We start from the raw sequence: 54,025 nt of genomic DNA on the forward strand, positions 1-54,025 counted from the left end.
CTCTCTGATAAACCAACAGATGTGTTGGTTTAAGAGGAGGAAGGTTCTGTATTGGATGAATCCCACTCGGACCCACCAGCTGACCCGGTTTACTCTGTTATTCTGCAGATAGTTCAGCTCTTCTCTGGTCTCCAGGTTCACCTGCACCCTCACTCCAACACATGTTTCTGATCTGCAGCAGTCACGTGTGTCACGTCTCTGTTTCTTTAATTCGACCACATGAATCCGGTCTGCAGTTTTTACAGAGCAGCCTCAGGACTGTTGGGGTTGAATTCAAACTCTTCTCACTGCAACGTCATTTTCCTGTCCTGCATCGTTTCCACAGCTTCCACACGGTTGATCTGCTTGTTATCCTGTAAAGTGTTTTATCTCTCTCTGCCGGATCGTCCTTTACAAACCCAGACCGACTCAATCTGGTCCTGCTGAGCCGCTGTAGGTGGAGTGTTGGTAATGTTTGGGGTTTCCATGGCTCTTTATGTGTCCTGTGTGCAGGAGGCCCTGCAGGTGGCCTGCTCTCATTATGAAGCTGTGTAAACCGCTCAGATCGGGCCGACACCTGCTGCTCATTGGGCCCAGAGCTGCGGCTGCTGCTTGTATACCTGAAAGCACAGAGCGCTGCCGTACCTTTGATCTTTACACAAATGCAGTAAAAATGCAGCTCCTGTGCAGAAGGTCGTGTTTTCCTTTAGCTCTGAGGAATTTGGGGGAAACTTTGCCCACGTGCTGCTCCAGGCTGCTGCGTGGCTACCTGGAGATACTCACTGAAAAAACCAAACGCCAGCATTTCCTTCACTGAAACCCCAGATGTACATCAACCTCCACTGTCTGCAGCTCCACACTTCAAGCTAACCTCTGATTAACCATGTTGGAGGTTAAACTCTGGTACCTCAGTGGGCAGTTTGGCAGTAAAGTTCTTCTGTCCAGAACTAATCCTGTTTGGACTGATTTATTCCACCTCACAGAGATGAAAATAATCCTTCATTCCTGTTGAAAAGAAGCCAGAAGTCGAGGAATGCCCTGCTGCTGTTGACGTAAATCAGCTCATCAGCTTGTTTTAAAGGTTTTCCAGGATCAGCAGCTGATCGTTTGCAGATCCTCCTGCTGCTACAGGAGGGATGAAGGAACTGGGTCATTAGAGGATGAAGAAAACTCCTCATCCCTGCCTGAGTCAAATGACAGCTGGGAGGATCCGGATGCTTCACAATCCAACAACATGAACTGACTGTCGTCAACACATTCCAGCGTTTGTCTGGTTATACTTTGATACATTTCTGGTATTTAAGTTCACAAACATTTAGTTTTGAGTGTCTGCTGGACTCTTGACTGACTGGTGGAAACTAAACTTTAGTGAATGATGGGACTAACAGCTCTTTGACTGGAGCCCAATCCTCAGGATTCATTCACTTCAAAGAGCCGTTCAAATGATCAAGAATTTATCATGAATTCAGTTTTTATTCATTTAGAGAAACCTGGCATGTGTGGGTGAAGTTTACAGTAAAAACTTTAATGATCTGAATGAAAGCTGATCTGTTATTCTTCCTGGAACAGGTTAGAATAAATCGATGGTTATGAATCATGTTCATTACATTTTAGGCACAAAATCATTCTAGATGATTTCAGTCTGGTCACTTCTGTCTCTGATGATCTGTTTTCACAATGAGATGTTTAATAACGAGCTTTGATGTTAAATGTTTAATATCAAAGTATAAATATCAAATCCCCATCCAGTTGTTTCCTATAAACATGCATTAATAATATTTTAGTGATATTTGTACAATAAAAACAAAATAAAAGGAAAAAGAAACATGAACTTTAGTTGCTTTTGCAGAAGCAAATATCTTCTTATGAACAATTAACTATAATTAAGGTAAAGCAGTGATGGTAACAAGAAGCAGTAGAAGAAGAATCGGACCTGTTGCGCCCTCTGCCCTCTAGGGGTCGCCATAGAAACCAATCTTTGCTCTTCTGTTTGTTTGCTGTCACACCTGGAACCACTTCCTCCTCATCAGTGGATTGGATAAAAGGTTTACTTCAGTTTATTGTTTTGGCCTCAGAAAGCCTGAAGTTTGTGTTTGTAAGTCCTGAGCCAGTGGAAAATAAATAACTGAGATATCAAGTTTAACTTCTTTTAGTTATCGGCTTTACATTTCATATACAGTTTGTGTTACACCATGTGTCTTTAACCTCGGCCTAAACCCGACTATAACTGAGACACAACTCCTCTCTCTCTAAGTATGTTGACCTTTGACCCGGCTGTTTGCATGTGGAGGTTTGGTGTTTCCATGAATATTTTATTCAACATAAATAGCCTGGAATTATAATTTCAGCTCATTTCAGCAGATTTTTAGTTCTTGGTTTGAGGTTTTTCTCTCACCTGAATCCATCCTCATCAAACTCTCTGGGTTTCCTACAACCCGGCTGTACTCACCTGTCCATCACCAAACCAGCACCTGGTTCAGCCTGGACTGATTCAGTATGGATTATTTATTAAGCATCTGCACGGAGGTTTCTAAACCAAAGTTTTAGATTTTTGACTTCTGTAATAACTGCAAAGTTCAATGTGGCAGAAAATGCTGGATTTAAATTCAGCATGTGTTGCTGAATGTGAGAAAAGCAACTTTTGTTCCCAGATGCATCATGGGAACCTCATGAATCCAGTATCAGGTTGTAGAAATCCACATTTCTGACTGACCTCACACAGATCACAGAACATAACCTGAACGTGGTTGAGAAGGAAAGTGCTGCGTCTCTGTGGGTGGCAGATTGTGTGTTTTACAGCGCTCTCTGCAGAGGAAACGGCTCAGCTGGTAAAGCCTCATTTTCAGCTGTTTTAAAGCATCCTGAGCTCCCAGCAGGAGGCGAGAGGTCCGTTTCCCCAGTAAAACCAAACAAAAGCATTTTGTTTGAAGAGATCAGCTGTAGAACAAAGACGGAGCAAGTTTAGTTTCAAACGCTGCAGAAACACAAAATGTTAGTTTAGACGAGTTTCTAGGTAAATATCTTAGTACAGATGAAATAAAACTACAAGAAAGGAACTTTTCAGTGAGATATGGAAGTTTTTTTAAAATAAATAAATCCATCAGATTGATTAGAAAGTTGGCAGGCAGATCATGACGAGACATTTTTCATGTTTTAAGTTAATCTGTCAGATTATTGACCTACAAGAAGCTCCTGTAACTTGTTGTTTTTGTTTTATTCAGGTATTCAAACATATTTGCACTAAAAACTAGACAAAAATATTTGGTGAGATTTTGTGTTTTTGTAGTAAAGACAGTAAAGATTCATAACCTTTGACCTCCTTCCATTTTATCACAGTATGCTGTAGTTTTTAGTGTGACAGATCAGCTCACAGTAAACCACGGCTGTGAAGTGGAAGAAAAAATCTTCATGTTTTTCGGTTTTCTTCAAATCTGAAAAGTGTGGCATGCCTTTGCCTTCAGCTTTCTTTATACTAATGTCTTTAAAATCTTTCAGCTCTAAATGTGCAAAGCTCTTTTGCACGCCTGGCGCTGTCCTTTGCGCATGTTTGCTTCCTCTGCTGCTTTCTGGAGGCAGTTTGCGCTCAGGAAGCTGCGGAGTCTGATGCGCTCCGGAGGGGGTTGACATGGCAACACAACGGGCAGGTCTTCAGCATCCTGAGCCGCGGGGCCCAGTACAGACCCACCGGGAGGCGGCAGAGCGGCTCCCCGCGCCGCAGCGACCCGGTCCTGGTCCTCAGCAGCGCCAACGACACGGCGGCGGGCGCTGCGTCCCGGGGGGCGCCGCGGGTTCCCGCCGCCAGCAGCTCCGCGCAGCTCCGCGCCATGGCGCGCCGGCAGCCTCAGGCCGCGGGGGAAGGTGGCTCTGCCCCGGCCAACAGGGAGGACGTGATGGTCGGAGATGACCCCTACAACCCCTACAAGCACCACGGCTACGACCCCTACTACAACTACTTTGACACGTACCGCAGGCCCAGACCGGAGGCCCAGCCCCGGCCCGGATACGGAACCCGGTACCACCAGAACGGTCAGAGCAACGCCGAGCTTTTCTGTCTGAATGTTTGATTTTGTTTAATTAATGAAAAAGTTGAGTCCTACTGATTTCTGTTAAATAATAAGTTAAGTTTCTGTCTTTTTCTCGTGAAATTCCTGCTGATGAAAGTTTCAATTCCTGCTTTTATTGACTCGTTACTGCAGCTCAGACCCCAATCAGCTCCCAGCTAAAGAAAGACAGATGTTGGACTTCATACTGTAAACCTCCTGATCTCTGCAGGAAAACATTTATTTATCCTCATCACAGCATCTTTTACTGAACCTCAACTGGACCAAACAGAACCGTTACAACAGCATCAGTTCCAAACAGAAAACAGTTTAAAAATGAACAAATATTAGGAATGTGAGGTGTGGCTCATTTTGCAAAAAATAAGTTTCTGAGCTGGAATCAAAGCAGCAGATCTGATGGTGAGAGAAAATCCATCCCGAGGTTCACTTTCTACTGTCCAAACAACAAATCTAATTATTCTGACAATAATCTGAATAAACATGAAGAGACCCAAAAATTAGTTCAGGTTCTGTTGGAGTCTGGGAGAAAAACCATGAAGGCTGTAGAAAATAAACACACACACACACACACACACACACACACACACACACACACACACACACACACCCACACACACTCCAGATCGTCTCGTTTCAGTTTATGTGATCACGTTCAGCTAAATTACTTCTGTTGATAATTCTGCATTTGATGTAAACAAAGATTTAACTTTTTGTTTTAACAAAAACAAACTTTAAATGAAAATTATGAAACAGGTTTAGTTCATTTTACATGTCTGATGGATTTCAGCTCCACTGAGGTTCTGGTTCCTCTCAGGAGAGATTCTGGTTCTGATTCTTTGGTTCTGGTCTTTTTGCCTCTCAGGTTTAATCAGAATCAGGTGGAAAGAGAATAAAAAGTTTTAATCTCTGAAGTGAAAAGGTTCGTACTTCCTGATTTCTCTCAAAATGTTCAGTTTTTATTCCAGATCTCAACCAGCAGCTTAAACTTCTGACTTTTTACAGTTTCCTTCTGATTTTGGTTGATAAATCTCAGAAAGAATAAAAAATTGTATTAATATCCAATCAAACTCTTTAAACATTAAATGTTCCCGCTGTTCCTCTGGTTCCTCTGAACTGCAGAAGAAGAGATGCCATTTCCTAAATGACACATTTTAACCTTTAACTTGTATAAATCACAATGAAATATTGAGCTTTTCTTTGTTTTCATAGCCAACAGCGCCCCCTGTTGGTTATAGAGCTGTTATTGCAATCTTTCCAACCCAACCTCTAGACCGAACTGAGAGGCTGCAGCTTCTTCTAAACCAATTCTGATGTCATTTAAAGCAGAGATCAGTTAATGTGATGATGTCATTAATATAAACATGTTTCCTGTCATCAGAAGAGGTTTTATAGTTAACAGAAGAATTAACTTTCCTTCTCTTTCTGACTGAAACCGTTTAGGAGCTTCTGTCCATCCATGTTTGTTGTCCTGATATTTTAAAATGATCTTAAAGAAAGTTTTTTCTCTCCTGAACTGCTTCCTCCTGGCTGCAGGTCTCCCGGATCTGGTTCCGGATCCGTATTACATCCAGATCGCCTCGTACGTCCAGAGGTCGCCCATGTACAACCTGCGCTGCGCTGCTGAGGAGAACTGCCTCGCCTCGTAAGGCTCCTCTTCCTCTCCTCTTCCTCTCCTCTTTCTCTCCTCTTCCTCTTCCTCTTCCTCTTTCTCTCCTCTTCCTCTCCTCTTCCTCTCCTCTTCCTCTTCCTCTTCCTCTCTTCTTCCTCTTTCTCTCCTCTTCCTCTTCTTCTTCCTCTCCTCTTCTTCTTCCTCTCCTCTTCCTCTCCTCTTCCTCTTCCTCTCCCTCTTCCTCTTCCTCTTTCTCTCCTCTTCCTCTCCTCTTCCTCTTCCTCTCCCTCTTCCTCTTCCTCTCCTCTTCCTCTTCCTCTTCCTCTCCTCTTCCTCTCCTCTTCCTCAGGTTTATTAGTGAAGATATGAAAGAAATGTTTGAATTTCCCAACCTGCTTTTTAAATTGGGTTCTTTTTGTTTCCTGAACCAAGTCCAGAACCTGATGAAGCACTTTGGTGTGGAAACAAAGGAGATTGATGACGATGATGGCGGGGCTTTTTCTATCACTTCTTATGTGAATAAACTTATTTAGGTTTGATTTTAATTGTGTTTCTTAATGGAAACACAGCCATTCAATTTTTTGCTGTTTTTTTATTTTTTATTTTAGCAGAATATTGACAAAGTTTTGCTCTCATCTGTAATGAAAACGCAGCTAATAGAGCAGCTAGCCTAGCAGGAAGCCCAGAGCAGACAGTTCAACTTCAGGAAGCTCAGATCCTTCAAATCTTCAGATCTGTTCAGTATCAGCAGGTTCATTAATCAGGAACCATTTCCTTAGTTTAGAGATCAGCTGATATCCTGCAAAAGCCTGAAATTCAGTTTCTTTGGTTTTGTTTTTGCTCTGCTGTGACAGAGGGACGACTGACAGCTGCACCGTCAACAATGTTCACCCCAATGTCAACAACTCTGAGACAAAAACAGAACCAAACAAACCCAGAATCAGCAGATCAGACTTTTAAAAATCAGCCAGAAAACTACAATCAGCCTGTTGAGAGAGTTTCTCTTCTGCCATCATTTATTAAGAATTACAGCAGTTTTTATTTTGATCTGCGATCAATAAAATATTCTGTTTCTGATCCATCTGAGTCTAATTTATGTTTCCACCAAAGAAAAATGAAGACCTGACATGTACATTAAAATAAAACTTTTTTTTTTTATCCTTTATGTTTTTGTTCTTTTTTACATGGATAATCTCTGTTTTCCAGCTCGGCTCGCTACGCTGCGGATTATGACACCAGAGTTCTGCTGAGGTTCACTCAGCGGGTGAAGAACCAGGGAACGGCCGACTTCCTGCCCAGCAGGCCGCGATACGCCTGGGAGTGGCACAGCTGTCACAAGTACGCAGATCATTACACATTTACACTTTACATCTGATTTTATGGAGGATGGAGGTGAAAACAAACTAAAACTGAATTATTGTTCTGAAGTTCTTCCATTAATGTGAACATATTGTTATATTCCATCATTTAACTGAGGAAAATCTGAGTACATTAATGCAAAAACATATAAAGAATGATGTTTAGCCTCACTGCTAACATCACCGTCCTTTAAAACTCACCAGGTAGTAAAATAAATATTCTGAAATGACTGAAATTTAATCACATTTAGAGCACAACTAAAACCAGGAGTTGAACATATTCCTAAATATTTAAATAAAACATCAAGGGACAGAAAACAATCTAATTTGATTAAATTAATGTATTAATCTTAAAGCTAGAATCATTTTATCATTGTAGATGAATTAGATTATGTCTAACATTGAATTAGAAAGGTTTAGTAAAATGTTCCTGGAATATTGTAGAGATGTTTTGTTCCCTGTGGTTTTTGTTCAGTCACTTTCACAGCATGGATGAGTTCAGCCTGTACGAGCTGCTGGACGCCCGGAGCCACAGCCACGTCGCCGAGGGCCACAAGGCCAGCTTCTGCTTGGAGGACACGTCCTGCGACCCGGGATACTACCGCCGCTACGCCTGCACCTCACACACCCAGGTACACACACCTGATTAACACGTTTGGTTCTTCACAGTTTGTTATTTATTTCCAGTAACATTATTTCAAACAAGAAAATAAAACAGACAGTAGAGAAGAAGGTACAGACTTAAATACAATGACAATTACTGAACCAGTAGATTATAAATTTATTATAAAATCAAGCTGGTGTCTTTGAATTGAAGTTAGCGCTGTAGCATTAGCTTCCACTAAACGCTGCGTTGTGCAGCTAGCTGTTTAGTTAGCAGTACCCAACAGTCTGTAGAGGTGGAGCAATGAAGCATAGTTAAAGCAAGACAGTATCGTCACCAGACAGGTCAAAGGTCATGGATGTGATGGATGGTGGGACACTGTGGCGCCCTCTAGAGGCAGCAAGATGGAAGTAGACGATTCAGTTTCCCAAATAAGATCCTTTATTTGCTCCAACTGTAAATAAAGACACAATGTAAAAATAGATTAAAGTATAAAAATGTAAAGACGTTGTTTTTGCTGCTGTTGGTGTTCAGGGTTTGAGTCCCGGATGTTACGATACCTACAGCGCCGACATCGACTGCCAGTGGATCGACATCACCGACGTCTCGCCTGGAAAGTACATCCTGAAGGTCCGGATGAAAATCCCTGCTCTCTTATCTCTGTTCAGATGTTACAGCAGAGATTAAAGTCCAGCCTGTTAAATCTCTCATGTCCAGAAGACAAACCTGTTGCTGTTTCCTGTCCTCCTGCAGGTGACGGTGAATCCCAGGCAGCAGGTTCCAGAGTCCAACTTCAACAACAACGTGGCTCGCTGTGACGTTCACTACACGGGCAACGCGGCCCACATCTCTGGATGCAGCCTGACGGGGTAAAACTCCCAGAACCTGCAGGTTTAGGGATTATCTGGCACTCAACTGAGATTAACCTCAAAGGTTTACTGGAGCCTCCAGAAACATCTGCTTCACTTCAGCCACGTGACAAACGTCTATGGAATCCCCCTGCATTTAGATTACTTATTAAAATATTTAGTTTCAGGCTAAATATTCGGTCTGGAGGTAGATATTAATATATATATTGTTAGCTACTGTTAGCTTTCCTATTGAATATTTAGTTTGGAGGTAAATATTTAACTTGCTGTTTAAATATTTAAGTTAAAATGAAAGATTAACCCGGTAACTTGGTTCTGTTTGTCTTTTGTTTGTTTTTGCAGGTATTAACAAGAATCCTTAAAATGAGCCTGAAGTCGAAGGTCAAAGTTCATGAAGTTAAAGTTCCATTTTGTTTACATGAGTTTTCACTTATAAACAAACAGCTGAAGCAGAGAGGTGACACGTTTCCACAGCAGAGACCCGGTTCTGACTGGACTCTGTTCTGGTTCCTCAGTTGGTTCTGTATTACCTCACAACTGGACTTACTGGTTTCCTGCTTCTTCTTCTTCTTCTTCTTCCCTTACAGGTTTTTATATTCACAGCATTTACTGATGAGGCTGATTATTTAGTTAGACTGTAGATGAAAAACGTTTTATGGCAGAAATGAAGATTAATGCAAAGCTTAAAAACTATAATTTTATTCTATTTTTTATCTGTTAGAGTCCCAGGGAAATATGAACATTTTCTCAAAGTTCAGAAATATTTTCTTCAAATCTGCTTATTTCTAGAGCAAAAAACAAAAAATATAATACAAAGACTTTTTTATCTGCATGTTTTCTCTTGCTTTTTATATAAAACATGATATGTGATGTTTAATTTAATCAATTTTAATAATTTCTACATATTTTTACAGGAAACTGACAAACTTTAACCTTTCCTTCATGGTGATAAAGAACAGATCTTCTTCTATTGGTGCTAAAATCCAGGTTTTCCCTCTGTGGCTTTTTATGTCTATTAAATAATAGCTGAAGTCAGATTTCTGTGTGTGTGTGTGTGTGTGTGTGTGTGTGTGTGTGTGTGTGTGTGTGTGTGTGTGTGTGTGTGTGTGTGTGTGTGTGTGCGTTGGTATATGTGATTTAGCAGGACATTTCGTCAGAATACACACCACACTAGAAGGACATTTTGAATTAGCAGGACAGGAGCGGTGTCCTGCTAAAACAGAGAAAAATCTAAAAACGTAGAAAGGTTTCTATTGGTCTATTAACCCCAAAAATGCAAAAAAAACGAGATGTCCGCTTAATACACATAAACCTGATTTTGTGTATAATCTGTGTATCACCACAGTGCCCCCTATGGCAGGTTTGTGTAATAGCAGGACCTCATGAATATTCACACAAGGTCTTAATCTGATTGGTTGTTTACCGGAAGGTCCTGCTAATTATTACAGTGTCCTTCTAATTCACGTCTTGCAATTTACACTGGGGATGAGTTGGCAATATGATTATTCTGTGCTATAAGATACAGAAATGAATATATATTTTGGTCAAATATTGTTTATTTAAAATATTATGACTAATAAATGTGTGACATAAGTGCATGGATTAAAAGAAATATAAACCATAAGAGAGCCATTTTTCACCAAACTATTTATACACTCCACTGCTAACATTTTGTTGATTCTGGCTTGCTCTGCATCCATAGAACCAGAACCAAGCATTTTGAAGCAGAATTTAGCTTCAATGCACCACAAATCTTGAATAAAGCTTGAAAACAGCTGAAACAATGAATTCCTTTAAATCAAGGCAAAAACACAACTATTTACAATTGTTTCTGAATCTTAATCAAAGGTACATGTATCATTATATTTGATGTATATGATTTTAATTTTGATTTTACTTTGAATTTAATTTCTTTGTTTTTCTTTCTTAAGGTGAATGCACACCATGTTCTAAATTATTATGCAAATTGGATTTAACTGTTATAAAGATTACATTTTTGTTGTGCTATTAAATTTATAGATGGTATTGTGTGTCAGGGCTCTTTTAATCACTATAATTAATTTCGGATTAGTTTGTCTGGTGAGCTTAATTAAAGGAAATCTACTTAAGAAGGATGTTCCACATTATTAAGCAGGCCACAGCTTTCAAGCAATATGGGAAAGAGAAAGGATCTCTTTGCTGACCAAAATCATCAGATAGTGTAGTGCTATATGACAAGATATGAAAACATCAAATATTTTAACTGAAACTGAAGCATTATTGTACTGTGAAGAGATTTGTGGCTGATTTAGAACAAAGATGGGTTTGTATAGATAAAGGCAGAATGAGGAAGGTTTCTATTAGACAAATTCATCAAATTAAGAGAGCAGCTGTTAAAATGCCCTTACATAGCAGCAAGCAGTTACTTGAAGCTGGAACCACAAGGTGAAGGGTCCTCCAGAGGCTTGCAGTGCATGAACCTACTATTTGGCAGCTCCTAACCAGAGCTCACAAGCAGAACCGTCGCAGTGGGCCCAACTGTACATGAAGATTGATTTTCAAACAGATTAGTTCACTGATGACTGATGTGCAACCCTGGATAGTCCAGATGTTCGCAGTAGTGGATTGATGATGGATGGCCACCAAATTCCAAAACAGCTGTGACATCAACAAGGAGGTAGTGGAGGCTGAAATCATGTGGAGAGCTGGTCAGCCCTTCAGAGTCCCTGAAGGCTTGAAAATGACCTCAGCAAAGTATATGGACTTTCTGACTGATCACTTTCTTTCATGGTTCAGAAAGAAGAGCCATACCTTCCATACCAAAATCATCTCCATGCATGACAATGCATCATCTTATGCTGCAAGGCCACTGTGTATAGGCATGAAAGGGGAAAAACTCATGGTGAGGTCACCATCCTCCTCTGATCTCTGACCTCAACCCTACTGAGAACCTTTGGAGTTTCCTCAAACAGAAGATCTAAGGGTGGGATGCAGTTGATATCAAAACAGCAACTCTGGGAAGGTATTCTGACATCCTGCAATGAAATTCAAGCAGAAACTATCCACAAGCTCACAAGTTCAATGAATGCAAGAATTGTGATGGTGATATCAAAGAAGGGTCCTATGTGAACACGTAACTCAGTCTATTAAGAGGTTTTTGATTGAATTAGGTTTTGATTTTAGTACTTGTGATGCTGCACATTCAAATATTGATTAGTTCAGAGAACTGTTTGCAGTTCTTTATAATCCATAAAATGTTTAGAAAATCTGCTGTGCATATTAATTTGGAACAGTGCATTTTGAGTTTCTTTTTGAAAAAATACTGTTGTCCTTGGGAGCTTTGTTCAGTAAAATTTTATTTATACTGTAGTAGTTCTTGACTTGACAATCATACTGACCATCATTTCCATTGACCATTTAATAAAATCTGAGAAGATATCAATTACATAATAATTTGGAACACAGTGTATGTTACTTGTATGACTTCTTAGTTCTGTGTTTCTTTGATGTAAAGCACTTTCAACTGCCTTCCAGCTGAAATGTGTCATACAAATAAACTTGACTTGACAGCAGTTTTCAGATCTTGCCAAAGATTCTCTGTTGAATTTATGTCTAGACTTTGACCTTGCCACTCTAACATGAATGTTTTTTAAACCATTCCATTGTAGATCTGGCTTAATGTTTAGGGTCATTGTCTTGCTGGAAAGTGAACCTCCGCCCCAGCCTCAAGTCGTTTGCAGACTCCGGCAGGTTTTCTTCCAAGATTGACCTGTATTTGGCTCAATCCATCTTACAATCAAGAATGAAGAAAAGAAATGTTTGTCAGTGGGGAAGGTGTGTTCAGAGTGATGTGCAGTGTCCATTCTCCACCACAAGTAATGCTTTGCATTTTTGCCAAAAAGTTCAATTTTGGTCTCGTCTTATTGTTTTTGCTGTATCCCACCATGGCTTCTGGCAAATTGCAAATGGGACTTTTTTATGTTTAGGTGGATGGCCTTGTCTTGGTAGGTTCACAGCTGTGCCATTCTCTTTCCATTTCCAGATGATTCGTGGAACCTGTTTATAACCTAAGCCTGCTTTAAGCTTCTCCACAACTTTGTCCCTGAGTTGTCTGGTGTGTCCCTTGGACTTTGTGATGCTGTTTGCTTCCCAATATTCTCTTAACTAACCTTTGAGGCAGTCTTAGAGGAGTTGAACTTATACTGAGATTAGATTACACACAGGTGGACTATTTAGTCATTAGCAGTCATCAGGCAACTTCTGAAGGCAATTGGTCGCACTTAGGGAAAGGGGGCTGAAGATTTTGTACACTGCATTTTTCAGCTTTTATTTGCAGAAAATGTTTTGAATCATGTATAGTTTTGTTTCTACTCCACAACTATATGCCACTTTGTGTTTGTCTTTCCCATAAAATTCTGTAAAAATATGTTTGCGGTTGTAATGTCAGAAAATATGGAAAAGTTCAAGGGCTATGGATACTTTTGCAAACTACTGTACCTACAATAAGTAAGGCAAGTCCAATGAGAGAAACAAGGTCCAGCAATCAACAGCTATGCATTGACAGTTATCAAATACCATGCTGGAATGATAAGATGGAAAAGGGAGGAAACTCAGTCCACTGATATAAGAATTCAAATGCTACTGATGATGAATGGAAAATTGTGCCTCTCAAGGTTGTAGCACATTGGAGTAGCCCTGTTCTTTCATTGAGAATTTAACTATTTAAACTTTCATTCCTGCCTTTCTGGGGAAATATAGCTTTTGTTTGGACAAAAGTTCCTTCTTGTTTTGATACTGTGTATTTGGACTGATTTTTGTAAATATTTTTATACTTTTGCTATTTTGTTATGATGCATAATCATAACAACAGGGTGTTTTACAATAGCGAGCAAACAATACTACCAATGGACAAAAAGGCTTAGACTGAAACACAGCACAGAGGTGGTATTTATGGTGGCACACAAGCAGGTGCCTAGTACCGTAGCAATAGAGGCCAATCCACATAAGTGGATGACTTATTTTGGGCTGTCTAGCCCACAATAATAAATTTAGCTCTACATGGGATTGGGTGTCCATATGTTAGGTCATTATTTTATGACTTAGTGGTAGTGGAAGATTATTACATATTACAGGCTAGACCCAAGATGTTCAGTGTTTATTGTTGTGGTGTAAGTTTACAAAAGTTGGCAACTGTAGAGATTTACCATGGTGCTAAACATGGTGATTTAAAAGGAATAAATATTTTTCTGAGAAGAATTATGTCCACATATCATGTAAAAAGATAACTCTTTGTTTTTGGAATCATTAGGGCCCAATCAGCCCCAATATTAAAGATGAATTAATAATGCATGCCATACAAAAGGTTAAAAGAGTGTGGAAGGTGTGGGCAACAGTAGTGCCTGTGGTCACTGAAACCCTTGGGGTAATGACCCCTAAACTGGAAGAGTGGCTCAAACAATACATCATCAGACCTCTTGATACAGAGAAGCACACCTTTGGGAACTGTTAGTATACTGTGAAGACCACTCACACTCCAAGGCCTGTGGTAGAGGACCCAAGCTTTTTTAAAATTTAATTTCCTTTTTAGGATCAATAAAGTATTTTTGAATTTGAAAGAAGGGATAACCACTCATGGAGTAATACAGAATTACAAATATAAATATAAAAAGCATTTATTTAAAAATATTTAAAGTGCCAAAATATTATGATTACTTATGTTACTGTTAGCACAAAACTTTAGATTGATATTTTGTCATTATCTCAATGTCACTACTCTGCATACATGCAGATTGTCTAGGTAGTCTAATTTGTCTGTAGGCAGGTACATAAGACAACCTTTTTCTGCTGGTGTTGTCTGCCATTAGACAACAGTTTTGTTTTTATGATTTAAAGTGTTTTGAACACTTTATATTATAAAGTGATCTAGTGTGTATATATATATATATATATATATATATATATATATATATATATATATATATATATATATATATATATATATATATATGTATATATATGTGTTGAAATGTGCTATAGAAGTAAACTTAAATAATTGATTGAACAGAAATGATTAAAAGAAGTGACCTTCCTGATAAAAGATTAAACATTGCTGGTGAGAGATACCATCTTACTGTTGTTTCCTAATTAAACAAAGATGTATGATAAACTATTTAACTTTGAAATATTGAATGAAAGTTACAAAATATAACTCAAATAAATTTGTTTTCTTGTTTCTGAAAAAAAATCTGACCTTGTGTGCTTCAGAAACAAAATGGATTTCTCCTTTTGTTGTACCCCTCCTACTCTATCAACATGGTACAGTCCATCAAGGCCAGGTGCAAGCCATTAGTATTAATTGAACTTCTTTTGCGTGGAAGAAGAGGTAAGACTCATACAGAATCTCTTAAGACATTTAAGTACATATTGATTTGTAATTCTGAAGAATGTTGTAGGTTACTTGATGTTTGGATGCACCAAAGCATCTGATTTGCTTCAGTTTAGCTAGTTATCACCAACCATCTTAGTCAGTGTACCAGAGTTTAAAGGGAAGGTGGCTCACTCCAGAATTAGACAAAACTGTATTTGGACATTTTCTGTGCATCAGTTAGTGATATTCTTTCACAGGCACAAATTATCCTTTGTAATAATCATTACTATTAAGATAATGTTTTAATATTTGAAGGTTTTGAGAACCTGTCAATAGAAAGTCAATTATTTAATACTGTGTACTTCAGTACAGGTTTTTCGCATACAATAAAATCAAATCATATTGTGTACAGCAGAGGTGTCAAACTCAAGGTCTTGAGGGCTTGTATACAATAACTTTTAGATGTGTCTGTGATGCCACATGGCTGGATCAAATGAGGTGGTCATCAGCAGGTCATCAACTTGACTGCCCTTAGAAGCTAATTCAGTCATATAATTCAGGTGTTTTGGACCAGAGGAACATCTAAAAGTTGCAGTACACTGCCCCTCGATGCCTGGAGTTTGACACTCCTGATGTACAGCATCATGTTGTTACTCAACAACAAATTACTCTGATCTTTGCAGGAGATGTCAGCAACAAGGTCTCAGAGAGCAAAAAGAAATCCCAAACATGATGCCAGCTATTATTCTCCTTGGGTGAAGATAAAGAGGGATTTGATGTAAAATACATCAATTCATTTAAAGGTGAGTTGTGACTTTTTTACGTACAGGATTCCAGAGTTTATTAAAGGATTGTTTTTGTTTACTTTTGTCTTGCTTTTGACTTTTAAACTATTTTTATACTGCACATTAGCATAGATCATATATATATATATATATATATATATATATATATATATATATATATATATATATATATATATATATATATGTATGTATGTATGTATAAAGGAGGACTGTGTTTTGAAATTCCAAGTATAAAAGAATGAGTGACATTTAGAAGCACCACTCAGCTGACAAACAAATGTTCAAGTAACACAGAAAGACCTCAAATTAGATCAATTAACTGATTTTGAAAAAATTTTAATAATCTCATTTGCTACTATTTGAAAGATATGCATTGTTTAAAGTTTATTCAACCTTACTCATTATGTTTACCTGCAGGTCGGGGTGTGTTCAGCTGCCAGTGCTTTCAAAAAGGAGATTTCCTTATTGAGTGCAGAGGGGAAGTCATAAGTAGGAAGGAACAAGAAAACCGATTGAAAATTTACCATGATGCACTCCAGGCTTTTATGTTTGATTTCAAGTTCAATGGACAACAGCTTTGGTATGTGACTGTTTTAATGTTGTTTTTTATTTTATATTTAATCAAAGTGATGTAAACATTTTCAGCTTCATCAGTAAAAGTAGTTTTAGTTGGAGGAGGAATATTCTTCTGACATGCAAACACCAAATATGCAAAATCATTTCCGTTGCATGGTATAATTATTCTTATAGCATACTTAATATTTTAGTGTTGATGCTGCCAGAGAACATGGATCATTGGGGAGGCTGGTAAATGATGAAGAGATGAACACAAACAACAAAATGAAAGTTACAAGGGTGGATGGAAGACGTCATCTCTGTTTGTTTGCACTCAAAGATATTGGCCCAGGGGAAGAAATTACTTAAATTGTAATGATTCTGACTGGCTATGGAGAAGAAGGGTACTAGTAAGCGTGAAAATACTATCACAAGTCATTCTACTAGCATTGAAAATATTTTTGAAGGAAATGTCAAGTTGTAGTACAGAGTTTCATTATAGTTGAAAACAAGAAGTGATTAGCAGAGTGCCTAAAAACCAGATTTTGGAGAAAGACTTAACCAGACCACTATTTCAACTTGTTCAGCGCTATCCAAAATGCTAGAAACTGTCATATGTAAATTAATATATTTTGACCTTATATTAATGAACATTTTATAGCAGGAGACATATTTTGCAGTGTCAATACATAAAATGTCTGTTTAACAATCAGCTGGACAGGTTCATTAAATAGGTGGATTTTATTTTTCTATGAACTCATTCAGTATACATCTCTTCATTTCAGATTTCCAAAGATGAATTGTGTCAGGCTGGTGATGTGGAAACATGCGGATCCTGTTCAACCAACCCTCCAGAGGTAATTTTGGTGTCCAACAACCAACATATTTTCTAAAACTAAGTCATTGAAATGTTATTAAGTACTGTTCAAACACACAGGTATTGTCTAGAACTTGATATGTAAAGCTGCATTAAAAGGGAGGACAGAGGTTTGAAATTACAAGTACAAAAGAATGAAAGTTACATGTAAAAACGCCCATACACAAAGGTCCTGTGTAATACTCATCATGTAAGGTGCCAGAATAAGGAGGACATAGCTTTAAAATTACAAATACAGACGAATGAAAGTGACATGTAGAAACGCCTATACACACAGGTCCTGTGTAGTACTAAAAATGTAAGGTCCCTGAATAAGGAGGACTGTTTTCTACATTGGGAACAAACTCACATTCAATGAGTGTTCTTTACATTTCAGATTTCCAAAGATGAATTGTGTCAGGCTGGTGATGTGGAAACATGCAGATCCTGTTCAACCAACCCTCCAGAGGTAATTTTGGTGTCCAACAACCAACATATTTTCTAAAACTAAGTCATTGAAATGTTATTAAGTACTGTTCAAACACACAGGTATTGTCTAGAACTTGATATGTAAAGCTGCATTAAAAGGGAGGACAGAGGTTTGAAATTACAAGTACAAAAGAATGAAAGTTACATGTAAAACGCCCATACACAAAGGTCCTGTGTAATACTCATCATGTAAGGTGCCAGAATAAGGAGGACATAGTTTTGAAAGAATGAAAGTGACATGTAGAAACGCCAATACACGCAGGTCCTGTGTAATACTCAAAATGTAAGGTCCCTGAATAAGGAGGACTGTTTTCTACATTGGGAACAAACTCATTCAATGAGTGTTCTTTACATTTCAGATTTCCAAAGATGAATTGTGTCAGGCTGGTGATGTGGAAACATGCAGATCCTGTTCAACCAACCCTCCAGAGGTAATTTTGGTGTCCAACAACCAACATATTTTCTAAAACTAAGTCATTGAAATGTTATTAAGTACTGTTCAAACACACAGGTATTGTCTAGAACTTGATATGTAAAGCTGCATTAAAAGGGAGGACAGAGGTTTGAAATTACAAGTACAAAAGAATGAAAGTTACATGTAAAAACGCCCATACACAAAGGTCCTGTGTAATACTCATCATGTAAGGTGCCAGAATAAGGAGGACATAGCTTTAAAATTACAAATACAGACGAATGAAAGTGACATGTAGAAACGCCTATACACACAGGTCCTGTGTAGTACTAAAAATGTAAGGTCCCTGAATAAGGAGGACTGTTTTCTACATTGGGAACAAACTTGGATTCAATGAGTGTTCTTTACATTTCAGATTTCCAAAGATGAATTGTGTCAGGCTGGTGATGTGGAAACATGCGGATCCTGTTCAACCAACCCTCCAGAGGTAATTTTGGTGTCCAACAACCAACATATTTTCTAAAACTAAGTCATTGAAATGTTATTAAGTACTGTTCAAACACACAGGTATTGTCTAGAACTTGATATGTAAAGCTGCATTAAAAGGGAGGACAGAGGTTTGAAATTACAAGTACAAAAGAATGAAAGTTACATGTAAAAACGCCAATACACGCAGGTCCTGTGTAATACTCAAAATGTAAGGTGCCAGAATAAGGAGGACATAGTTTTGAAAGAATGAAAGTGACATGTAGAAACGCCAATACACGCAGGTCCTGTGTAATACTCAAAATGTAAGGTCCCTGAATAAGGAGGACTGTTTTCTACATTGGGAACAAACTTGGATTCAATGAGTGTTCTTTACATTTCAGATTTCCAAAGATGAATTGTGTCAGGCTGGTGATGTGGAAACATGCGGATCCTGTTCAACCAACCCTCCTGAGGTACTATTGGTCTCCAAAGACCAACTTATTTTCTAAATGAAGTCATTAAAATGGTATTAACTACTGTTCAAACAAACAGGTCTTGTGTAATATTCATCATGTAAGATGCAGGTATATAGAGGACTGAGTTTTGAAGTTACAAAAAATTGAAAGTTACATGTAGAAGTGCACAGACACACAGGTCTTGTGTAATATTCAACATGTAATGTGCAGGAATATGGAGAACTGTTTTCTACATTGGGAAGAGACTCACCTTAAGCAAGTGTTCTTTACTTTTCAGTTGATTAACCCCATATTTTTTATATGTTCTTTTCAGCACAAAGTAAACACAGATGGTAAGGGGAAAGAGCTCAACAGAAAACTAAAACAGAAGGACATAGAGCCCCGCAGAAAAAGGAACACAAATAAAAATTCTGGTAAATCACCACACCTACACAAGTCTTGAAACACCAAGCTAGTTAAGCTCAAAAGCACAACTGAAGCATGGTCAAAAGTAATGATCTACACCACTGAAAGGCAATAGGGTGACCATGTTCTTCTTTATGCATGATATTTTGAGCAGACATTATCCAATATGTCATCTGGCTTAAATTACCACACACATACCATTTAACTGTGCCTTGTATTAAAATGATAAACTTTCACACAGCCAATGTTCAGATGCTAGAAAATCTAATTTGGTGATCAGTAATGGGACTGTTTATACTACTTTCTCTATCCCAATCTTAAATTTGATTAATCTCTGGTTTTAGGAAACCAGAGATCTCAATAAACGGCCCTTTGCTGATGCTGCACCTGTACAGAACCTGTATTTTGGTGGAGTCAGTGAGATGGTTCAGAGTGGGATCTCCTTCACTGGAAAAAAGACTAGGCACCAGCATTAGAAGGAGGAACAAGTCTTTTGGCTTTGGATGGTTCTTCACCAGCTGCTGAGGCCTGTTTGTCAAACAAATGCAATTTTAAATTATGAAAAAAAAAATTTTTTTTCTAGAATTCCCTCAAATAATTAATCATACATACCAAGCAACCATACCAAGTGTTAACCTGTTTGGCATTTGCAGAAATTAATTTTCATCGATGCAACCTACATGCTCATTTCTGTAGCTTCTCCCACTAATGTATGTTCTTTATGAATGCTTATTTGAAAACAGGCATTACATAATTTATAACCAAGAAAAATTAACAATTGGAGTTGGTTTTCACTAATGAATTATTTCTTTTTTCTAGCATCTATGGAAAGTGCTAGGAGAGCAAAAAAGCATCCATGATCTCCCTGGAGATTGCTGCGGTCATGAGGCACTTTGGCGAACACATCAAGAAAGGACAACTGGCCACTATAATAGAATGCCAGCATTATCTTTTTGATTTAACAATAGACCCGTAATTCATTTAACTTTGCCATTCACAGATTTTCCTTTATGTTCACAAACAGAATTGTTGCTCTAGTTCTTAGTGAAGGTGCTGTAAATAAAGTCCACTTTCTGTGTAGCCATATTCCATATTTCCATGTTTGGACTTAATACATATATATTTCATGTTTGTGTATGCTGTGGTCCTGATAAATAAAATTGGCCCTGACAATTACTGTTGGTATCATGGGCGGAGCCAAGCACCTCATTATCGTCTGTCCTTCTAATACAGCATTGCATCAGGTTCTTGTATTTTGAGTTCTGATGTGTGTATTGAAGTTTTCAAGTGAGATCTATGTTGTGTAGCTCAAACAAGATTTTTGACAACTTACTACGTCTTTCTAGCACAAGTGGAAAGGGGTGACTGTTTAGTGTTGCAAAAAACTGGTTTGAAAAAATTGTCCCTCTAAACCACCAAAACCCGTATGTGTGTGTGTGTGTGTGTGTGTGTGTGTGTGTGTGTTTTCTGCTGTGGGGTGAGGAGTGGAGTGTGTGTTTGCCTGTAAGCACACGAGCCAGCCGGGCTGTAAACGGATGAGTTCCCAGTGTCTTCTTCCATCGCTGCTTCAATAAATTTGGCTTAAACGTGAACTCCTGTGTGTTTGGATGTTTTAACAAAATTATATTTTATTTGATTTATTTCATCTTCTTGATGCACACACATTTACACACTTTTCACATTCTGTCACTTTAAAGCAATAAACTTCAGTGTTTTGCGTCAGACCAACACAAAGCAGCACAAAGTTAAGTGGAAGGAAAACAACATGTAGGCTTGATTTTTATTAACAAAACATCATCTGAAAAATTACGACCGAGTATGAGGGCCACACTAAGAACACAAAATAATTTAATTACAAGAACAGAGTAATAATATTAGGAAGTCATTAAATTAGGAAAATAAAGTCAAAATAATAAAAGTATATTATTTTTATAGTATTACAAGAATAAGTCATAATATTACATCTTTACTCTGGTAATTTTATGACTTCATTCTCCTAATTTTATTTATTTATTAGCTTGACTCTAATGCTCTGTCTTAGAGGAAATGTAGAAAAAAAATGTGTATGTTCATAAAATATTACTTTTCAACATTTAAATGTCAGGTTTTTGCGAGTGTTAGTCCGGTAATCATATTTAATACTATGTACTAACATCGAGACAAAGTGAACGGAACAGGAAACCAGCAGTGGAGGAAAACAGTGGACTTGAGATGCTTTGGCAGAAACAAAAATCTTTTTCCTCACCATTAAATATAACAATTAGGGCAACACATAGATGGTAAACAACCACTTAACCATAAACATTAACCAAGCAAGAGGAAACCGAGAAGAATGGAGCGCACAGTCCAGTGGAACACGGCAAAGAAGAAGAAATCTCTCAGATTGGACTGGAAACTCTGGCAGAGAGAGTTTGTCTCCACCTAGCGTCCAGACAGAGGAAGTTCAGCGTCACTCAGATTTTAAAAATCTTTCTTTCTAGCTGTTATTCTCTACGTTTGTCACTGGGTGGCAGTGTTGCGTTGAAGCTGCTGATGCTGGGACTTCAATGTGCTGCAGTTCATCACTTAGTGTCATAAAATATATAAATTAGTGTCACAAAGTTAACATTAGATTTAATCCTGCATCTTAAAAGCTGATGCAGATATTCATTAATCTAATAAAACTAGTAAATAAGTAAATTACAGTAATTAGCTGCTTCATAAAGTCAAAAGTATACAACTGCTTTATTTATTCCACTACAGAGGAACCAAAGAATAAATTTTTTTAAAAACTATAACAAAATGACTTAGCGTCATGACAATGAACGTGTCATGTAGACATTTATTGATTACTTATCTGAGCTGATTGAATCAATAAAGTTAATTTAAATAAGAGCAAAATGAAAGTTTTATGAGAATTAAATCCGTTAAGTTGCACAGTGCGTTGAGAATAATGATTAAAGTTCTCTGTGTGGCGTTATGACCGGGTTTTTTATTCTAGGGATAACGGGTCCAAATAACGGCTCTCCTCCTCCTGTCTGGCTGACAAAGATCGTCTATTGTAACGATGAGTCACCCAGATCGGAAAGAAAAATAAAGCTCAACTTTTAGCAAGCAGCACCTTCAATTTAATTTTATTGTAAATGCAGCAAATTTAAGAAGGCAGCAGGAAAATCTAACAATAGTTGCATTAGAAAAATCTATTTGAAAAAGTTTTTCATTTCCATTTTCTGGTCTGGCAGAAAATCAATACAACAAACAAAAGCAAACGTTAACTATTTCTTCACACTGTGCACAAAACGGATGCCGCCCTGGGTGGTGAGCCATGTTAACCACATCAAAAAATTATTAAATTAAAAATAAAAACACCACTGACTGTGATAAGAAAATATGTGTTTTAGTTTACTTCATGTTATAATATTTCAGAAAGATCAAGATTTCGTTCTGGAGTGTTTAATTATAAGCAACAAAACTTAAAATGACTGAAAACTGATTATATTAGTTCTGTTCTTCACTCACTTAATGGTGTCACAATTTACGTTTATCCACAACTTTAGAAATATTATTTGTTTTGTTTTATTATACATTTTTTCTTTAAAAAAACATATGGTAAACATTATTATTTCACATATTAAACAGCTTCTGTAATAAATGATTTTCTTAATTTTCAATTATGATGCATTATTCATTAAAAAATTATTTTAAAAAGTATTTGCTCTCATGTTATTTATTTTTATTAATCTTGATTTCTAACCCTTAATGTATTTGTTTTCTTGCTGTTTCGCTCCTTTCCATTCTTGATAATGTGATATTTTAACGGAGCAGCTTCGGCATCCCAAACTGTAGTAACTCTCCGTGTTTGTGAAAACGTGTCGGAGTGAGCCCTCCTGTCCTGCGCTCCTCTCTGATTAGCCCATATGTCAAAGTCTTTGTGCTCCTGAAGACTTCGAGGCGACAGCAGGGAAAAAAACAGCTGGATCAGCTAGCGGCTCCTCTGGCTCCTCCAGCCCCTCCACCGGCTCATTCCTCCGGGTTCCCACCCTGACTTCGATACGGTACAGTCTTCCACGGCTTTCCATGACACCCTGAGCGGGCAGCTCCAGGTTTCCCAGCCGAGCCGCCGGTTCGACCCAATTTTCCAGCAGCTTTCCCCGTTAGCCAGTTAGCTGATTAGCCTGTTAGCTTAGCTGCTGATCCTGCTGGAGGATGAGCGGATTAAACCAGCTGGCAGCAACAATCAGGACAGATCAGAAGACCTTTACTGTCTAGCACCAAGAGAGATCTGGCATCTCATCCCGGCCTGAAAACATTCAGCTCGTTTTTAAACTGGAGGAAAAATTTACCTGGAATCACTAAATGTTGCGTTCAGGTGTCTTTAAGTTTTTACATTAAATGGGCAGAAGTTTATTGTAAACTTTCCAGAAAATATTTTTTTTTTCTTTAAAAAGTAGTTGGTAAAGTACCGAAATTTAAATGACTGAAATTATGTTTACTACTAGTTACCAGTTATCATTTTATCATTTTAAAAACGCATAAATGTTCTATTGTATTGGATGCAAGTGTACAGAAAATATATGCTTAGATTTTTTTTTCTTTCTCGATCAGTTTTCTTAAAATTTATCTGCTGAATGAAACCAGATCTGACTCGGATGAGTTTGTTTTTGCTGCAGTTCGAAGGAAACTCGACATTTCCAGGTTCAAACTCCAGGAAAACCACAAATCAGAACCTGCCCGTCCGGTTTGGGTCAGGTTCTGGTGCTGCTGCATCGCTGGGTTTTTATAGGGATTTAAAACTCTTAATTAACTAAAAGCCTTAAACATTGTTGAGTGATGTGACATTATGATAACTTTAAGCTGAAGCAATGGACTGAATTGTCCTGATTTGTGGTTTTTGAACTGTTTGGATATTATTATGATTCACCTGCAGACAGAAAATGCTGCTGATTGTTTAAAAGATTTAATGCAGTAAAAGTGAAAAAACAAGATTCCATTTTGGTGTTTTTTTGTTCTTTTAACTCTCATTGTTCCAGAATAATAATACATAAAATCCATGTTGTTATGAATTTTTGACCTAGTCGAGAATCTGACCCCCACATAAAAATATTGATCACATAAAAATATTGATCTTTTCTCTTTATTTTGTTAAATGTTGTGTTTTTATTTGTATTTGTTAAAACAGATTTTAAATCTGTCTGGATCGCTCAGAACCGCTCGTCGGATCTCGTCGGTTTGCTCTGATTCATGTGTTTTTTTTTATAGCTGTTCTTCCTGGTGGAAACATTTCCACTGACAGAACCAGACCCAGTTGGTTCTGGTTCTCTCCTGTTGCTGCCTTCTGTCTGCTGCGTTCAGTCGGGTCGGTTGCAGATGCTGGTTCTGGTCCCAGCAGAACCTCAGATGCTCCTCTAGTAAAGTTCGGGTGGCTCTTCCAGAACCGGTCCGGAGCCGCCGACCCGCTGCCGACCCGCTGGGCTTATTTTAGCTGCTGGCAGCCGTGCGGCTCATCAGCTGTTCACATAAACACGGCGGCCAGATGTTTGTTCCCATTTTTCCCTCCGCTCTTATTTTCAGCTTCACGACCCAAACAGTTGTTATCCGGGCCGGCCCGGTTCTGTAAGCTGCATTTAGGGGTTTCAGCTCGGCGGTTCCTCCCACACTGAAAGCAGCTCCACGGCTTCCTGAGCGTCCTGCGGCCTCAGTGGAAGCTGGACCAGAACCAGAACCTTTTATTATTCTGTGGACTTCCTGCTGCTGCAGGTTCTAACCTGGTCGGGTTTTCTGGACGGTTCTGCCATCCTGTGAGCAGAGGTCTGACACTGAGGTTCTGGTGGGTCTGTGAGCCCGGACAGAACCAGCGGATGAGTCCAGAAGGACCCAGATGTTCTGCTTGGACCAGCAGAAAACGGTCCTGGAACATCTGGATGTGATTCCAGATCGTTTAGTTGTTGTTTTATAGTTGGGTTCTGTGGAGTAGGGATTAGTAGTCAGTAGCTGTCCTGCTATGACAATCAATCCATCAAGTTTATTTATGTTGCACATTTCAGTAATAAGGTAGTTCAAAGTGTTTACATCATAAAATCAAATCATAAATCATGGTTCCGGTCGCAGGAGGAAGAGGAATCGTTTGGTTTGTCTCAGAACTTCAGATTTTCTTAATTCCATCCGAACTACTAAAGAAAATCCTGAACTGCCTTAAAATATGAAATGATTCAAATATCACTTTTAATCTCAAGTTTGAAGTATAAAAACAGATTTCATGAATATTTTATTTATTTTATATATATATATCTAATTAAATGTAAATATTTATCTATTCATAAATATTTATATCTAAATATTTAGATATATTTACATATTTATATCTGACATAATCTTAATCTGCATCTCCAGTAGAACCAGTATTAAAGTTTCTCCTGGAGTTTAAAGTTTCTGCTTTTTGACCTCTTGACCCTCTCTGGGTCGGTTCTGGCCGGTTCTGGACTCCAGCTGGACCTCTGCGGTGTCGGTTCCACCCGTTCGGGTCGTCCAGGGTCGGCTCCTCATTAATCCAGATTATCCTGCTGTTTGTTGGCTTCGGCTCTGAGCTTCAGTCCGTTTACTGCTGAGGGGAAAGTTCTGCTGAGATCGGACCCGACTTCCAGAACTTCCTCTGTATTGTGTGTAAATCTGGGCCCAGTCGGGTCAGGAACCAGTTCTTACCAGGGCTGGCCGGGTTTCCTGCAGCCGCTTCCTGTTTGATTCCTGCTGATTGTGTCGCGGCAGCAGAGCAGAATGTTCTGGTCCGGCCCGGTTTGTGACTCCGCTTCTGTCTGCAGCTGGTTCTGATTCTGATGATGAGGTGGAAACATGGAGGCTCCTGAATACCTGGACCTGGATGAGATCGACTTCTCCGATGACTCAGTGGTCCGTATGGAAACCCAAAACCACGCTCGGTTCTGTACCGACCCGGTTCTGATTCATAACATCAGAACCTGTCATTTGTTTTCCAGTATTCTGTGACATCACTGAAGAACATCCCAGAACTGTCCAGAAGGAGCGATGGCCCGGCAGAGGAGAGACCAGGTGAGCAACCGGACCGGACCGGACCGGACTGGACCGAACCGGACTGGACAGAACCGGACCGGACCAAACCGGACCCAACCGGACCGGACAGAACCGGACCGGACAGAACCAAACCCAACCGGACCGGACTGGACCGAACCGGACCGGACCAGACCGAACCGGACCCAACCGGACCGGACAGGACCGGACCCAACCGAACCGGACCCAACCGGACCGGACAGAACCGAACCGGACCGGACAGAACCGAACCGGACCGGACAGAACCGGACCGGACAGAACCAAACCCAACCGGACCGGACTGGACCGAACCGGACCAGACTGGACAGAACCGAACCGGACCAGACTGGACCGGACCGGACCGGTTCCAAGTCATTTATGTATTTCTGTTAATTGACAGTTTTGGCAGGATCAGTCCTCCATATTCCTCATCCAGTCGTATGAGTTCCTTGAATCCAACCTGCCAGGATGTCGGCATGTTTTCACATCATGGAACGTTAGAGACGTTTCCATCAGACTCATTTTTTTAACCCTTTGATTTCTGATTCAAGGATCAACTAGAAAAACAACCGAATGTTTTCCAACCATTAAAAACTTAAAAAGACGTTCAGTCGGCTCTGTAAGGAATGTTTCAGTTGGAATATTTTCCTCTTCTGCAGCTCCGGCCATCAACTGGAGCCGCGGCGTTCCCTCCCACAGCGGGGCGGGGATCAAACCCACGGGCCTGGCCGAGGTCCACAGCAAGTTCCGCCCGGTGAAGCGGGTCTCCCCCCTGAAGCACCAACCCGAAACCACAGAGCCGGACTCGGACGGGAAGAACCAGAACCAGGGTCCGGTTCTGGAGCAGAGCGAGGTCGGTAAGGACGAGTCCGGCTCCGAGAAGCAGGTCGGCGCCTCCACGGCGTGCGACGGCTCCGTGGGCAAGGCCAAGGTCGGCGGGGTCGGCGGCGACCCTCAGGCTCTGTTCGGGGAGCTGGAGCACTACGACCTGGACATGGACGAGATTCTGGACGTACCGTACATCAAGTCCAGCCAGCAGATGTCCACGCTGCCGCGGGGCAGGCGGTCTGCGGCGGGGGGCGGCGCCGGGGGGGGAACCCTGGAGAGGAACCGAGGAGGAGGAGGGATGAAGAGCTGCACTCTGACCCACAACGAGCCTCTGAGCCTGGGCAGCAGCAGCAGCCAGACCCCGGTGAGTCCAAACGCCTGGTTCTGGTTCTGGTTCTGGTTCCCTGACGGGTTCTAGCAGCGTCTCACGCTCCAGGTTCCAGAGTTTCCTCTAGAAAAGGTCAACAGTTTTTATTTTTAATAAACGAGCCTCTGAGACCCTGAAGCTCCGTCTGGGTTCTGCTCTGCTGCAGTTCTGTGTTCTGTCTCCGGTGAAGTGGTCGGACCTCAGGAAGTCCAAGTCCATGGACCCGGACCTGCATCACCTGCACCGCTCCCCAGGAGGAGCCGGCGGCGGTTACCAGGCGGAGCCGCCGCCGCCTGGCCTCCTCAGCTCCTCCTCTCTCTCCTCCTTCTCTGACGCAGGTGAGCTGTGAAAACTTTTCCCTCTGACATCAGGAAACGCTCTGACCCGATCGGTTCTGCTTCCAGACAAGCTGCTGTCGGCGCGCGTCTTCCCGGACCCCCAGAGCCAGCGGTCGGGGGCGGAGCCTCCGGGGGGGCTGGCGTTCCCCTTGGCAGGGTGCATTGTGGGTAAACCGGACGCCTCCAAACCCTGGACTCCTGGAGGAGGAGCGAGGGGAGAGCTGGACGAGGAGACGAAGAAGAATCAGAACATCATCAACATCGTCAGGGAGGGGCAGATCTCCCTGCTGGTGGGTGGAGGCATTACAGCGACCGCAGCGATTTCTACACATTTCATAAAAATATTAATTTATCTGGAGGAACGATTACTGCAGGACTGAAGGAGGGCTGGACAACAAATCAATATCACAATGGACACCTGATCAATATCGATAGATAATACGTCTGATAGAACGTTCACTTATTGCACTGAGATCCAGAACCGCACAGCATTCTGGGAGACGTAGAAGGAGGAAAGGTTGGGTGGCATCAACTAACTCACTCTCTCAGGCTGGTTGCTTAGCAACAACCTGTTGTCACCCGTTTCAGGTTCTTTCCTTCTAACAGCTCAAAAATAAAAAACATGGAGTAAAAACTGTAGATAAATCAGGAAATGTCACGTCAGCAGAATTTCAGACATTTAAAACAAAAAAAGAATCAATAATTATTGATATGAATGCTGACATCATGTTTCCATTTGTTCCAGTCAATAACTGAGTAATCTATTGAATATCTGGAATTGATCAGATAAAAGATTCTTCCGTCCTGCAGCAGCTGGTTAAAGAAAATGTTTTTACTCTTCTTGATGAACAAGTCAGAAACTGGAGAGCTTTTTATCGTTTCCACTTAGTTTAAAGTGATCTCACATTTTCATATGACAAGATGGCCTCTTCCTCCTCCTCTTCCTCCTGCAGCCTCACCTGGCGGCCGACAACCTGGAGCTGATCAGAGACGAGGACGGGAACAACCTGCTGCACGCCGCCGCCTCTCAGGGCCACGCCGACTGCCTGCAGCACCTCACCTCCCTGATGGGCGAGGACGGCCTCAACGAGCGCAACAGCCTGCAGCTCACCCCCGCCGGCCTGGGGGTAAAGGTCAGGCTCCCGCTCCCCAAACATCCCACTGCAGCATTGCAGTCAGGGCTGGACTTGGACTAGGTCATTGCCATGTTTTATTTCATTAGCTGCTAAATGTTTTCTCAGCTGAATCTTTTAGGATTTTCCTGGTTTTTCAGCCAGGTTTTCCTTTTCCTGCAGCATCAGATCTGAATGAGCTCATTTAAAGTTTCAGACTGTTATTCTGTCTGGTTCTGTTGTGAATAAAGTTCCGGATCAGCGACCCGACGGTTCAGGTTGTGTTTGTTTCTGCTGTCCAGTTGGGCTTTGGTTTAACTTCCTCTGCAGACAGGAAGCCGGCTGTAAAAACTCTGATAGGCAGGAAGATCAGGTCTGAGATAAATGCCAGCAGCAGCTGGTTGTTTGTCCAATCAGACGAGGGAGGAGAGTTCAGCCCGGCTGCTCTGATTGGCTGCCAAACAGGAAGCTGAGCAGCTGTTCTCTGCTCTGATTGGCTCATCCAGCTGAAGGAAGACAGATTTCCTACCAGCTGATTGTTAATAAAATATGTTTGTTGATGTTTGGAGCTCCGGGTTCAGGAGCCGGTGTCGCTGTGCAGAACTCGGATCTGGATAATAAGTGTGTGTGTGTGTGTGTGTGTGTGTGTGTTTCAGAACGGCCATCTGGAGTGTGTGAGGTGGATGGTGAGTGAGACGGAGGCCATCGCCGAGCTGAGCTGCACCAGAGAGCATCCCAGTTTGATCCACTATGCTGCTCGATACGGACAGGTAACCACGGCAACACCTGCAGCCGAGTCGGCTTATCAACACTCACCCTTCAAATAATCAATTAATAACTAATCGATTAATAGCCAACTGGTGTATAAGAACTCAAAAACATGCAATCTGCTAAAATAAAACATTCAGAGCCAAACTGTAAAAAAATAAACGTTTTGCACTGAAGATGAAATAAATGTTTTCAGAACTGAAGTGGCAGTTTTAGCATCACCTGGTTCAAATTCTGTAAAAAAATAAATAAAACATCTCATATTCAACATCTCTTGCTATCCAATTATTAATCAGTTCATCCATCAATAATCACCAGATCATTAAATAGAAAGTTTATTGATTCCTCTGGGATTTTCCCTGAAGGAAATTATAATTTCTGTCTTCCATGCAGAACTCTCAGGAATAACTCTTATCTAAAAAAGGAACTAAACTATTTGCATTTTTATGTATTTCAAATATTATATAAAATAAGTGAAAGTGGTTCAATGGAAAAATCTGCAGAATGTCAGTTATTTTTTCCAATTCATTGACAGAATAAATGATTAGTAAAATATTTCAGTTGCAGCTGAATACTGGATGAAGCTGCTCTGATCTTCACATTTCTCCAGGTTTTATTGTCAGAAAGTGAAATAAATGTCATTTTGAATGAAGCCGTTTCCCTCATTAATAAACTCCTGCTGCAGTTTAAACTGGTTCAGCCGTTTCAGCAACGCTGTGTTCAGTTCAAGGTCATCACGTAAAAAACAGCGTCATTCAGAAAAATCATTCAGCAAAATCCAAAACCATCACTTTGTTCTCCAGAACCAGGTTCTGTCCAGTTAGATCTAAATAAACGCTAAAGAACCATTTTCTTCATGGCTGTTATGAAGCTGCCTGACGCTCTGCTGCCCCCTGTGGTGTTATGAGGTAATGCGCCACCTCCAGTAAGAAACCGGTTTGGTTCTGTGCAGGAGAAGGTTCTGCTGTGGCTGCTGCAGTTCATGCAGGAACAGGCCATCTCCCTGGACGAAGTGGACCAGAACGGAAACTCGGCCGTCCACGTGGCGGCGCAGTACGGACACCTCACCTGTATCCAGGTAACCCGACGCTGGGCGGCCGGTTGAATGAAGCCGCCGGTTTCCTGATGACGTGTGGAAGCTGAGCTCCTGCCTCTGTGAGTCCAGACTCTGGTGGAGTACGGATCCAACGTGACGATCCAGAACCAGCAGGGGGAGCGGCCGTCGCAGAGCGCCGAGCGGCAGGGACACACCACCTGCGCCCGCTACCTGGTGGTGGTGGAGACCTGCATGTCGCTGGCCTCGCAGGTCGTCAAGCTCACCAAGCAGCTCAACGAGTGAGTGGGACCAGAACCAACCTGACCGCTGGACCAGAACCAACCTGACCGCTGGACCAGAACCAACCTGACCGCTGGACCAGAACCAACCTGACCCTGGACCAGAACCAACCTGACCCTGGACCAGAACCAACCTGACCGCTGGACCAGAACCAACCTGACCCTGGACCAGAACCAACCTGACCACTGGACCAGAACCAGACCTTCAAAATGAGTTTGTTTCATCTGATGTCATTTAGACAAACTGCAGAGAGAATCAACCTGCAGAAACACCTGCAGAGGCTGATGGACCCCAGCAAGGCAGAGGGGACGCCGTCCAGGTCACCCAGGTAACGCACACACACACACTGCACACACACTCACTGTACACACACTGCACACTCACACACTGCACACACACACACTGCACACACACACTGTACACACACACACTGCACACACACTCACTGCACACACACATTACACACCTCTACACTTACAGTGAACAATGAATTTGCGTCTCCTTTGAAAGTCTTAAATTCATTTAAAATAATAAACTGGTCTTTCTGTTTGTTTTCTTTAACATCAGGTAAAAAGTTGTAGGTTTTAGTTTAAAGTTGTAAAAACTAAACTCAACCAGGTTTTAGTTAGTTAAACTAGCAGCTTATTTAAAAAACTGAGATTGAAACGATGTGATCAGCAACCAGATGTTACAACCAGATGTTACAACCAGATGTTACAACCAGATGTTACAACCAGATGTTACAACCAGATGTTACAACCAGATGTTAAACCGTGAAAAGACGACATGATGTTATGTTTTAAAGCCTTAAACTGATTTTAATTGTTTCTTATTTAATAGAAAAACCACAAATGTAAAATAATGTTTTCAAACTTGACAAAGTTTTGAACACAGTCCTAAAGAGTTCAGGACGTTCAGCCGTCAGGGAGCTGATTGGTCCATGGTGATGATGTGTCTCCCTGGCCTCCAGTTCCCATCAGCCCCTGGTGGAGGCGTGTCCAGAGCTGCTGCTGACGGCCGAGGCGGCGCCTGGCGACGGACACTGGCTGGTCCGGCAGGGGGGCGTGGCTCCGGACTCGGTGCTGCGGCAGCTTCTGGGGAAAGATGGCGACGGCGTCAGAGAGAGGCTGCAGCCAGGGGCCGGCCCGGGCAGAGACGGACCCGGCGCCGCGGGGGCCCCTGGGGGCCACAGGACCGGCCTGCTGGAGAGGAGGGAGCTCAAACTGGCCAGACTCAAACAGATCATGCAGCGCTCTCTGAGCGAGTCCGACTCCGAGGGATACCCACCGGAGGAGGGGCGGAACCAGGCCGCGCTGCGACCCGATAGGCCGACCCACCTGCCGATCGCAGAGGAGGAGCCGGCGTCCAACCACCTCCATCAGGTGATGAGGAAGCACCTGCCCTCCTCATCGTCGACTGAGAGGAAGCTGGCCTTTCCTCTCAGCGGGTCAAAGTCTGTGGACAGCATCGGCTACACGCCGTCGCCCACGTCCAGCGACCCGGACGCCACGGAAACCAGAACCCCGGAAACCCCCGCCGCCGACGGCCAGAAGGTCGCCACCAGCCCCAAGAGCGCCCTGAAGTCGCCGTCGTCTCGCAGGAAGACCTCCCAGAACCTGAAGCTCCGGGTCACCTTTGACGAGCAGGTCCACAAGAGTTCGACCAATCAGGAGCCAGAACCCAGCCGGGCGCCGCCGGGGAAGGACAGAACTGCAGCCGCCAGCTCAGAGGGCAAGAGGTCATTTGGGACGTTCCGCTCCATCATGGAGACGCTGAGCGGGAACTCCAACCACAGCAACAACAACAACAGCGGCGGCAGTCCGGTTAAACCGTCAGCCTATCAGAACTCACCTGGCAGGAAGTCGGTCGGGGGCGGAGCCAAGGGCAAGAGCCGAGTCAGCAACGTCTGACCAGCTGAAAACAGACGAGGCACAGAACATGAGAACCAGTGAGATCGTAAAGATTTAGTGTTTCATAAAAACTGATCAACTTCATTTCAACACATAAAAATTAAAGTTAATTAATTTGAGAACAAAACATTTGTAGCTGAAAATAAACGGATCATTTTCCTGTTAAATCATCCGACTCGTCGTTGGTCAGATCTAACACTGATAGAGCTAACAACCTCAGCTAAATCTGACCATGTTAGCTAACACCATTAGCTAAAGCTGACCACATTAGCTAACACCATTAGCTAAAGCTGACCACGTTAGCTAACACCATTAGCTAAAGCTGACCACGTTAGCTAACACCATTAGCTAAATCTGACCACGTTAGCTAACACCATTAGCTAAAGCTGACCACGTTAGCTAACACCATTAGCTAAAGCTGACCACGTTAGCTAACATCATTAACTAAAGCTGACCACGTTAGCTAACACCATTAGCTAAAGCTGACCACGTTAGCTAACACCATTAGCTAAAGCTGACCACGTTAGCTAACACCATTAACTAAAGCTGACTACGTTAGCTAACACCATTAGCTAAAGCTGACCACGTTAGCTAACACCATTAGCTAAATCTGACCACGTTAGCTAACACCATTAGCTAAATCTGACCACGTTAGCTAACACCATTAGCTAAAGCTGACCACGTTAGCTAACACCCTTAGCTAAAGCTGACCACGTTAGCTAACACCCTTAGCTAAAGCTGACCACGTTAGCTAACACCCTTAGCTAAAGCTGACCACGTTAGCTAACACCCTTAGCTAAAGCTGACCATGTTAGCTAACACCCTTAGCTAAAGCTGACCATGTTAGCTAACACCCTTAGCTAAAGCTGACCATGTTAGCTAACACCCTTAGCTAAAGCTGACCACCTTAGCTAACACCTTTAACTAAAGCTGACCACGTTAGCTAACACCATTAACTAAAGCTGACCACGTTAGCTAACACCATTAACTAAAGCTGACCACGTTAGCTAACACCATTAACTAAAGCTGACCACGTTAGCTAACACCATTAACTAAAGCTGACCACGTTAGCTAACACCATTAACTAAAGCTGACCACGTTAGCTAACACCATTAACTAAAGCTGACCACGTTAGCTAACACCATTAACTAAAGCTGACCACGTTAGCTAACACCATTAGCTAAAGCTGACCACGTTAGCTAACACCACTAGCTAAAGCTGACCACGTTAGCTAAAACCATTAGCTAAAGCTGACCACGTTAGCTAACACCATTAACTAAAGCTGACCACGTTAGCTAACACCATTAACTAAAGCTGACCACGTTAGCTAACACCATTAGCTAAAGCTGACCACGTTAGCTAACACCACTAGCTAAAGCTGACCACGTTAGCTAACACCACTAGCTAAAGCTGACCACGTTAGCTAACACCATTAGCTAAAGCTGACCACGTTAGCTAACACCATTAGCTAAAGCTGACCACGTTAGCTAACACCATTAGCTAAAGCTGACCACGTTAGCTAACACCATTAGCTAAAGCTGACCACGTTAGCTAGCAGTTCTTTTCTTGAGTTTTTGAGAAAAACCTTTTCATTTATGAAGCCGTTAATCCTGACGGGTCCGGTTCCCGACCCAATCCTCCAGAAACTGTTCTAGGTCTGTTCAAAGGATTTAATTTCTGATCCGTCTGTCCAGAGTGAACCGTCACATTTCACTTCTGTTTTTCAGCTCTGAGTGAAAGAACCCAGTCGGTTCTGAATCGGTTCTGAGCATCTCAGGTTGTCAGAGGTCCAAATTCAGAGCTGATGATCAGAATTCTGGTTCTGGATGACCAGAGGATCGAGACTTTTAGTCTGGATTTGGACCCCAAACCTTTCAGTGCCTTTTAAGCCAACAGGACTTCTAGAACCAGGCGGCTGCTGCTGATCCGGTTTCCTGGTGCTGGTCGGGATTCTGGAGAGTTGCTGCTCTCTGCTTCACTTCTCTTTTCTACAGTTTTTATTTTATTGGAATCTTAAATCAGTTTCTTGATGAAACAAATGGTTTTGTAGATCTTTAATGAAATGATTTGGTTTCTGGTTGTTAAATTTCTCATCCCTGATTCTGGAAAGTTCTCTGGGTTTTAGTCTCTTCCAGTTTCCTGGGTTTTAGTCTCTTCCAGTTTCCTGGGTTTTAGTCTCTTCCAGTTTCCTGGGTTTTAGTCTCTTCCAGTTCTCTGGGTTTTAGTCTCTTCCAGTTTTCTGGGTTTTAGTCTCTTCCAGTTTTCTGGGTTTTAGTCTCTTCCAGTCCTCTGGGTTTTAGTCTCTTCCAGTCCTCTGGGTTTTAGTCTCTTCCAGTCCTCTGGGTTTTAGTCTCTTCCAGTCCTCTGGGTTTTAGTCTCTTCCAGTCCTCTGGGCTCCTCCTGCCTTTAAAACTCAGAAAAACTGCCAACTTCTAAGTTCGTTTAATTTACCTGAAGGAGAAAACGGTTCCAGGTTCACTGGGATTTTCTGGGCCATAATTGGATCCAGACTCCAGATGGATGGATGAATCTTTCTGACACTAATTGTTCATTTTAAACAGTTTAGTTTCATTTTTACGTTCTGTTTTAAAGGTTCTCATGTTCTTTGCCTCAAATCTTCAGCCTTTTGAAAGTTTTTCTTGACCAGCTGTTTTTGTGAGGTGAGTCTGAATCCTTCAGGTTTCACTGGTTCCCATCATTTTTAGCTGGTTTTCACTGGGAAACGTTTGAACTGATTCATGTTTGTTTCCTGAACTCCACTACAGTCCAAGTATTTATGTTTCTGCACAGTGTTACAGTTTGAACTGAAATGTTTTATTCCTGCACCAGCACAACAAATACTTTCAAAAAGCCACTGTACATATTTTAGTATTTAAATTGTTCACGTTATATTCCACGTTTCCTTTCTTTATTATCTATGCAGTATTTTTGGCATGAGGTAGACGTTAGATGACGGGGAGGTTTGAAGAAGCACCTTCTACATTTTATCTGCATGAAGTTTGAAGTGAGGAGAAAGTTTCCTGCAGCTCGTTGTGATGAAGCTGGAATCTGATGCTCCGTTTATGAACGACTCCAGGAATCTGATTTTTGGTTTTTTTGTCGATTTTTAAAGTTTCTGTTTGGCACCAAAGTTCTTAAACGATCTCCTTCAGTGAGTCCAGTTGGTTTACATCCAAAATGATAAAATGTTCAGACATTAATTCTCTTTAGCAGCTTTTCCTGGATTTCCAGGTTATTTTTACAGATCTAGCGCCCCCTGGTGAGAACTAGGGGCTGTGCAGCAGAGTTCAGCCTCTCTCTGTTTCCCATTTTGTCCCATTCACATCCGGGGTTAAAGGTCGTTGCTGCGAGTTTCTGCTGTGCAGTTTGCTCCTTCATGACCTCAGCATAATTTCTCCTGATTCTGGTTTTCTTTTTTTTTATTTTGGGATTGAAAACTTTCTCAGATGTTCAAAAAACTCCAAACTGATGGAAAACCCAGAACCTGTTGAATGAATCTGATCTGAGGTCTGGTTGGTTCACAGTGTGGAGGGTTTCACACAAACTGAAATAAACTTTTATTTCTGGGCTTTCATTTGGAGTCTGGTTGATTATTTTAGTTTTATTTTGACTCTGAATCTTCTGCTTCCATTTAACTCTTTCTCTGCTCTGTTGCTCTCAGGATCGTCTTGGTTTCTTCATGTCTCTCTTGTGAGCCCAGAACGGTCGGATGGTTATTAATCTTTTGTTTTGTTTTAATCTCTCAAAGTCTCAAAATAATCTTCAGATGTTGAAATATGCCAAAGCAAAATGGTCTCAGTGGAAGGAAGGGAACCAACCAAAAACCACTTCAGAAAGTTTTTCCTCTAATAAAGTTTGAATTTTTAAGAATTCACTGAAAAACTGGATTTTTTTTTCATCACATTCAAAGCAAAACTTTTTACATAAAAGTGAACAGATCACCGTTAACTTTTACATTTCTTGATTTTACAGCATTTCTTCTTTTTGTAGAAAGTATGCCTGACTTCATTAGGTTGATAATTAAATATTTAGTTATAAATCTTAATATTTAGTTTGCAAAATAAAAATGTTTACTTAACAAGATTAATATTTAGTTATCAAGGTAAATAATTAGCCTGCTAACTAAAGGTTTAGCTTGCTAAAAAAACTATTTTGAAAGTAACAAGAGAATAAAAAATATGGTAAAAGAAATATGACTCATTAGGCTAAATAAATTGTTTCTTCTTGACTTTAATTTTGCAAACAGCATCATGTTAAAACCTGATTATGAGTTCAAACTGCCATTTTAAACAGCAGTGATCAGGGTCAAAGGTCAGACGGTTATTAACTCATCACAGTGTCTCCTGAATGTCCAGCAGCAGAATATCTGCTTCCTTCACTGAGTCCTCCTGCAGGCCTGCTAGAGGCCCTCCCCGGGTCCCTGGACCCCCCGTTTCGCCTCCCTGGTCCAGACGGATGTGTTGTGTGAATTGTTCTCACCGCTGGTTTAATGGACGATTCATAACGGAGCGTGTATTTATTTCTGCGCTCTTCAGCAGCATCAGAAACAGTCACTTACCGGCGGTCTGGATTTATGGTGTTTGGAGGGCAAATTGGTCTTTGATGGTTCCCACGCAGCGCCGCCGCTTCCCCACGGAGCCTAATGGGGCCCGCTCTAATGGCCGCCCTCCATCATGGCGGCAAATATGAAACACGAGCTCGCCGCGTGACAATTAGTAAAACAACAAGTCGAGATGTGAGGAAGGCTGAAGGAGCTCACAAAACAAAAACCACAAGCTGTTTGTTTTCTTTCCTCCGTCCTGCAGGGGGGGGGGAGTTAAGCTGATAAATTAGACCTCATTTATTGGACAACAGTCGGAGTCGATACCCAGGGGCCTCTGGACGAGGCTCCACAGCCGCTAATTGGTTCACTCTGTTTGCTGGGGGGCCTCACACACCGGCTCCGTGAAACTGGGAGAGACGAGCCGCTGATTTGACAGCCGGGGGGGGAGGGGGGGTCATGTATAGATTTTTGTGTCTGTTGTTTCGGCTTATTTGTGTGCTTCTTTTACTCAGTCAATCAAATTTAATTGACACCACTGGGCTGTGGCCGGGGGCCCCGCGGCATGCTGGGATATGACAGGCCTTTAATGCCAGAGGGGGGGGAGAGAGAGAGAGAGAGAGAGGAGGTTCTTCTGAAGGATGAAGGGTGGGGCAGGTGGGGGGGTAGAAGACTATGGGGGGGTCAGAGAGGTATGGGGGCGCAGTGACCCGTCAACGGCCTTAATTGATGTAACGACGGCGATGACTGATGCTAATAAATCCAACCTTTAAGAAAAAAGGTAATTGGACGACGCCCTGGTCAAAGAGCCGCACTGATAAACACCATTCATCTTCCAGTGAGGCCTTCAGACACACACACACACACACGCACACACACACACACACACAGTTAATATTCAGATCAAACTCTAGACTTACATTTTGGCCAGGACTGAATGTTTTGTCAGCAGGAAGCGTTTTGTTCCTGTTCCTAGAGTCCAAAGAGAAACCGCTCATCACGGCTAAATATTTAGCTTCTAACTAAATATTTAACTTGCAAATTAAATATTTAGTTATATTTATAACTTGCTAACTAAAAATTTAGCTCCAAACTGCTTGTTTAGCTAGCAGGCTAATTGTTTAGCCTGTTAGCTAAACATTTAGTTAGGAAGTTAAATATTTATCTCCGAACTAAATATTTAATTTATTAGTTAAATATTTAGCTTGAAATTGTGAAACTCAAGTGAATAAATAACTAGAACTCAATCATCTTGATGATCTTTGAGATTTTCTAAAAAATATTTTGTAACTGAGACAGAAGGGAACCTCCAATCAGCTAAACCCAAACGAACCTTTTCAGAAGAACAGTTAGCTACAGTCAGGCATGGTGGTGTCAGTATGATGATCTGGACCTGCTACAGAAAAACACAAAGAGGAAAAGTCACCAAAAGGCCTTGCTGAGGAATGTCCAACCTTATCAATGGAAAGTTGAGTGGAAAGAAAAAGTTTGGTAGAAAAAGATGCAAAAGTTGCAGAATTTGTGGAGACTGTTGAGGTGAAAACTAACATCTGGAAACATCGTTTACGTCACAGTCAGTGATGGTTTGGGTCGCCTTGTCTTCTGCTGGTTCTGGTCCACTGGGTTCTTCCTGAACTCATCAGAACCTGAACGAAACCAGGATGTAAAGCTCAGCTTCATTTTGGACGTTTCCTCTGCTCAAAGGTCCAACCTGGCAGAATTCAAATCATGGGAATAGTTCACGTTATTTTCAGTCTTTATTTATAAAATTACATGAATTGTCCGGTCCAAGTCATTTTGTGGATGTAACTGTATTTCCTGTAGTTCCGCTGCAGGGCCAGCAGGGGGCAGCATTGCGCTTCAGAGCCCAGCAGTTTGGTATTTGTCCTCCCAGTCCGTGGATTGATGGTGAGTCTTAAACCAGCAGTGGATCCTTGTTGGCGCGTTTTTCTCCTGAACCGCCCGGATCGGACCAGGCTGCCGTAAAGCGGTTTGTTTTAATCAGGCTCAGTTTCACAGCAGTTTGTACCCTAGAAATATTGTTTGACCTCCTGGAATCAAATCTGCTCCATCAGAAGAACAATTAGTCAAGTTGTGTGTTCCTTATCTGTCCAACAGAGGGCAAAGGTCAGGAGCCACAAAGGTTAAAACTAACATCTGGGTCAGATTGGCCCAGTCCATTTGGTTTAGGTTCAAACATTTTGAGTGCGAACCAGCCAAGCAGCATAATTTTGAACTATTAACATAATTATTTGCATAATTCATTGCAGATGTTCTGCTGAATGTCACACAATGTTCATCTCAAACACACCATCGATTTCTCTGCACTTTCCTGAAAGTCTGGAAGTTTTTAGCGCAGAGATTTAACAAGCTGCATCTCCTCCGCCGTTTCTTCACCTCCTGGAACAACCGGAGGAACAACCGGAGGAACAACCGGAGGAACAACCGGAGGAACAACCGGAGGAACAACCGGAGGAACAACCGGAGGAACAACCGGAGGAACATCCGGAGGAACATCCGGAGGAACAACCGGAGGAACAACCGGAGGAACATCCGGAGGAACAACCGGAGGAACATCCGGAGGACTTTAAATTTTTATTATTTAGCTCAAAAGCAAAATGGCTGCAGACCTCTGGTCTATTTGAAGGAGGAATGAAAGAAGTAAAAATAAATATTTTACAGGTTTATCAAATGCCAGAAGGGGGCTTTTGGCCCCTTTAGCCCACCCTTGGGTCTGTCAGTGGTCAGTAGCTTAGTTAATGAGAAAATCAGTTTTTTCTTTTGGAAGTAACGATTCTCACCCCAGATTTAAAGACGCAGCAGTAAATAACTCCCTGTTCCTCCTGAGAAGGTTTTTCTCTGTGAGGAAATGAGACTCTGAGGAATCAATTACCCAAAGTGACCACCAGAGGAGCCGCTTCTCGTTTCTCCGCCTGTTTGGTTTTTACAGGTGTGCTTTATGCTTCCCTTTAACTCCATCCTGGATCACAGCGCAGACTCAACCCTCTGCTCTCCCCCTCGGTGAAATAACAGTCAAATAAAACTCTCCCATTTCACGGAGGGGTCCGGCGGGAGCCTCATAGGGGCCCCTGAGGGTCCCCACTCCGCATTTTGGGAGCAGTCAGTCGGTGCCGCGTTTACAGGCTGCAGTAATGATGCTTGTTTGTCCAGCGGTCTGTAAATCACACCGACATTAGAGCTGCCACAGGAGACACAGCAGAGCATCAGCAACACCCCGGAGCCGAGCCGATCCATAACACACACACACACACACACACACACACACACACACACACACACACACACAGAGCAGCACTGTGTTAAACCCACGGTGGCCAAAAACTGGAAGCTCAGCTGAAACTGAAGCAAAACGAAGATGTTTTAAATGAATTAAGGAGGAAACGGATAATTTAGGTCCTAATGAAACTAAATGTGTTTGTTGCTGTTGCGGTCAGCAGGGGGCAGCAAACTAACAGCGATTCTTCCTCTGAATCAGGATTTTTAGAGGAAGATCGTGAAATTTTATCACGTTATCAATCAGCTGTGTCACCTTCAGTTGTTATAAAGATGCTTTAAATATCAAACATGACTTAAAAGAAATTTGACACTTTGAAATTAAGCCTCTGTCTCTTTAAGAAGCTCCTATTCTGCCTGCAGGAAGTCAAACATGGCGGCACTGTTAATCCTTAAAAGTTTCTACCAGCGTTGTTCTGACCACAGGTGTTTGCTAATTGCTGCTGGCTAGTCTGAAGGAGCTGAGTGGGGGTCAGATCCAGGTGTTTTCCCACTGAACAGTTGCCATAGAGATGAAAGCTTTTCTCACTCAAGGGGAAACTCCAGCTTTGTCTTTGATGAACGAATAAATTATAATTTGACATGGAGCTAAAAGAGCCAAGTTCAGAAAACACTTCCCGTCCAAAAGTTTGATCTGAAGGAATCTGAGCTCATCTAAACCAATCAGAAATCAGCAGGAATGGATCTTCTTCTCATTAAAGCTGATCATTTATTAACAAATGAAAAATATCAATAACTTCACTGATTTTCACGGTTTCTGGGTTCAAATGAAGAACCAGAACCAAAACGCAAAACATGAAACATGAAATCAAGATTCAAGGAAACAGAACTGGAAAGTGGTCCAATCCGGGTTGTGTAGCAGTCCAGTCCGGTCCGGTCCGTTACTGGTCCGGTCCGATCCGTTACTGGCCCAGTCCGGTCCAGTCCGGTCCGGTCCGGTCCGTTACTGGCCCGGTCCGGTCCGGTCCGTTACTGGCCCGGTCCGGTCCGGTCCGTTACTGGCCCGGTCCGGTCCGTTACTGGCCCGGTCCGGTCCAGTCCGGTCCGGTCCGTTACTGGCCCGGTCCGGTCCAGTCCGGTCCGGTCCGTTACTGGCCCGGTCCGGTCCAGTCCGGTCCGGTCCGTTACTGGCCCGGTCCGGTCCAGTCCGGTCCGGTCCGGTCCAGTCCAGTCCGTTACTGGCCCAGTCCGGTCCAGTCCGGTCCGGTCCGGTCCGTTACTGGCCCGGACAGAAGGGACAGGAGTTGTTCTTGCTGGACTGGAGCCACATCTGGATGCAGTCTCTGTGGATGGTGTGTGAGCAGCTGAGCGGGTGCCGGTTCTCCGGGTCCACGTGGTTCTGGCACATGAGGCAGAGCTTGCGGGGCCCAGCGGGGGGCGGGGGCCTCTGGATGGGCCCCGGGGCGGGCCGGCCGATGGGCCCCGGCGCCGAGCGCTCGCTCTGGCTCAGCTTGAAGCCGACCTGCTCCATCAGGTCCTCCACCGACATCCCGGCCAGCGTCCCGCGGGAACTCTTCACCTGCTGCAGCAGCGACATCAGCTGCGGCTTGCCGCACTGCGGGAACCGGGCCCCCAGCTTCTCCAGAACCTTCTCCAGCTTCTCCGCCGGGGCCGACGGCGCGGCGGCGGCCGGGGGCGGGGACGGAACCACGGGCTGGACCGGCGGGGACGGGGACAGGCTGGGAGGGGGCGTCACCCTCAGCGGGGGGCGGGTGTGGAAAGGGGGCGGAGCCTGGTGGTGGGGATGGGGGTAGTACACGTAAGGAGGAGTGTGGTAGGCGCCGCGGTGCACGGGGTGGCGCGGGTGGGGGTGTCTGTGGCGGGGGGGGTAGTAGTGTGGCAGGGGGGGCGGCGGCATGGCAGGGGGCGGCTGCGTCACCGCCTGCATCACCTGTCTGAACCGGAGGTCGGCCTGAGGAGACAGGAAGCGCTGCGTTAGTCAGAGAGGAGGCGGGACGGCGCCCCCAGGAGGCCACTGGGTGCCTCAGCAGGTCAAACAGTTTCATGTTTTATTGCATGATGTCATTTCCAGACGGTTTAAATGAGTTACAACATTTCCTGTCCCTTCAGGATGAATAAGAGCGTCACCGTGGGAACGTGCGGCAGCATCGGCACGGTGATCCTGGAGAGGGACTCCAGCTCGCGGCCCTGCTGCAGCTGCTGCAGAACCTCCTGGAAGCGGCTCTGCAGCTCCGCCTGGCTCTTCCGGACCAGACCCTCCTTCTTCTCCCACTTGCCCCGGTCGTGGTGGTACTGCTGAGGGAACTCCACCCGCAGGGTGTTCAGGTACTGCGCCACCTAGAGGAGACAAGCAGGGTGAAAAAAAAAAAAAATCAACGGTTAGGAAATCTGAATGTTTCTGGATGGAAAAAAACACAAAATCTCCCCAAGAATGTTTGTTCAGATTCTGGTGCAAATATCTTAAATTTGTCTTATTTCTAGTAAAAAACTGAAAAGTAACTTTTCAGTGGATATTGGAACTTATTTTAATCAATAATTCCTTAATATTGATAAAAAGTTCTAATCCTACTGGCGGATTATTTTACATTGTAAAAATAGGTGAAATAATCTGCCAGTGGGACGAGAATATTAAGGAATTATTGACCTAAAATAAACTCCAACATCTCACTGAAAAAGTTTGGTTTTATAGTTTTGCAGTAAAATATTTGCTCTAGAAACTAAACTTGGTATTTTTTTTTACAGTGTTGCTGGAAGACTTTAGGATGTACTGTCCCTTTAAGACAGATTTAGTCTTTTTGACAAAATTTGTCACATTTAATTTGAGCAGATTAAATATACAGAATAAGCAAAGAAAGCAGGACTAAAATTAATCAGTTTTTAGTTTTTTGATGGATTAGGATTTTTTTCTCTCCAATATTCTGATTTATTTTCAAACTAAATAATAATTCTTGCATCCTGGCCCCAGTTGGACTCCTGGAATAAAAGCCGTGTATCCGGACCTCTTTGAGCCAGGCCTCGATGCGGGACATGGCGCCGTCTCTCTGCTTCTCCACGGCGGCGATCTCGTCCTTGAGGGCCTGCAGCTGCGCCTTGGCCGCCTCCTTCTTCACGCGCTCCATCTCCTTCCTCAGCTGCTCCAGCTCCTCCGCCCAGCGCCGCTGCTCCTCGCTCTGCTCCTCGCTCAGCGCCGACAGCTTCCTGTCGCTCTCCTCCAGCTCCTTCGCCAGTCTGACGGTCACATGGTTTATACCGTTAGGCTTCGTGTTGTTTTAGGTCAAACTGCAGCTTCACATCAATACATAGTGTTAGAATGGCCTAGTCAAAGTCCAGACATACATCTACTTGAAAATCTGTGGAAAGACTAGAGATCCATCGATCAGATATGAATATCTAGATCAATCCTGATGGTGAAAAACATTCTAGATTGGGTATCAGTGAAAATGTGCCCAATCTATTCAGTCTAATTCTATACTTTATTATTTACTTTACATTATATTTATAAAGTCTAACTGCACTTTCTGAATCATTTGAAAGGTTAACTGCAATTTATTAACCTTTAGTTTCAGTTCCTTTAACTCAAGTTGTTTTTTCATGTTTGACCAAAAGGTTTAAATATTTACTTTATTACATAAATGTATAACTCAGTACATTTATGTCTGCGTTTAAAAAAAAAGAAAAATTTTAAGTAAATGAAGTTGGTTTCCTGTATCAGCCGATATTAAACCCCAGTGAGAAACGTGGATCGGTGCTTCTTTATTGAACCAGAGTTGTTCATTGGAAACGCAGCAGACTTTCCTACAGCGGCTGCAGACTTTCCTACGGCTGCAGACTTTCCTGCGGCTGCAGACTTTCCTACGGCTGCAGACTTTCCTACGGCTGCAGACTTTCCTACGGCTGCAGACTTTCCTGCGGCTGCAGACTTTCCTACGGCTGCAAACTTTCCTACGGCTGCAGACTTTCCTGCGGCTGCAGACTTTCCTGCGGCTGCAGACTTTCCTACGGCTGCAGATCGGATCCCGTCTATAAACAGTTTCACCAGCAGAAGGAAACCTTGAGGAAGCAGTCGGGACCTCAGGCGGCTCCTCACCTGTTCCTTTCCTCCTCTGCTCTGTTCCTCTCAGTCAGCAGCTCCCGTTTCTTGCTCTCAAAGTTTTTCCTGGTGGCCTTGGAGTTGTTGAGCTGCAGCTTCACCCGCAGCGACTCCAGCTTCTCCAGCAGAGCCTGGAACAACAGACGGTCAGAACCCGGCAGAACAGCAGCAGCAGCAGCGAGTGGAAGCCAGTCTGGGTCACCTGGTGCTGCCGGATGCCTTCCTCCCTCCTCTTCTTCAGCTGAACTTTATGCCTCTCCTGCGCCTCCTTCTCCTCCTCCTGCTCCCTCTGCAGATGGTCGTAGCGCTCCTTCAGCTGGGAGCCGAACTGGAACACGGCAGCCACCTGGCTCTCCCAGTCGGGCTCCGTGTTGACGCCGGTGTCCGTCGTGGTGCTGTCCGTCTGCACAGCCTGGACCGTAAAGATCAGGTCTGGGAGGAGACGGACGGTTCATTAGGAGACGATCAATCAATCAAACCAGAATTAAGTAAAAATATTTGCTTTAATCCGACTATTCTTCACCCTTTTTTCTTCCTTCCACTAAATCTTCCATACATATGGAAGATAAAGTAATTTATTTCACAATTACCTTGCAAGTCTACAGTTATAAATTTGTAATAACATTCATGCATCTGTATCAAGAATGTCGTATTTATTGGTCTGATAAACTAAATTTGAGATTTTCTTTAGTTGTGTGCCATAATCACAAATATTAATAGAAATAAATGTTCACAATATATATGATATATAAGTTTTATTAAATTTTCAGTTTATGGGGATGTTTATGTACATCAATAAAAACGAAGGAAAGCAGAGATTCTGCTACTTATTTAACACATTAAAATTATTTTAATAGAATCAGAATGAAACGTGATAAAGTTGTTTTAAACTATTTTATTCTACATAGCAGAAGTGTTTTTTGCGTTCAATTTGACGACATAATGAGATTATTTCAACAACAACAGTCTCAAAGTTGTGATTTTCTGGAAGTTTCTTCTTCTTCTCTAGATATAAAACGGAACCAGAACCGGACTACAAACACATTCTTCTGACGTGAACACCGAGATTTTACCTTCAACCGTCATTTTAGCCAACTCCAGGTCCAAGTCCAAGTCCAGGTCCTCCTCCTGGTTCTGGTTTCCCAGCTCCTCGTCCTCCGCACCGGGAGCAGCTATTTCACAGTTAGCATACATGCTCCTACCTGAACTACAAAAACAAACGTGAAGACTTCCGGCTGACGACAACACGCCAAGCTACCGGTCCATCCGCTAGCTGGATGTCTCAGTGGGATTTATCTTCGTTTTAAAAAAAACGCGTTTGAAGAACAAAACCCAATTTATTTAACTATTTCAATACGCAGTTCGCAGTTTCCGCCACCTGCCCACACGGATGTTTGTGCTTCCCTAAAAGAGGTCCGGCGGAAATACCTTCACCGTTGGGACGTTACGGAACAAAGATCGTCTATAACATCTAATGCACAGGTGTCAAACTCCAGTCCTCCAGTCGCTGTCCTGCAGTTTTTAGACGCGCCACAGGTACAAAACGCTGGAATGAAACGGCTTAATTACCTCCTCCTGTGTAGATCAGTTCTCCAGAACCTTAATGACCTAATTATTCTATTCAGGTGTGGGGCAGCAGAGGCACATCTAAACGTTGCAGGACAACGGCCCTTGAGGACTGGAGTTTATCACAAAATATATTTGATAACAAGAGAACATTTGTAACACATCTTGGATATGGTCGGTTTCTTATCCATCCTAGATAAAGGAATCATTAAATTCCAAATGAAAAAAACTAAAATTATGGGATGAGGTTAAATATAAAACAGTTTTTAAAGCCAGAAACTGTTAACTTCCAGAAAACTTTTCGTTTTGCAGCTAATCGGATTCATTCCACATGGAGAATCAGGGAGGACACTGACCTCCTCAGTAAATCTGTCCTGTCTATACAGACATTTCTGTCTGTTCCTCCATTCATTTCTTCATGATCTGACCATCCAACCACAACTTCTGCAGAAACATCTGGGTTAAATTAATAATGAGGTTAAACTTTAACCTGGACTGGGAACCCACACATCCTGGACACAAACTCTTTCAACAAAACACAGCATATATACATATACTTAGAAGATGAACCAAATTTTATATTTTTTATATTTGTACATGTTTATATTTTAAATATCTTTTCACTGAGCGCAAAGCAGAACGAATGTCAAATTCCTTGTTTGTGTTCACCAACGTGGTGAGGAAAGCTGATTCTGATTTCACTTTATGCACTTAGATATACTTCTGTACTATTGAACATTTGCTAAGAATGAAATAAAATAAAACTTTAATCAGAGTCAGCCATCTTCGTTTTCCCGCTCCTCTCTGGTTCCCAGCAGGACAGTCACATGACGCAGCAGGAGAACCTCCTGACTCCTGCTCCTCCTCTCTTCCTGTCAGCTCCTCGGTGTTTGGATCTCCGTTAGCAGCAGAAACATGGCGGACACAGCCCGGGACCCTCCACCGGACCGAACCGACTTCCATGAGGTGGAGGACGGAGAGGACCTGTTCTCGGAGCCGAGCGCCGCCACCCCGGAGGTGAGGCAGGAGGCAGGAGGGAGGCGGCGGGGTGATGGAGGGGGGAGGCCGAGGGGAGGCAGACAGCCGGACAGGGCGTGATGTCTCCGGCTGACAGCAGAGCAAAACTCCGCTTAAAGCCAAGCATGGATGAATGGAGTTCGGTTCGGACGGGGAGTTCGGGCTCAGTCTTGTTTTAGTGGAGAAACGGGATTTTATCTCCAAACAGTGGCCTTCACTTACAGGAGCCGATTAGGTTCCCTAACTGTTAGAAATAAACGCGCAGGTCAGGTGACGGTCACACAGGTGAGCGTGGTGGTGCTTTCAGGGCAGGCCAGGAAAAAAGTAACAGTTAAAATGCTGCATTTCAGCTGTTTTCTGCTGTTCTTACATCTGTTTTCTATTTTCAACAATAATTAAAGATAAATAACAGTAGAAAATAAAGACACGAGTTTAACATATTTATGAGATGTTTAACAGTCAGAAAAGGAAATAAAACCTTAAAGCTTAGCTGAATTATATTTATTCTGGTCCAAACCATAAATAAACTGCTCTGTTTTTCATGACTAATTATAATTTATAGATTTTCTTAGTAAAACTGAGTATTAAGGATAAACTAACAAAAAATAGTTTTGGGAGATAAAAATTGTATGAGAATAAAGTCATAGTATTATGAAAATGAATTTGTAATAATGTGAGAATAAAGTCATAATATTACCAGAATGAAGTCCTAATACTTCAGAAATAGTTATAATAGTACAAGAATAAATTTGTAATAAATTTAGAATAATAGTCCTAATAATTTTAGACTAAAGTCGTAATGTGACTTCCTGCTGGGCTTTTACGTTTTCTTCTAAGGCGAGTTTCTCTCTGGTTTAGTGTGAAAACATGAACTTAGAGACAGAACCAGACTGAAGCTGGTGTGTAAATGAAAACACTGCTATTAAAAGTTACAATCTTTGAATTCTTGGCCCATAAATAAACTAAACCTTCACTGTTTTCTGAGTGAAAGTTGCCTTGAAAGATTTATTCTCCATGTTATCTTTATATCTGAAGGACCGTTGAGTGATAACGTGGCTGATCTGGGTTTGTTTTGGGTTCTGAACATGTTAATCAAACTATAAACGATAATTAGAAAAATGATCAGTGTCTGAAGGTTGGAGCTTCCTGCTGCTGTCGGATAGGAACTATGATCTGTTTCTCATGGGAAAAGGATTCTTCTTGTTGCTTGTTGGTTTTTAAAACCTTCTCTGAAGTGCAGCTGGTTCGGCTTTGTGCTGCTTTGTGCTGCTTTGTGAGGTCATTGTGCACCGTAGAGTGAAGAAATCAACATCAACAGGGTTTACGACCCATCAGGTTTATGGGATGAAGAAGTGAAATCAAAAACTTGTTGTAATATTTAGGAGAGCGTGTTTTGTTTATAGATTCACCTGGTGGTTCAGAAGTGCTGGAATTGGACTTTCAGAACCTGATCTGAGCAGAAAGCAGCTGGAGGTCCAGCTTTGGTTTTATTTCTAACAGTTTGGACTTTTTTCTGTCTGGTTTCTGAATTAAAACAGTTTCTATATATGTATGTATAACTTTTTAAACCGTTTTGCGTTATTGTCCCATTATCAGTAGGTGACTCACGAAAGGTTTCAGAGTGACAACATTATGGTTTCTCACATGGATTACTGGGGCTTTTTATCGTCCAGTAACATTTGTTATCCTGACAGGCCGAGCAGTGACCCACATGTTCATGAAGCAGGCTGGACTGGGTCGCCTTTCTGGGAGGTTGGACCCATTTTATCCTTCAGAACCGCTTTAATCCTGCATGGAAAGAACTCAACAACATATCAGAACCAGTCCTCAGAGGTTCTGGTCCGGTTTGGCATGAAAACATCCCAGTTGTTCACAGCCTGATGCTCTCTCTCATGGTTTCCTGTCCTGAAGAGGAACCAGGCTCAGCTTTCAGCTCAAAGTCTTTCCTGCTCCTGCAGAGGCTGGAATAAAACTTTATTGCTGCAGAAACACAAACAGTGACAAAGGAGGAGCAGAAATGGGTTTATCAGAACCTAATGTCGGTTCAGAAACAAACTACACAGCATGCAGGATTACACACGCACACACACACACACACACACACACACACGCACGCACGCACGCACGCACGCACACACACACACACACACGCATACACACACTAATAGAGGCCTGGTTGTCCTCTTTTGTCCTGTCAGCACTCTGGGTTTCATTCCTGGTGATGATTGTCTTCCTCAAGTATTACAGCAGCAATTCAATGATGTGTGTGTGTGTGTGTGTGTGTGTTCATAGTGTCGCTGCTTCGCAAAGCCTCGTTAAATGGATGAAGGATGTTTTATTTTCTTGAAGACGGTCCGGGGGTCGGGTCCAGTGCTGATGAACCTGTTTGCAGAACTGGATCTGATTTAGTTTTTGATTCATGATGATCCACTCTCAGCTGGGTTCTTATTGGCTGAACGGTTTTTCTGCAACTATGAAGCAGATAAAATGTTTTGCATTAATCTACATACATTTATATTGGTGTGTAATGAGAAATAATCAATATTTAAGAATTACTGAGTTAAAATAAGCTTCTAAATGTTGCTAAAAAGTTTCTTACAAGTTATTTTTGTTCATCACAACCCTTGACTGTATTAATGTTAAGTCAAATTGCTCATTTAAGTATTTATTTAGTGTTTTGGCTGCAGATGCTTCGTTTGCTTTATTGTATTTTATGTAAAATAAATTCTTATTTAACAAAGAATTTGAATTGTTTATTAGCATTTTTACAATTTTGATATTGTACAAAATAAGATTAACTCGTTAATTGAAAATATTTTTATTTGATTACTTGATTAATCGTTAGAACAATCAATTGCTGAAATAACTGCAGCCTTTGTCAAAAAATTAGGATTGCAACTAAAAATTTACAATTTGAGTTCAAAATAAATTCAATTATATAGTTTATTGTGAGGTTTTATCAATGTCAAATTTATTTATTTAGCACTTTAAAAAAACAGTTTAAAACTGCACCAAAGTGCAAAAACAAAAATGAAAAGAGACAATAAAAATAAAAAATAAAAATAAATAATATTTTCTCTCTATCTCTGAACTTCAGGACCCAGATTACAACAGATTCTGTCTTGGATGATAATAAAATGTTTATTTTCTGATTTATCTTTTCATTTTGAACCTTCAGATCAGTTTTTGTGTTTTTTGTTTCTCGGTGATTTCACTCGTTTTCATTCTTACTCTGGTTTTAAATGTGACGTTTTTCTCCTGTGTTTCCTTCACACATTGCTGAGTAAGAAGGGAGGAAGTCGACCGTTATCATCACTCATTTCCTCCTCAGTCGTTCATCCTCTCCTCTTTTGTGTCCAGTCAGCTATAATCTGTCCATCTTGTCCTTCCTTTGCTGGACTCCAGCTGTGAGCCCGGTTCTGTTTCTGTCTCTACAGGCTTGTTGTTTTTAATCCAGCTCTGACCTAAGAAACCTCCACCTGCTGCCAGACACGCCCAGCAACACGTCTGCCATCTGCAGCAGCACGAAAACGATCCTGTAGTTTAGTTTCAGTTGCATCACAGGAACGTTGCTGGGTTCAGGCTGAAGGACGCAGCATGTGTGACGAAAAGAGGCCGCTGGTCTTAAACTGGTTCAGCAGTAAAGTTGCGTCACTCTGTGGTTTGGAACTGTTAACTGCTGCAGTTTGACTTCAGTTATAAGTTTTTAATGGCATAAAATAAATCTGGGAATATTTTTATATTAACTAGCAAAATTAAGTTGGAAATAAAATAAATTTTTTAGATTAGCCCTACTTAAAAAATGCTGCTAAGCTAAAATGTGGTGCATCTGCAAAGCAACAGATCTAAAGTCAAGTTGGACACAAACGGGTAGCAAATTAATTCATGCATCCTGCAAGTTCAGCATTTACAAGTAGAAATGAAAAAACTGTTAGAGGAAAATTAAAAATGTCCCGTACTGACTGTGAGATGCATGGATTTAGGTTTTCAACCAAATCCTGTTTTCATCGATCAATCAAGTTTATTAGTACAATACAGTTCAGCAACAGGGCAGTTCAAAGTGCTTTACATCATAAAAACACAAAAATTCAAATGTTACTAAGTAAGTAAAAGTTAGTAATACCTTTTATAAAGAATTTAACTTTACTTGTTCTGAAAATCCCATCATGAACATTTTTACCTTTATTTTCATCCACATCAGATGAGTTTAAAAAACAAACCCAAAATAGTATATAGTTTATGGGATGTTGGATTATTTCAGAGATCCTGGATGCTTGTTTGGGTTTCAGTTTGCATTTAAAGAACCTAACATGTTTATTTTGTTTTTTAAGTTACTTTTAATCTCTGTTTCTGTGTTTAGTCCCAACCAGCCAGTCTGTCTGCTGTGGACATCAGCACCAACGCAAATGGACCCAAGCAGGACTCATTTTTTGATGATGACAACGAGGATCTGTTCGCAGGTATGAACACACACAGGATAGTAACAAATAGGTTATTTCACTTTAGTTTATACTTTACTCAAGGGTCTGAAGGGTTTCCAGTTTATTGACCAAGAGACAGCAGAAGAAGAGCTCAGAGGGAAATGGAGCGAAAAGATCTGCTGTGGCGCCCCCTCAAGGCAGCTGAAGAAAAGATTGAACATTTTTGTTTTTGTTTTCACTTTTAGTCTTGTCATCAACATTAAAGAATAAATTATTCTTAAATAAAATTACAATTAGTTTCTGTATTCAGAACTTACATTATACATTACTACATATAGTTTAATGTTTTTTGGTTGATATAATATTTTAGCACATTGTTATTGTCATGGTGTGTTTGTTCAAGGTTACGATACCGTCTGAATTTCATCCCATCTTATTTCTTACTCTGGTAATAAAAAGTGCACAGTTTTTGGGATATTTCCAACTGCATGAAATGAGCCATGTTGTAAATAAGAGCTCCTGTTTGTCTTTTAAATATGGAAATAAACAAGTAATCAAATTGAGGGCCCATATCGGACATTCCGATAAATATGTTTATTTATTGAACATTAAAAGTTTAATAAATAAACTTTTAATGTTTAATAAATAAACTTTTAATGTTTATTTATTAAAAGTGAAGTATCTACTTTTTAACAGTATTTTATGTCACTGTTCTGTTTTAACTACTCAAGATAAGAATTTCATGGTGAAGATTATTTGGAAAATCTTTTTAGCAAGGTTCCAACTCATAAACTTATTCTTTTAAATCACTTTTTTTTTTTAGGGAATTTCATATCAGCTGCTTCTTAATTCATAAATTTTTTTTTAATCACGTGTTTCAAATAATCTGCTTTTATACCTTTTTGCCAATATGTTGCTGTTTTTGCTGATATAGCTTTAAACATAAACTCCAACTTTGGGATATTTGTGTTTATTAAAATGGTTTTGAAGGGTATTTCATATGTTTAGGATGTGCTAACTTCAGCATTTTTCTTGTCTTGTCTGTTAATGAGATGTTTGTTTTAGATTGTACTCTCAGACTTTTTATACAAGAGTCCCTGATGGGCCTTTGATGATATTTTAATCTGCGATATAACAACATGAAGTGTTTGGAAAAAAAAACAAAAACCATGGAGGACATTTTTGACCCCTTAAAGCAGTTGATTCCCAGGAGTTCCATTGAGACATGATGGCGTGTATGTGTGTGTGCGTGTGTGCGTGTGTGCGTGTGTGTGTGTGTGTGTGTGTGTAGAGGCTACAGAGGAAGTGTCGTTGGACAGTCCAGAGAAAGACGTCTTGCTGTCTGACGGCCCGTCGCCCGCCATCACTCCCATCACGCCCCCCACCTCCGTGATAACTCCTCGCATTGGCCACACACATGACGACATGTTCACACACTCCTCCTTTGACGAAGTAATCTCTCACACACACACACACACACACACAGTGTTTTACTTTAAATATGAAACGCTTAAAAAATTATGTTTCCTATAAAAAACTGAAGGTACTTTATTTCTGTTTCCTGTAGATTGAAGAGGAAGAAGGTGGAGATTCATTCGACATCCACATATCAGTGTCAGATCCTGAGAAAATTGGTGGGTTCTTGCTGATAAAGTGTTCTTGTAGCCCTGAAATAACTCAGCATGTCCCAACATTCAAAGAGATGAAACAAAAAGTTGGGCAGAACAAGAGTGAGATTATATTTTTCCCCAATAGAGGACTGAGCTGAATCTGCTTCATCAAATTTACTTATGTTTCTGAGGTTATTGGTCTAATTGGTGCAGTAGAGCCCCCTGGAGGTTCTACTTGTCACTGCAGCTACAGTATATTTCCAACAGAGCAGCAATAACTTCATTGTTTAAAACTGGAGACGTTTGTTCTGAACAGACAACAAATTCTTTAGTGTGTCCACACATCCTTACAAAGTCTTAAATTTATGTATCTAAAATTAATGCCTCAAAGTTTCTTACTCATGAAAAAGTAAGGTTACCTTATACAGTGTTTTGTGACTAGTAACTAGCTGCTAATATACTCTTGCTTGCTAGCTGTTTTGTGTGTGTTATGTGTTTGTTTAAATCCATGATAGACACAGTACAGTTCTGTCATT

At 41.7% G+C, this 54,025-nt stretch overlaps 4 protein-coding genes and 3 long non-coding RNA genes across 8 annotated transcripts; 5 read left to right on the forward strand and 2 right to left on the reverse strand.

Annotated features, from left to right (window-relative positions):
* Nucleotides 1–3,495: 3,495 nt before the first annotated feature.
* Nucleotides 3,496–9,207, forward strand: LOC122827632 (protein-lysine 6-oxidase-like). Its single transcript, XM_044110531.1, has 7 exons — nucleotides 3,496–4,005; nucleotides 5,574–5,682; nucleotides 6,856–6,987; nucleotides 7,483–7,639; nucleotides 8,146–8,241; nucleotides 8,365–8,480; nucleotides 8,823–9,207. Exons 1-7 carry the CDS (start codon nucleotides 3,804–3,806, stop codon nucleotides 8,827–8,829), a joined length of 819 nt encoding a protein of 272 aa, XP_043966466.1. The 5' UTR covers nucleotides 3,496–3,803; the 3' UTR covers nucleotides 8,830–9,207.
* On the reverse strand, nucleotides 7,662–8,395 carry LOC122827633. The gene is made up of 3 exons (XR_006370091.1): nucleotides 8,338–8,395; nucleotides 8,176–8,271; nucleotides 7,662–8,065 (listed from the first exon to the last, which is right to left on the reverse strand). It is a non-coding gene; the product is annotated as an uncharacterized LOC122827633 (long non-coding RNA).
* A 6,360-nt stretch (nucleotides 9,208–15,567) lies between the features above and the next one.
* LOC122827627 lies at nucleotides 15,568–16,553 on the forward strand. The gene is made up of 3 exons (XR_006370089.1): nucleotides 15,568–15,629; nucleotides 16,050–16,212; nucleotides 16,400–16,553. It is a non-coding gene; the product is annotated as an uncharacterized LOC122827627 (long non-coding RNA).
* A 2,646-nt stretch (nucleotides 16,554–19,199) lies between these two features.
* Nucleotides 19,200–20,546, forward strand: LOC122827628. The gene is made up of 2 exons (XR_006370090.1): nucleotides 19,200–19,301; nucleotides 20,113–20,546. It is a non-coding gene; the product is annotated as an uncharacterized LOC122827628 (long non-coding RNA).
* A 2,631-nt stretch (nucleotides 20,547–23,177) lies between these two features.
* Nucleotides 23,178–36,564, forward strand: LOC122827629 (synuclein, alpha interacting protein). The gene is made up of 12 exons (XM_044110527.1): nucleotides 23,178–23,327; nucleotides 26,088–26,175; nucleotides 26,262–26,334; nucleotides 26,991–27,523; nucleotides 27,693–27,864; nucleotides 27,931–28,154; nucleotides 28,818–28,997; nucleotides 29,633–29,746; nucleotides 30,697–30,822; nucleotides 30,910–31,079; nucleotides 31,319–31,408; nucleotides 32,051–36,564. Exons 2-12 carry the CDS (start codon nucleotides 26,119–26,121, stop codon nucleotides 32,988–32,990), a joined length of 2,679 nt encoding a protein of 892 aa, XP_043966462.1. The 5' UTR covers nucleotides 23,178–23,327; nucleotides 26,088–26,118; the 3' UTR covers nucleotides 32,991–36,564.
* Nucleotides 36,565–41,510: 4,946 nt separating this feature from the next.
* Nucleotides 41,511–46,408, reverse strand: rnf214 (ring finger protein 214). Of its 2 annotated transcripts, none has more exons than XM_044110530.1 (7): nucleotides 45,949–46,408; nucleotides 45,078–45,307; nucleotides 44,873–45,006; nucleotides 43,785–44,013; nucleotides 42,913–43,122; nucleotides 42,053–42,736; nucleotides 41,511–41,831 (listed from the first exon to the last, which is right to left on the reverse strand). In XM_044110530.1, exons 1-7 carry the CDS (start codon nucleotides 46,067–46,069, stop codon nucleotides 41,820–41,822), a joined length of 1,620 nt encoding a protein of 539 aa, XP_043966465.1. In that variant the 5' UTR covers nucleotides 46,070–46,408; the 3' UTR covers nucleotides 41,511–41,819. The 2 variants fall into 2 exon arrangements, with proteins under 2 accessions (XP_043966465.1, XP_043966464.1); XM_044110529.1 differs by having other exon boundaries at nucleotides 41,511–41,840; nucleotides 42,036–42,736.
* A 777-nt stretch (nucleotides 46,409–47,185) lies between these two features.
* On the forward strand, nucleotides 47,186–53,513 carry LOC122827624 (sorting nexin-2-like; the record flags this gene model as incomplete). The annotated part of the gene is made up of 4 exons (XM_044110524.1): nucleotides 47,186–47,458; nucleotides 51,819–51,918; nucleotides 53,171–53,331; nucleotides 53,447–53,513. Coding segments are annotated over exons 1-4 (430 nt in total), but the record flags the coding sequence as incomplete, so codon positions are not given.
* Nucleotides 53,514–54,025: the final 512 nt, after the last annotated feature.

The sequence above is a fragment of the Gambusia affinis genome, unplaced genomic scaffold (assembly GCF_019740435.1).
Source record: "Gambusia affinis unplaced genomic scaffold, SWU_Gaff_1.0 Scaffold1, whole genome shotgun sequence".
NCBI lineage: Eukaryota > Metazoa > Chordata > Actinopteri > Cyprinodontiformes > Poeciliidae > Gambusia > Gambusia affinis.

What these genes read in the sequence shown, in the direction of transcription:
- LOC122827629 (XM_044110527.1), top strand. Translation starts at nt 26,119, where the DNA reads ATGGAGGCTCCTGAATACCTGGACCTGGATGAGATCGACTTCTCCGAT. An exon ending in CTCCTCCTTCTCTGACGCAG is followed by an intron (nt 27,865 to 27,930) that starts GTGAGCTGTGAA and finishes TTCTGCTTCCAG; the next exon opens with ACAAGCTGCTGTCGGCGCGC. An exon ending in AGGGGCAGATCTCCCTGCTG is followed by an intron (nt 28,155 to 28,817) that starts GTGGGTGGAGGC and finishes TTCCTCCTGCAG; the next exon opens with CCTCACCTGGCGGCCGACAA.
- LOC122827632 (XM_044110531.1), top strand. Translation starts at nt 3,804, where the DNA reads ATGGCGCGCCGGCAGCCTCAGGCCGCGGGGGAAGGTGGCTCTGCCCCG. An exon ending in GAGGAGAACTGCCTCGCCTC is followed by an intron (nt 5,683 to 6,855) that starts GTAAGGCTCCTC and finishes TCTGTTTTCCAG; the next exon opens with CTCGGCTCGCTACGCTGCGG. An exon ending in CCTGCACCTCACACACCCAG is followed by an intron (nt 7,640 to 8,145) that starts GTACACACACCT and finishes GTTGGTGTTCAG; the next exon opens with GGTTTGAGTCCCGGATGTTA.
- rnf214 (XM_044110530.1), bottom strand. Translation starts at nt 46,069, where the DNA reads ATGTATGCTAACTGTGAAATAGCTGCTCCCGGTGCGGAGGACGAGGAG. An exon ending in TCGAGGCCTGGCTCAAAGAG is followed by an intron (nt 43,123 to 43,784) that starts GTCCGGATACAC and finishes TGTCTCCTCTAG; the next exon opens with GTGGCGCAGTACCTGAACAC. An exon ending in TGCTGCCGCACGTTCCCACG is followed by an intron (nt 42,737 to 42,912) that starts GTGACGCTCTTA and finishes CTGTCTCCTCAG; the next exon opens with GCCGACCTCCGGTTCAGACA.